Raw genomic sequence first — 52,613 nt, 5'->3', positions numbered from 1 at the left:
GCATTTCAAAATAATGACCTATTATCTCTACATGTGGACTTCTTAGTTCAAAATAATGACTTAATTTCTCTAAATACACATACATACATATAGATACGTACATATACAGTACTGCGCGAAAGTACAGGCATCCAGGACGTTTTCAAAATCTATTTATTTGTGCAGTTTGTGTTTATTTGCTTAGAAAAGTGTTAATATTTGAATAAACAAAATGTACTGAATATATATATATATATATATATATATATATATATATGACCAAAAGTTTTGAGAATGGCACAAATTTTGTTTTCACAAAGTTTGCTGCCTCAGATTTTTTGTCAGATGTTTGTGATATAATGAAGTACAATTATAAGCATTCCATATGTGTGTTAATTATTTATTGACGATTATATCCAGTTTAAGCAAAGTCTTAATATTTAAAGCGCTGACCCTTCTTCTTCAAGACTTCTGCAATTCGCCTCGGCATGCTGGATATCAGCTTCTGGGCAAAATCTTGAATGATTACTTCTCTCCAGGAAAAACATCAAGGACAGACTGACATTCTGCAGGAAGTATAGGGATTGGACTGCGGAGGACTGGGGTAAAGTTATTTTCTCTGATAAAGCCCCCATCAGACTGTTTGGGACATCTGGGAAAATCATTGTCCGGAGAAGAAAAGGTGAGTGCTACCATGAGTCCTATGTCATGCCAACTGTGAAGCATCCTGAGACCTGTGGGGTTGGTTCTCATCCAGAGAAGTGGGTTCGCTGAAAATTTTGCCTAAGAACACTTCCATGAATAAGGAATGTTATCAAAACATCTCCCAATAGCAGCTTCTCCCAATGTCCCAGGAGCGATTTGGAGATAAACAATGCTTTTTCCAGCATGATCGAGCACCACGTCACAAGGCAAAAGTGACAACCAAGTGGCTTGGTGAACAAAACATTGAAATTTTGGGTCCATGGCCAGGAGACTCCCCAGATCTCAATCCCATTGAGAACCTGTGGTCAAATCTCAAAAAGAGGGTGGACAAACAAAAACCCAGAAACTGTGATCAACTCCAAGAGATAGATAGATAGATAGATAGATAGATAGATAGATAGATAGATAGATAGATAGATAGATAGATAGATAGATAGATAGATAGATAGATAGATAGATAGATAGATAGATAGATAGATTTCTGTAAATTTTCCAAGGTGCTCTCTTTTGTACAGTACTATGTTTTCTATTACTTGTAGAATGACTCTCATAGACATATACTGACGGTAATAGGAGGCTGACGCTGGCTTTAATTCATATGGATACTAAAATGAATACTTGTTTCATAAGTGCAAGATAAGGTTTATGAACAAACATAACTTCTTAGGCTGATAAAATGCTGCTCTGTCTGCACATAAATGCAAATGTATGAATTCTCTTTAACCTTGGGCAATATGCCATTTATGGTGGAACAGGGGTCCGCTTATTGAGCGGTAGCGGTGGCTTCCAATCAGGATCCATTTAGAGATAATTTGTCGGCTGTGATAGCATAATGAGATGTACTGCAGACTCCGTAGGCTTAATCAACTTAAGTACACAAGCCAAGCCAATTTTCCAATGCAAAGTAAAATCTTATTAAAATTTGAAGGAAAAAAGCTGTCATGCCATATGTTAAATTCCCCACTACATCTGTACAGTGAATATGAATATGGGCTACTCCACACTTTTCATATTACAGCTCAGTTTTGAAAGTAATATTCCAGCATTTTTTAATCTAATATTTAGTGAATCTGCAGTTTACAGTCAAGACCTGGAATATAAGCATTGAGAATACTTATTCATATGAATAAACACCAAAATGAATTATATGCTTTGTTACCTATTAGAATGCATTTACCTTTTAGGTTTTTAGAAGAAGACTTTTAGAATACTTAACTTTAACTTCTTAACTTAAAAGAAAACTCCTTTAAAACTCCTTCCTCCTTTTTGTTCTAATTTTTATTCTAATTTTTTATCTCCTTCTTTTAAATTTGATTAACTTCTTTTAAATCTATTGTTTTAATTATGTTTTTTTTTTTTAATTTACATAAATTTTATTTTATTTACATGAATTACATTTTTCTGTATTTTTTCATTTGTAAAGCACTTTGAATGACCGTTGTGTATGAAAGGTGCTATATAAATAAACTTGCCTTGCCTTGCCTTTACGACCACTGAAGTTCTGGCTAAAGCCTGAGTAGACTGATAAACCAATGTGATGAGCATAACTACAGTTACTATGAGCTGACCAGTCTCATCAGTAGTGGACATTTTCACAAGAGATGAGCTTAGTGTCCCAACACAGTCACTAAAGTAGCCTTTTATCATTTGGGAAATTTCGCTAAAGCTTGGCCTTTTCTCTCTCAGAGCGACACAGAGAAACTTGTTCATGCCTTTGTTACTTGACTATTGTAATGATCTTTCTACTGGACTTCCTAAGAAAATGATACACCCTGCAACTCATACAAAATGCAGCAACGCACATCCTAACTAAAACAAAAACGAGAGATCACATCACTCCCGTTTTGAAAGAACTGCACTGGCTGCCTGTATGATTCAGGATAGATTTCAAGGCTCTGCTTTTAGTCTTTAAAGCTCAAAACGACCTTAAAGCACCACTTCCATCACAGAGCGTCTGTCTGGTTATGTTCCCGGCACGTAATCTGAGTTCTGCAGATAGTGGCCTTCTACAGATCCCCTCTGTAAAATACAGAAAACATGGAGAGACTTTATTATTATGCTTCTAAACTGGGGAACTCAATATCACCTTTTATCAGACAGTCAAGCTCAGTGCTCACTTTTAAGCAGCAGCTAAAATCATCTCTAACTTTAAAGCACTTAATTAAAACTCTACGTCTTGTGGTGTTTATCTTCTAATTTAATCTTTTTCATTTTCTTCTGATTCTAATTAATTACTACTGATTTCCTGCATAACTGTGTTTTATCACCTGTCTATAAAGCACATTGAGCTGCAACTGGCATGAAAAGTGCCATATAAATAAAATTTGTCATTATTATTATTATTATTATTGATATTATTATTGATATTATTGACTGGGTAATCCAGACAGCTTATCAGGGCAGAAATTGTGTGTGTGTTGAGTGAACACATGGTTTATAGTGATGCAGTTGCAGTATTTGTTGTATTTATGTGAATCTACCTTTTTTATTGACAGTGTTTTGTTTCAAGGTGGAAGAGCTGGAAAAGGTAGGGTGATGACTGCATGGCTGTGTGAAATATGAAAACAATATAAGACAAAATCAGACAAATGAAATGTTGAGTAAAACAACACAGCACACTTAAACCCCCAAATCTGATCATCACAAGCTAAAGCATACTGCCACAGTGGGCATGAAAAATGTTCATTGACCATTTATATCTTGCTTTTGATGATTCAATGCATTGGAGTAGGTGTGACACAGTGTATTTCAGGTTGGATAGTAAAAGAACACTGTAACTACTACATTTGCAGATCACTGTTGAAGTTTTTAAATATGTTTTTGACTTTGGCTGGTTAGAAAAAGACATACAAGGTTGGGATTTCACTTTCAAAGGTCCTCCAAGTGCAACTTTTTACCATAATTGGACCATAAAATTAAACACTGGTGTGCCGAAAAAGAACACTAAGTTTGAAGCAATGGAGAATAGCAACTACTGCGAGACATTCTGGCCTTTCCAATGATGGATCATTTGTTGGGGTGTGTTATTCACAACAGGACTTCTGCCTTTTCAAAATCTGCCATCTCAGCAACCACATTTTGAGTGCCGGAGAAGTAAATAGTTGAAAAATAGGCTGATAAAGCACAACATGATGACCACCTCCTTGTTTCTGCGCTCATTGTCCATCTTATCAGCTCCACTTACTGTATAGCTGCACTCTGTAGTTCTACAGTTACAGACTGTAGTCCATCTGCTTCTCTGATACTCTGTTAGCCCCATTTAAGTCATGTGACTCTGGTCTGAAGTCATGTGAGAATCTGTAGCATTATGGGAAATGGAGTCCTGTTCAGCTTGGGAGCTGGAGGGAAGTGTGACAGTACCCCCCGAAGAAGCACCTCCTCCAGTGGGTCAGGAACGACAGGAACGACAGGAATGTGGATATTCTCCCAAACAGCAGTAGCCCAGTCTAACGGCTTGCCAGTACGACAGGAGATGACAAATGCCATCTTGGCTTGGTCTGTGTTTGGCAGGGAGTTGCTAAAAAACACAGAGCACTGTAACAAAAAGCCACTAAACTTTTCCAGATTACCATCAAAACATTCCGGTATACAGACTGGTAATGACGATCTGGGATTTACACTAGCCAAAGCAGTAGTCGGTGTATCAGTGGGGCTACTGGTTTGTAGATGGGAGGACAGATCTTTGATGCTCGCCAGTATCTGAGATAGTTGCTGTTGGAGGCTCTGCTGTTGAGCAAGCTCACCAACTGATTGGGTCATGCTGGACAAGAGCTGCTGGTGCTGACCAAGCAGCTGGCCCTGAGCAGAATGTTTTAACAGTCTCTAAATCTGCTGTCTGCATGGTGGCCAAGTTTTCTGTCAGGACCAGACCGAAATCAGACACTCGCAGATTAAGATGACAGGCTTTAATAAAGGGCTTAGATACAGCGGGGTAGTCAAAAACAGTCCGAGTCAGCAGGAGCAAACGATAGAAATAGTTAGGGGGCGTATCAAAGGATGAAGTAGAAAAACAGGCCAGGATCCAAACCAGGTAAGCAGAGCCCAACAGGAGAGGCAAAACACGGAGTCATAAAGAGAAGCAAAGGTCATACACAAGAAAATAATACGGACAAGGAATGCTGAGTGATGCCAGTGGGCTAGTCAAAATTTGGCAGGGAACTAAACATCAGGGTGAGAATATATAGGCAGAGGCACAGGTGAAAACATTCAATAATCCAGAGATTGAAAGGAGGGTAAGTCATGTGACTCTGGTTCCCATAGCATTATGGGAAATGGAGACCTGTTCGGCTTGGGAGCCGAAGGGAAGCCTGACATTCTTGCTGAATAAGCATATGCAGGCATTTAAGATCAGGATCTGAGCTTTAATTAATTCCCTAATTTATTAGAAAATCTCCTTTTTCATTATTGTACATTTCTCTGCTGTTGGAGCAAACAAACCTCATATCTCCAAAATGGTAAAATTACAGGAGATGGAAAAAAATTACTTTTAATGTAAGTCAATGGAACCGGAATTTTTGCTAAGTAATTTTGGGCCATTTCTTTTAGTCCATTCATCATGAAATTTGCACACAATGGAAAGAGCAACAGGCTTTTTCAAATGACATCAAAAACTGGAAAATGACACAAGGTTTTGTTCTGACAGCAGCAATTTAAAAATGTAAACATTACAAATAAACTAATTCTCTTCCCTCTCCATATATATCTATGATTCTTCTCTACCATGGAACAGTTTGCTGCTAAATAATACCCAAAGCTGGACTGCCTGTGTGCCCTGGAATCACTTTAAGCAGTACATTGGTAAAGGACTTTGAAGACTGATGGCAAGGGGTTTTTGAAGCATTTGCTGATGTTGCGGCAGGATTTTGGTCTGATGCAGTATAGGGAACAAAAAAACTGACACCAGCGTAATTACTATCCAACGCCCTGTTGTGCACTATAAAGGACATAACATAAAAAATAAATAAAACACGTTTTTGAAAAAAATATATTTTCAGCCAGTAGACTCGTTTTATCCTAAAATTACTGAAATTCTCAGTCTTTAATTTTTCAAAGTCACAGCATCTACTCGTCGGCTTCTATTACAGAAATCAATGGCTTTTTAATGTTTTCTTAAGTACAGTAAAAAAACTGAAGCTATTAAATCTGATAATTCATTGTATAATAAAGGTTTGGTCGATAGAGCCTCCTTTAAGCATGAAAACCACAAAACACTTCAATGTTCAGGAAAGAATACTGTGGCTCTGCTGTATTACTGTTAACAAGCACAAAACCACTATCCAGCATGATAATTGGAATTTGCAGTCACGTCTCCAGTGAACTTAAAATGGAATTAATTCGGGAAACACTTTGCTGTCACCGGAACGCCCGTTTTCAAAGCCTGTTGTAAATTGTAATTTAGTGTTTGTACCTGTCATGAATACTAACTCATCATCATCGGTTTAGCCTCTTTGCTGCGGGGCTCAGAGCGGATTACTGCAGCACTGATGTTTGTAAATGAAACGGATTAATGCTGCTTACTGGCACCCAGCTGAAATATTATGATCAATTCTCACTGTTTTCAAATATAAATGCTGCTTGGTTAGACAGCAGTAGATGTTTGTCTGAAATACGCAGGTTTTAAGCAGCTTCTGTGGGACTTAATAGGTGTAATTAGTCTAATTGGGCCTTGTATTAAAGCTTGAATGGGTCTAAATGACTCCAGCATGTGTTGAAACATCTTCATTGGCCATGTTTTAGAATCATCAAAATGTTCCTGTTCAAAAGAACAGAAGCTCTACACATTTAGAAATAAACGTTCCTTATTGCTTCATGTCTTGGACATAAGGTTCTAGGAAAATCTCTTATAGGGGTCGGCAACATGTGGCTCTGCTGTGGCTCCACAGCTGACTTTTAGATAAAAATAAAATAATCCTCCCTTGCAGTTAAATAAAGCTGTGCCTATCGTTTTAACACAGTTTTATCAGTAAATGGCCTTAAATGCTGGAATTAACTGCTAATTCATCAACCTTTATCTCTGACTTCTGGTCACCATAGCAACACAGATAAAAATCTCCCCCGGCTTGTAGCTAATGAAAAGGCAAAGAGAGAGATTTAAGATGAATATCAAGAATTTGAAGATGAATGGACTCATTTGCATTTATTATCACTCCAGCTGGTTTCCTGATACGTTTAATCTGCGATGACAAACTAAAGCACTAAAAAGTCTGAAGTCAGGCTGAAGTCAGCTTCTTGTTTGCCAACTCTTGTTCGAATTCTCCCATTCCACCTTAAATGGTGTAGCAGTTCCATTCCGGCACCTCAGGCACCCTTTAAGGTGGAACAGGGAAATTTGAACAAGAAGCTGGTGAATAAGAAGCAACGTCAACAAGAAACAGTTCAACGTTTGCCGAAATGTTTCGTGACGGAGATGCGAGAAAAGCAGGTACAGCTGATCTAAAGCTTAAAGCAACACAAAGAAAGTCTGGGTTTTCATTTCTAGCATGTTTTTAGTCTATACTAGCACATTAGCACATACTGAGACATATTTACAGCCAAGATATTAAAATGGACATTAAATGCTGTGCCTCCCAAAGTGGGTCTGGTTTTTGTAGAAAGGACAACATCTCATTTACAAAAATGCTTGTCCAACGACTGAACCATCCAAATGGCATCACACACTCAAAACTGAGTATTTATTAGGTACATATGAGTATGTACCTAATAAAGTGGCCAGTGAGTGTGTGTGTGTGCGTATATGAATCCCATAGGAAAACTAGTAGACATGAGTATCACAGAGGTGTCCTCTAGATCCTCTAGTAGATGCTGTGGATGAGGGCTGTGGGAACTGTATTTAACTGCAACTAATAAAAATAATTCATAAAAAAGATCTGATCTTTAAAATATTTATTAATAATAGTAAAAGCCAGGATGTGCTTGTTTTAGAGCGGAGTTTGGATTTTTCTACATTATTCATACATTTTCAAACATGCAGCAGCCACATATCGTTCAAGTTAATGGTGTATTTTTAATACAGCGAGCCAAACCACTTCCCTCAACAAGTACCGCTTTGTTAACATACAAGCAGGCTGACGCGCAAAGAGGGAAATTGTAAACAGAATTGCTGACAAGTTGAAGACACTGCCTGAAATACAGCTGCAGTAGAAACTACAGTGAAGAGGCAAGAAGAGAGAACAGAAATCAGTTTGTCCTGCTAAACACAAATCTCACTGGACTTTATTAGTGTGGAAATGCTGCACAAAATCCAATCCAAGACTGCCGTGGAATACATGCTCGTAAATTGGGTACATCTTGAGAGTCACGACAGGACAGAGCCATTTAACTGACATGCAACACATCCAATCTTAGTGCAATAAGTGCAACAACTTGCACTGCTCTGCAAAGGCACAAGCATCTCATTTACTACATAAGAGTCAGAACAGAATTCATAACAATGGGACATTTTTAATGTTTTCCAGCTCAGAAAGGCCTTTTTATAAGTAGAGATGCAAATGCTTTCTACTGGCATTTATCTTGGTATAAAATATAAGTTCCCATCAGACATTGCACAGACCAGAGGCAGTTTAAATTCTCTCTGAGAGGTGAGATTCTGAGATGTGTGGTGATTTTAGGCTGCAGTTTACATCAGACTCCAGTGCCTGGATCTCAGACTTACTGAAGCTTACAAGAAAAACTCTTCTGCAATACACATCTCACCTCAAACCATAGCAACTGACACTAAAAGCAGCCCCTGTTACCAAATTACTAATAAAATATTTGGTAACCCTTTAATGAATGTCACATTTGTAAGCATCTATAAACACATTTATAACATGTTATAATACATTCATAAGGCATTATAAACATGGTTATAGATGTTTATAAAAATGAATTACACGGAATTACACTTTATAGCCATGTTTATTATATGTTATGAATTGTTAATATAATGTGTTATAAGTAGTGTTAATAACATGCTGTACTGTCAGAGCCAAAGAAGTCTGTGCCAGCTTGGAGAGCGTAAACTAAAGACAAATACAAAGTTTATTTACTCCCTGGGATTTCCAGCATTATATTTCTCACTGCTGTTAGTGCTGCATCTTCAGGGCTTCAGTCCTGAATATTCAGATGCTCCAAACAGGCTGTCCAGCCTAGAATCACTGCTACAGTGAACTCGTCTTACCCAGCACTCTCACTTTAAAAGTTACATCACATCACAGCAAACCAAGCGCCCATCAGCCCCTCCCCTAAACCCACTAAAGTGAACCCACAGTGAAGTCACTGCGGAGTGAAGGCCTGGAGAGGGAAAGGTGAGATAGTCGAGTGCTGTCGTTGTAATTTGTTGCCTCACTGGTTCAAACATCAAGCACTAGAACCCTTCACTCTGTAACACTACAGTACAGTAATGCTAAGTTCTGATAGCGTTCTATTGGATATGCAGTGTTAAGTCAGTGCCAGGCTAACGGTGGTGCACATTAACAGTGGTGTACATTGACTTTCCCTCATTGGGTGAAACTCTGACGGCAGCTCTAGTTTAAACTCTGTCATTTGAAGCCTGTAATGAGCTTTACTGTGGATGTTTTAGTGTTTCAGTAAATCCTTCAGATTGAAGCCTCACTCTTAACACTGGAGGAGGCTTTAGTGCAGTACACTCACTTTACTTAGAGCGGACAAATACGACTTATGAGCTCTTATCATTTGTTATGAACAACACGTATAATGCAATACGTTAACAATTCATAATGAATAATAAGCATGGCTAGAACGTGTAATGCATTTTTATAAATATTTGTAGCCATGTTTATGATGCCTTATGAATGCATTATAACATGTTATGAATGTGTTTATAGATGCTTACAAATTTGACATTCATAGACGAAATCTTTTACCAAGTCTTTTTCACAGAAATCTGCAGCACTCACATTTTTATTTAAATACAGTTACAACAACTAATCGACTGTTTTTTGAATGCCCATTCGACAAGTAAAAATTAAGTCATACAACCTCTACTAAATAATTTTTAAAAAAATATGTCTGGTTCCTATACCCACCAGAATGTGCTAGGTTTCTCTAGAATGACACATTTCCCATCAAACCACTCTGACTGACTTCATTCACATCGCAACTGTTGAAGAGAGAGAGAGAACATTAGTTGGTGAGTTTGCATATAAGCCTCTCTTTCTCTCATACGGACAAGTTCACATGTCATATTTTCTTCATTAGACTGGGGCAGGATTTGTCATTGTAAGCAAAATAGACCTTCTTTCAAGTAACTCTTCAGAAATGAGCTGAGTGCAATATCATCCTCAGGGCAACACAAACACTGACTTCTCTAATTAAATTTGGGTTTTGAATTAGAATGAATGTCTGCCTTTAAGTAAAACATGAATGAGTATAATACTAATATTTTGCTATGAGTCAGGAATTCACAGCCATATTCAGAAGTCTGTCTTTCTTACTGAGCAGATCACAACATGCAACCAAATTGAAGAGATTTCATATAGACAAATCTTCAGTTCTCACAGCCAAATAACAACAATTATATTCAATTACTATAGTTTACTACATTATATTTATTTATATAGATATAACTGTATATCACAATGAAAGGTGCTCTGGCTTATAGCCTGGTCAAACTCCATTATCATGGTAAAAGGCATCCCTGCTTTGGCCTAGTCAAACTCTGCTATCATAGTGAAAGACATCCCTACTCATGGCCTAGTCAAACTCCATTATCATGGTAAAAGGCATCCCTGCTTTGGCCTAGTCAAACTCTGCTATCATAGTGAAAGACATCCCTACTCATGGCCTAGTCAAACTCCATTATCATGGTAAAAAGGCATCCCTGCTTTGGCCTAGTCAAACTCTGCTATCATAGTGAAAGACATCCCTACTCATGGCCTAGTCAAACTCCATTATCATGGTAAAAAGGCATCCCTGCTTTGGCCTAGTCAAACTCTGCTATCATAGTGAAAGACATCCCTACTCATGGCCTAGTCAAACTCCATTATCATGGTAAAAAGGCATCCCTGCTTTGGCCTAGTCAAACTCTGCTATCATAGTGAAAGACATCCCTACTTATGGCCTAGTCAAAATCCATGATCATGGTAAAAAGGCATCCCTGCTTTGGCCTAGTCAAACTCTGCTATCATAGTGAAAGACATCCCTACTTATGGCCTAGTCAAACTCCATTATCATGGTAAAAAGGCATCCCTGCTTTGGCCTAGTCAAACTCTGCTATCATAGTGAAAGACATCCCTACTCATGGCCTAGTCAAACTCCATTATCATGGTAAAAAGGCATCCCTGCTTTGGCCTAGTCAAACTCTGCTATCATAGTGAAAGACATCCCTACTTATGGCCTAGTCAAAATCCATGATCATGGTAAAAAGGCATCCCTGCTTTGGCCTAGTCAAACTCTGCTATCATAGTGAAAGCCTCATAGCCTAGTCAAACTCGGATATCATTGTAAAAGGTGTCCATGCTTGCGTTCTAGTCAAATATGGTTATTATTTTGAAAGACATCCTGGCTCATGGCCTAGTCAAACTCCATTATCATGGTAAAAGGCATCCCTGCTTTGGCCTAGTCAAACTCTGCTATCATAGTGAAAGACATCCCTACTTATGGCCTAGTCAAAATCCATGATCATGGTAAAAGGCATCCCTGCTTTGGCCTAGTCAAACTCTGCTATCATAGTGAAAGCCTCATAGCCTAGTCAAACTCCACTTTCATTGTAAAAGGTGTCCATGCTTGCGTTCTAGTCAAATATGGTTATCATTTTGAAAGACATCCTGGTACATGGCCTAGTCAAACATGAAAAAATGTGTCCATGTTTTCGGTCTAGTCAAATACCATTATCATTGAAAAAGACATCCTGGCTCACTGCCTAGTCAAACTCTGCTTTCACGGTGAAAGACATCCTGGCTCATGGCCTAGTCAAAATCCACTTTCATTGTAAAAGGTGTCCATGCTTGCGTTCTAGTCAAATATGGTTATCATTTTGAAAGACTTCCTGGTACATGGCCTAGTCAAACATGGTAAAAGGTGTCTATGCTTGCAGCCTAGTCAAATACCATTATCATTGTAAAACACATCTTGGCTCATGGCCTAGTCAATCTCTGCTTTCATGGTAAAAGGTATCCCTGGTTGCAGCCTAGTGAACCTCTGCTGCTACTGTGGCCTAATCAAACCACCATGAAGGGTTTATTATTATGTTATTCTTCTTCCGGTTTGATAATTATTTTAATTCTAATTTTTCCATTGAGCTGACTAATAAGAAGGAGGGTCATTCTAGGCCCCCAGAAAGAGTGAGGAGATACATTCTCTCCATCTCTCAGCTATGGATGGCTGTGGCATCAAAAACAATTGAACTGGGCTCACGATTGGCGCAACCATCTAAGCGATGTGCCTATCACCATGAGATCGAGAGTTTGATCCCTGGTGATGTTACAACCATCCGTGGCCGGGAGTCCAAGACAGCACAATTGGCCTCAATCTCTCTGGGTGTATAGGATGGCCCCCCTTCTCCCCCCATCACTCAATGTGATGCTAGTCAGCGCAGACATCAGTTAGTTGACATAACAGAATTGGCGGTTGTCGCTTTCCTCCGAGTGCGTTCAATTGTCCAATGACATTGCGTTAGCATTCGAAAAGGTGCGGTGGTACTTCACAGGTCTTGGAGGAAGCCTGTGCTAGTCTTCACCTTCCTAGCACTGATAGTATCGTGAGACTGGGGGAGTCCTAATTAGCGAGTGGAATTGGAGACGACTAAATTAGGGAGAAAATAAAACAAAAACATCGAACTCCTGATTTCCTAATGATAGGGCCAAGACAGTTGCACCAATTGGAAGTCCTGTAGCACACATACAAGCAAAATCATCATGAAAGGATAAAATCTCTTCATTCAAAAGACCTCATCTCTAAATATGCTATTAAATCAGTACTTCATCTCTCCTAACAGCTGATAAACTTGCCGTTCATTAAGGCTTCATTGGGCCTGTATCTGAAGTTCATCACAGACAGTTAAGTTTGTGAGGTGTGTAAGGGAGAATTCCATGAAAGCATGAAAGTAGGGGTGAGGAACTTCAGTTCAAAGACAGGTTCCACTTTTCTCTCAGGACAGCATGACAAAGCTACACTCTGCTACTGCATTTGTTTGTGTTCAATTCTCCCAGCAGGTAAAGACCTTGTAATGGGTTATCTGTCCCAGTTTCCACACTCATAACAGTATTCATCACTGGCGAAGAGGGGCAGAACTTCTCTATTTGTGGCTGCAGTGTGTTTTGACAGTGGGGTTTCTAATGCTCAGGTCATATTTGTTGTTTTCCTCTACTTCAGTGAACCTATGCATGTGGATAAGTACATATTTATTTATTCACATGTGAAGTTTCCTCATTGTCTTCTCATGAAACAAAATAGTTCACAAGCAAACAAAGTATGAGTTGCATATATGGTTTTGAAATTGGTATTTCTATATAAATTTCAGATTGGACCAAAAGAAGCGACCCAAAATTATTTGCAAAAAATTACATTACTTACATCAAAAGTAAAGTAGTTTTTTTCCTTCTTGTGTAAAGTTACCAATTTGGAAATCAAGGTTTTCTTCTGACAACAGCAATATGTTTTGTACTAAAAGAGCTTAAAAATATAGCCATCAAAGGAAAATAAGAATTTTGGTTGACAAGGGGGGAAAGCTTGAGAAGATCTGATTTTAAGTATTACAGTATGTGTATATATATATATATATATATATATATATATATATATATATATATATATACACACACACTATATTGCCAAAGGTATTCTCTCATCTGGCTTCTCACGCATATAAACTTGAGTGACAGTCTCCGCTCTAATTCATCCCAGAGGTGTTCTGCTGGGTTGAGTTCAGGACTCTGTGTAGGCCAGTCAAGTTCTTCCACACCAAACTCACTCATCCATGTCTTTATACACCTGCTTTGTGCACTGGTGTGCAGTCTTGTTGGAACAGGAAGGGGCCGTCCCCAAACTGTTCCCACAAAGTTGGGAGCATGAAATTGTCCAAAATCTCTTGGAGCTGAAGCTTTAAGAGTTCCTTTCACTGGAACTAAGGGGCCGAGCCCAACTCCTGAAAAACAACCCCACACCATAATCCCCCCTCCACCAAACTTTACACTTGGCACAATACAGTCAGACAAGTACCATCTCCTGGCAACCGCCAAACCCAGACTCGTCCATCAGATTGCCAGACGGAGAAGCGTGATTCGTCACTCCAGAGAACACGTCTTTACTGCTCTAGAGCCCAGTGGAGGCGCTTTACACCACTGCATTCAACGCTTTGCATTACGCTTGGTGTTGTGAGGTTTGGATGCAGCTGTTCAGCCATGGAAACCTGTTCCATGAAGCTCTCTATGCTGTTCCTGAGCTGATCTGAAGGCCACATGAAGTTTGGAGGTCTGTAGCAATTGACTCTGCAGAAAGTTGCCGACCTCTGCGCACTATGTGCCTCAGCACTTGGACTTGTTGCACAGGTGGCGTCCGATCACGGTACCACGCTGGAATTCACTGAGCTCCTGAGAGCGACCCATTCTTTCACTAATGTCTATAGAAGCCGTCTGCATGCCTAGGGGCTCGGCTTTATACACCTGTGGCCATGGAAATGATTGGAACACCTGAATTCAATGATTTGGAAGTGTGAGTGAATACTTTTGGAAATATAGTGTGTGTGTGTGTGTGTGTGTGTGTGTGTGTGTGTGTGTGTGTGTGTGTGTATATACAACAAAAGTAGTACAGAGAAAATAAACAGATTTAAACGAAGGAAATCTTTGGTGCAGAAAACTTAGGTTGTGACAAATAAAGCAATATGGAATATTGCCAATGATAATTTATACCATCAGGAAGAAAAACAAACAAGAAATATGAAAGCGACAGTAGGCCAGTAGGCTGTATCAACGTGACCGATGAAGTGTAAAATGTATATCAAGGCCACAGGCTTAGAAATGCATGCAGCAAAATTAGATTAATGCACAAACCAATTTTTCTGTGGTCCCTTGACATTAAAATGCATTGATTGAAAGCCGATGCTAATGCAGCAGCTTACAATCGCATTCATAAGTTTACATACACTTAGGTTGAAGTCATTAAAACTCATATTTACAAAAACAGAAATTCTAATATGAAGCATTGTTTTGCTTCGAGGTCTGTCACAGACTGAGGCAGCAGTGATGGAGTGCAGAGTGAGGGAACCTCTCAGCATGTATGTGCTCTTAATGAGGACAGGCTCTTCCAGTCTTACTGTCACTACATATGTGACAAGAGAAACATCAGAGGGGAACAGATTCCCTTTGAGGCTGTTTTTGTATAACTCACATTTGTGCTGTCGAGGGTTTATTGATGTCTTTACTGTGATTTTCTCACAAACCCATTAAGGCCCCAGGCTGAAGTGTATTCTTAGTCTTAATCTGAGGCCCAATCCCATTTCTTATTTTTACCCCTACCCCGTTTTTGAGTGTCACGTTGCCACTTGAAACTGAGTTACAAAGGTAGTCCCCTCAAATAAACAAGAACGTTACTTCATTAATAGGGTCCTAGCAGATAAACGTTCTCCAGGGTCACAAATCCCATTTTCAGACATGATTCTGTATTATCACAGCTAATTACTCAGTGTTATTATTATTATTATTATTATTAGTGTTATTCTTTGCACACAAATCATTAAAATACATATGGCTCATTCTACAGAATTTGTTGGTTGTTGTCAGAGTTGAAAACACACTGACTTGAACTTTAGACTAAAATCCTTTCACTTTGAGTGATGTTGTAGTAGTGACTGAAAAACACTAGCCAGTACCTGAGTAGCAAACACAGCTTTGAACAGCAATACACACATAAAATCACCACATTTTTCAATTAAACATGAAAAAGTTTATGTAATTGCTTTGGGTAGTGGTGACTCAGAATCTCACAAACCTGATTTTCTGACTTTGAGACACATTTTCCTCAAAACAGCAAGTCTAACTGCTCACCATGGGGCCATGAGGGACAGGGATGCAGTCCCCTGCATGCGCTAAAACACAGGAGTGTAAATAAAATAAGGCTCCACCTACAGAATGAACTGCTTAGTGCCTCGGTAGTGACATAAAAACATGGGACAGCATTTTCTTTTTTTTATTATTAAACTCATGATAAACCAAAAAATGTAATAAATATTTAAAAAAAGATATTTTTCACAAATGGACATTTAGGTGTTTGGGTTTGGGACAGACACCCCCCAGTGGAAAGTACCCCGTAAATGATCATAATTTTATATATATTTAACATATTACTATTCAGTCAATGGTAGAAGTAGAATGATATATAGGGTGTCTGTATACCCTGTATATATATTTATATATAGGGTGTGAAAAATGGTTAAAAATGATATCTAAAGCCATCTATCTGTTCATCCACACAGTGACCATTTATTTGAGTAAAAAACCCACTACCCCACTATTTACATAAACAAATAAACAGTGTGACTTTATATTTGTGTCTTAACACCCATCTCTGTCTTAACACCCAACTCCAGTTGCTTCACAAATCTTATCCATGCACCCATCATATCCCACTGCAATCTGTAATCACAGAATCACAGCTTACGGTAAACTGAAGACAGATGTACCAGCAACGGGCAGAATTTGAACTATGACGCTGACTCAGCTGCTGATCTCTATCACGTCCTGCCCAGGACTGGAGTTTCAGACCCTGCTGGACGTAATCTGGCTCCGTTTGAATGCTATGCCCTGCCATAAAAGTGCTTCGGTGTCATAAAGCTGTTTTTTTCCTGAAAAAAGGCCATCATCTCTTTCCTCCCTCTCGCTGATAGAGTGTCATAATTTTGTCATCATGGAGTTTCTTCCACAGTTTTATCTCCAGGTTGTAGTCGTGGTTGATGAAGAAAATAACTCGAGTCTTTTGCTTCTCAAAGTAGTAATTGGAGTAATTCTTATGGGTCTCGGTGATAAAGCCATACGCATCAACCTGCAATGAGAAAAGAAATATGTAAAGAACTAGAGTTTCAGTTCTTACTGTTGAAAACGCCACTTTATTAGACACACCTACCTTATGCCTCTACTTACTGGCCACTTTATTAGAAACACCTACCTCATGCCTCTACTTACTGGCCACTTTATTAGAAACACCTACCTCATGCCTCTACTTACTGGCCACTTTATTAGAAACACCTACCTCATGCCTCTACTTACTGGCCACTTTATTAGAAACACCTACCTCATGCCTCTACTTACTGGCCACTTTATTAGAAACACCTACCTCATGCCTCTACTTACTGGCCACTTTATTAGAAACACCTACCTCATGCCTCTACTTACTGGCCACTTTATTAGAAACACCTACCTCATGCTTCCACTCACTGGCCACTTTATTAGAAACACCTACCTTATGCTTCCACTCACTGGCCACTTTATTAGAAACACCTACCTCATGCTTCCACTCACTGGCCACTTTATTAGAAACACCTACCTTATGCTTCCACTCACTGGCCACTTTATTAGAAACACCTACCTCATGCTTCCACTCACTGGCCACTTTATCAGAAACACCTACCTCATGCTTCCACTCACTGGCCACTTTATTAGAAACAGCTGCCTTATGTTTCCACTCCCTGTCCACTTTATTAGAAACACCTACCTCATGCTTCCACTCACTGGCCACTTTATTAGAAACACCTACCTCATGCTTCCACTCACTGGCCACTTTATTAGAAACACCTACGTTATGCTTCCACTCACTGGCCACTTTATTAGAAACACCTACCTTATGCTTCCACTCACTGGCCACTTTATTAGAAACACCTACATTATGCTTCCACTCACTGGCCACTTTATTAGAAACACCTACGTTATGCTTCATCTCACTGGCCACTTTATTAGAAACACCTACCTTATGCTTCCACTCACTGGCCACTTTATTAGAAACACCTACATTATGCTTCCACTCACTGGCCACTTTATTAGAAACACCTACGTTATGCTTCATCTCACTGGCCACTTTATTAGAAACACCTACATTATGCTTCCACTCACTGGCCACTTTATTAGAAACACCTACCTTATGCTTCCACTCACTGGCCACTTTATTAGAAACACCTACGTTACGCTTCCACTCACTGGCCACTTTATTAGAAACACCTACGTTATGCTTCCACTCACTGGCCACTTTATTAGAAACACCTACCTCATGCTTCCACTCACTGGCCACTTTATTAGAAACACCTACATTATGCTTCCACTCACTGGCCACTTTATTAGAAACACCTACATTATGCTTCCACTCACTGGCCACTTTATTAGAAACACCTACATTATGCTTCCCCAGAGAGCAAGTGTTATTTGGGTGGATCATTATCAGCACTGCAGTAACACTGACATGGTGGTGTTGTATTAGTGTGCGTTGTGCTGGTCTGAGTGCATCAGACGCAGTGGTGTCTGACAAAGTATGTAGAGAAACAGATGGACTACAGTCTGTAAGTGTAGAACTACAGCGTGCACCTATACAGTAAGTGGAGCTGATAAAACAATATAAATCCTTAAGAGCAGTATATACTGAATATATGAATGCAGTGTACAGTTTGTGTGATATTCTGTCATGACCAGCAGACGAATCATCTAAAATATCATTCAGATGTATCAGACTTTATTCTCACTAAAAGCACATCGATGCTTTGGTCCCACGGCAGCTTTGATGAGGAATATAAATGAGTCAAAGAGCTGAAGCGAAGAGTGGGTGTTGTGTCAAAGGTGTTTTCTGTGAATGTATAAAATAACGAATAAACTTTTTCATGGATATCTTGCTTCTCTTAGAATATAAAGTCATCGCAGAACTTTAATTATACTTACAGTATCACAGACATGAAGGGCCAGGAAAAGGGTGAAGGCTCCATTAGTGGGTCTATATAAAGCCCAGTGAGTTCCATTCTGTTGTTTAGAGGGCATGAATCTGTGTGAAGTTATTAGAGTGTTTGATGTTGCAGCACGTTAAAACACATCAACCAGAAAAATAATCTGTACATTAAACAGAAAAAAAATCTCAAAGTTAGGTGTAAGTTTACAGCTTGCAAAGTTTTCAGCTCCAAATTTATTTTCTATTATAATAAAAGGAAATTGGCTGTTATAATACACTTGTTATACCCTTATCAAGCTTTAATAAAAACTAGAGAGCACTTTTTTAATGAATGCCATTTGTTTATATAATATTTGCATGATATTTTGAATATTTGTGATTATGCCCTTTTTTAAGCCATAATAAGCCTTAGGATAATAGTTAACTGAGTTTTTTTGACTTTATTAATAAATTAGTAATTAATAATAATAAGTATTGCTAATTAACTTACTTTATTAAGGAATAAGTAGAAAGAATTAAGCTTTTACAGGGGCACTGTTTTTTATAATTCCATTTTCTATTTATTTCTATATTTTTTGTTATTGAGGGGTTTATTATTATGCACTTATTAAGCTTTAATAAGGCACTAGCTAGTAATTAACTACTTATTACTACTTTATTAAGCAGTAAGTAGTGTGAATTAAGGATTTTTGATAAACATCTAAAATATTGGACAAAATAATTGTATACACAAATAAAAAATGTGCATAATATTTTAATGTTTACAGTGCTATTGAGCATAAATAAGACAGTAGTCGATAATTAACTACTTATTACTACTTCATTAAGCATTAGCTAGGATGAAGGCCACCCAGGCCTGTGGGTGGATGGTGCATGAGCTCCACCTCCTTTGGTTGTGGTTTTAGTTGTGTTTTATGTGGAAACATTATAATAATAAGCCTTATCAAGCCAATATACACACTGGCCACTTTATTAGGTACACGTTGGACCCCCTTTTGCCTTCAGAACTGCTTTAATTCTTCATAACACACTTTCAACAAGGTGTTGGAAACGTTCCTCAGAGATTCTGGTTGGTTATTTGAGTTTCTGTTGTCTTTCTATCATCTGGAACCAGTCTGCCCATTCTCCTCTGACCTCTCACATCAACAAGGCATTTTCGTCCACACAACTGACCGCTCACTGGATATTTCCTCTTTTTCGGACCGTTCTCTGTGAACCCTAGAGATGGTTGTGTGTGAAAATCCCAGTAGATCAGCAGTTTCTGAAATACTCAGATCAGCCCGTCTGGCACCAACAACCACGCCACGTTCAAAGCCCCTTAAATCCCCTTTCTCCACCGTTCTGGTGCTCAGTCTGCACTTCAGCAGGTTGTCTTGACCACCTCTACATGCCTAAATGCAGTGAGTTGCAGCCGTGTGATTGGCTGATTAGGTATTTGTGTTAACAAGCGATTGAACAGGTGTACCCAATAAAGTGGCCAGTGAGTGCAATTTTAAAACCTAAACATTTTAGAGCACTTTTACAGATGCAATGTAGATAACTCGTTCATTTGTTGATTTGAAGACATCTAACCACTGTTTTGCTTTGAAAGTGTAATGAAATTACATGTTATTATGATAATAAATGTAAACCCTGTTAACAAGCAGTTTATATTGGTCCCATGTTCAAATGATGCTTGTACACCAGACGTTAGTGCACGTTAAAGGTCTTCACGTTAGAGTAGAGGGTCAGTTTGTCTTTGTTCTGAGTTAATTAGTGATTTAACATTTATATATTGATGGAAAACAAACAAAATAAATAAACACATTATAAATCCAGTACTTAGGTAAGATTATTATATATAAGATTCAAATAAAAGATGGAAAATACTTAATTCCTTGTAATTACAACTTAATAAATTAGTAATAAACAGGTAGCCAAACAGTTTTTGGCTTGAAGCTGTGATTCCAAAGAAATTGCTCATACATTTACACACACATGGCTATAAAAAATAAATGGACTGTTCTCGTGTGTGTTCTAATTGAAATGCAAAAGACCACGGTTTGCATCTTTTCTCCCCTCGGGCGATGCAGAGGAGCAGCGAGTGGGCTGTGGTTCACGAACAAAGCACGCCTGCTGGTACTACATGTTCTTTAGAAGTGGCCTGTGTGTCTCCACAGCGGATTTGAGTTTCACGTTACCTGTTGCGAACGTATCTGAGGAAATCTGGATGAAGGACATAAAACCTGCTCTCATCGAAATCTTTGGGATAGAACGTCCGTGGCCTAAAGGAGAGATAATCAGACTCACGACACTTTCAAACCATTTTTACAACCATGGTCTTTCCAAGAACTTGGAAGTTCCAGTAAACATGAGCTCGGTCTATTCATCCATAAAGCTTCCGTTTACAAATTCAGGTCCAATGGAATGAAAGTAGTAACAACAAACACTTTCAGGGTTTAGCTTGTAGACAATCGTGTAAAACATTCCTGTGGCTGAATCAAAATGTGTTTGACTTAGAAAGGAGGCCACAGTGAAGTGTTAGTTTGTGGCACGGCTAAACTGCTTTAGGCTGAATAGGTGGATATATGTAAATATTTCGTTGATCTTTGCCTCTTTTCCTCGAGGCATGAGGAAATATAACGAGGATAAACAAAAGAAAGACGTGCGCTCTTGGCCTTACATTCTGCTCCGGAATTCGCCCTTTGGCACTTTCCCTTTGCTCAGAAGGCCTTGCAGCCAGTGAAAATCCCTCAGGCCTTCTGGGATCATCACGTATTTAATGCCCTGCAGACAAATCAGGTAAAACAGGCAAATCTCCTCAATTAACTGAAGCATTTTGGTTAAAACGCTACCAATAAATAAACAGGTGCAGTTAGTGTCAGCCTACTCCTACTGACGTTTAGTTATTACCAGCAGTGTTAGCAAATAGTGTGTAACATGAATCTGTCTACAGGCTGAAATCCTACACGTCAGGCTTTCAACTGAAATAAACTTTAAATAAACAGAAATGTTTTGCTTTGAGTGACTCTCAACCTTAATTATGCTTATTTTATTCAAACTAAACTGTTTATCAAATCGGTCATAAAGCTACCAAAACTTGACCAAGTGACTGCGTCAGTGGTGACAATTTTAGCTACTTTTGAGCAGGAAAATTACTACATTATTAATAAGAATTACTCTGGACTAAACCATCTTTGAGCACTTCTACAGATGCATTGTGCACGACCCTTTCATTTATTGATTTGAAGACATTTAACCACTGTTTTGCTGTGAAAGTGTAATGAAATGTAATCTGAAAGGGTAGATATTAAATGTAAACTCTGTTAATAAGCCGTTTACATTAGCCACGTGTTCCAATGACGCTTGCACTCTCTTCTCTCACTCCTGAGGATTTTGCCACCTTCTTCGAGAAGAAGGTTGATAGAATCTGCCAGTCTTTCCCCTCTGTCCCCACTCCTTCCATTAGACCCCCTCCTCTCTGTTTTTCTTCTCTTTCCACAGATGTCGTCCTTCAACTGATCAAATCCAGTAACCCAACTACCTGCCCACTGGATCCCATCCCACCCGCATTGCTCCAGTCAATCTCCAAGGGCCTACTGCCCTTCATCACTTTGCTCATTAACAAGTCCTTGTCATCAGGTGAAGTTCCATCAACTTCAAGACTGCAAGTATACTTCCATCCTAAAGAAGCCCATGCTTGACAGCTCAACAACTGTCAACAACTACAGACCGGTATCATTCCTTTCTTTCCTTTCAAAAATTCTTGAACGTGCAGTCTGTAATCAACTGTCTCTCTTTCTCACACAGAACCAGCTCCAGGACCCCAACCAGTCTGGCTTCAAACCAGCACACTCAACAGAAACTGCTCTAATAGCAGTGACGAAGAAGCTCCAGGCAACAAGATCAACCAAACTGTCATCTGTCCTGATTCTTCTTGACCTCTCCACAGTTTTTGATGTGGTCAACCATACAATCCTTCTGGAAGTCCTTACCAACCGTGGAATCGCTGGTTATGCATGGAAGTGGTTCAATTCCTATCTGGAGGATCGCTCTTATTACATTATTGAAATGTAGTGTATTGTGTTGTATTTGTATTGGAGTTCTGTGTTCAACCCTGTTCCTTTTCTCTGGGTATCTACAGTGGCTTCTTGTTTCTAGCAGTATCTGAGCTCAGGACAGGTCTTTCTCTCTAACCTATTGGTAACTAGCAAAGATACTCTCTCTAGACAGACAAAGCACTTCTTGTAAGTCACTTTGGATAAGAGCGTCTGCTAAATGCTGTAAATGAACAATGTAAATAACATCATCATATTATCATTTGAACACAAAATAAGTGACTGTAGAAACTGTATAACTGTAGAATCTTTCCGTAGGGAGAATTCATAATGTTCCCCACTTATTTTCAGACTTTGGGACACATTTACTTCAAATCAATGGGATTGAACTGCTCACCAGTTGAGGGACAGGGGTGCAACCTCATTTCCTGCTCTAAAATGTAGGGGTGTGGCTAAAATAAGGCTCCACCTACAGACTGAAACTCAGTGTTTTAGTAGTGACATGGAAACATGGGACAGTGTTTTTTAATAAAGCATTTTTTTATTTAAGAACTAAACTCATGGTGAAGTTTAAAGTTTGACGTTAAGTATTAAAAAGTAAATATTGAAATAAAAATATTTTCACCAGTGTACACTCATGGCTTAACACCTCCCAAGAACAATAATCTTATAATTAAAGACTGTTTCATTCTATTCAGCTTATTACTATCCCACCACACGCGTTTCGTCTAGATCATAACTTAATTAAAGAATTTTTAAAAACTATATTTAGTATTTTTGGATTCTTTAAATGTGGGGTTGCAGTTTGAACCAAATCAGCAGAATGATCTAACTATAGTTTTAATCTGTAATCTTTGAATTCTCAGTACACTCCCATTCAAAAGACTTGTGTTATCAGTCGGCTCTGATAATGCAGGATTTTATAATTAATTAGCCTTTAATGTAATTCACATAAAACTGACTATATGATGATTCAAATCCAGAACTGCAAGTTTCACCAAACAAGTTATAAACTATTTTCTGTATGTTGCATGCAGTTGCACATTTAGACCAGAGGGGTCACCAAATCCCCAAAACTTACATAGTCCAGCTTTGAGGTCAACAATATTATAGTAAAGCAACTTAATTTGGGGCTTTGTTGTGCTCCTTGAGCAAACAATAAGACAGTGTATTCACATGATTCTGACTGTACTTATATTTCTGTTAATATATAAAGAGAATGAGTAATACCTTGTCACTGGGGATCTTCTTAAAGCCATACTTCCTAAATACAGCAAGGGAGGCGACCAGCGAGTAGGCTGTATGAACATAGACTGAAGTTTTGTTTCCCACATCTTCTTCATGGCCTCCAGTAACAGCACCATTCATCCTGCAGTACAGATAGAATAAAAACGAATCACATAAAACATGGAAAACTAATTTACAATAACTAAGAAGACTCCAAGCAGTGCTGGGATGCTCCACCTCCATCTCTACAATATTAGTACCAAGAACCAACCACTTTCCCAACATGCTTTTGGAGCTGACTGCTGTAAAATCCCACATTTCTTTAACTTCTTTGACAAAATGTTGGACCTGTTTCTCCCAGAATGCACCATCCTTTGCATGAGTTAGCTGTACTTAAAGAATGCAGTGTTTCTTCTGTAAATGTACATCGATTTTGTAGAAACGGTTACATCGTAATCAGAGTCATCAAAGCATTTGGGTCTCTGTTATGACCCATGTCCTAGTGACTCTTCTGTGTGTTTGTGGCTGTTTTCTGTGCTTTCCTATTTGTGTGTTCCTTGCATGTTTGTGATTGGCCACATGGGGGCGCCATCCTGTATAAGAGTTCACCAAACTACCATCTCAAACGACGTTCAGGGCTCTCTCCCCTCAGACATGACCTGAAAGGACGTCAATTATCTGGTTCCTCATGTTTTGTCTAGGTGTGTTTTTGTTTTGTCTCTTCTCAGATTAGTTCGTTTGTCATCTTTAGTTGTGTTTGTTTGTTATTTTAGGCATATTCTAATCCCTGACCTCATTCCTCATTCATCGTAGCGTCTTGTTACAAAAATAAACAAGATATTTTTTAGTTAAATAGTGTTAACGGTGTTTGGTCTGGCGACAGGTCTGGATCTCTCCCCAGACCTACAATAAGACAGACTGTAGCTTGGTGACCTTTTATATAGGATGGATCTGAATATGTACTTCACTTTTTAAGAGGGAAAGTATGCAAAATGGCCACAGGCAGACACACAGAGAACTTACTATGACCTGATTTACATTTATGGCATTTGGCTGACGCTCTTATCCAGAGCGACCTACAATTTGCAAATTTTTACATAGGTAGGCCAAGGTGGTGTTACGAGTCTTGCCCAAGGACTCTTATTGGTATAGTGCAGGGTGTTTGCCCTGGTCGGGGATTGAACCCCAGTCTACAGTGTAGAAGGCAGAGGTGTTACTCACTACACTATCCAACCTCTGTCTGTCTGTCTGTCTGTCTGTCTGTCTGTGATGAGGCATTTTTACTCACCGAAACACATATTGATGGGAATCTATCTCCTTGCCCATCTTGGACCCATGCAGGATCCCACCATTAGCCACCACAGCACACCGGATACAGGAGTCATTCCCAACACGGGGCAAGAGTTGAGTGACGTTAGGTTTGGGAATCAAATCCACTGCACTCTTTATTTCTTTAAACAAAGAACAAATCAGTGTTAAACGTGAAAATAAAAGAAGAATGAATCCCTTTAAGCCCAAAGCATATTACATCGTAATTCAGTGTTATGCAGTATTATTATTTGGTAATTGCATGGACTCCGGAGGTGTAGTGTAGATGTAAACATAAACATAACTAAATTTTTTAGTTTGAAAAAAACATTTGACTTTTTTCAAATCATCAAGAATATTCATCATATTTAAAGTTGTATTTGATTAACTGTTTTTGTAACAGTATTGTGACTGGTTTGGATTAAATCTGTTGATTGAGAATCTGATTTTTTCAGATTGGCTTAACTGAGTATTAGTTGTTTGTTGATGTTCATTGGTCCCAAAGTTCAAACATCTACTGAGAGCAGATCGTAATGTGTGGATGTAGTTACAACGCAAAGTTTAATGAAGGCTAAAACAATAATAATCTTAATCTGGTCTCGGTCTCGTCTCAGTCTTACCCACTCCTGGTCTTGACTTGGACTCGACTACTAAAAGTCTTGATCTTCACTTGGGCTTAATGGGTCCAAGTCTCTGTGTTGACTCGGACTTGGCTCTAGCAGTCTTGACTATAATACTAGTTATAACCTAAATGAAAATCTGAGCATATTTTAGGTGAAATCTTAATCTTTGCTAATAAGTAAGTACAAATAAAATCAAAAGATTTTTGAAAGACAGAATGAATGAGTAGATAGATAATAACATACAGCAACACGTTACTTGAACACTAAGTATTTGTGGACAACTCGTGCCTGTAATCACAAGATGACATTGGATGTTTCATTAAGTAAATGAAATTTTATTGACATAAAGAACCTAAAATAAATAGTGGAGCTACAAAACAATGACTACCATTTGTTCCACGTATAACACTGTTAGAAATAAAGGTTGTGTGGGGGTAAATTTTCATTCATCAAGACAGAAACAATGTAAATGTTCCCTCAAAGGTACAACAGTGGTTTTAAGGTCTGATTGAGGACCTCAAATATGTTTTTTTCCAGGTGAAAAGTAGGTATTTCTACCTTTGTGTGGAGTGTGTGGAGTCAACACAACATAGAAAATATAACTTCAATGGATTATTATGCATTTAACCCTGACATGTACCCCTGAGGGTTCCACCCCAGTGACAAGAGCTCGAATTCAGAACCATCAGCCAACTGTGTTTTGCACACTGTGGGAATTAGACCGCTGCATTTAACCCATCTGTGCAGTGAAACACCCACACACATGCACACTAGTGAACACACACACTAGGGAACAGTGAGCACACTTGCCCAGAGTGATGGGCAGCCCTATCCACAGCACCCAGGGAGAAGTTGGTGGTTAGGTACTTCAGTCATGGACTGTCAGCTAAAGGGGATCGAACCAGCAACCTTCCGATCACAGGGCTGGTTCCCTAAAGTCCAGCCCATGACTGCCCCAGTGACAGTTCACTACCTTTATTTCTGAGAGTGTATAACATTGTTATGAAGCATCATTCACAACTATTGTAGCTTATAACGCCGAGGTCTAGTTAAATGCACCACACATCACTTTGATGTATTTCTACTTAATAATAACAGCAAATGTAACAATTCACAGTATTTTTACTGTTCCTTTATATAGAATATACAAACAGAAATATTTCATCAAGATTATTTCTACTTTGAAATTTTTTTAACAGAAATATGTATATTAATACATATGAGAAAACAACTGGGGAAATGATCACATATATTTGAGGGTATCAGAATCTTCCACAGAACTTCTATATGGGGCTCTTAGCAAGGCTATTACTTGGGAGCAATGCTTCAAAACAGTGTAATAAATGGAACAATACAACGCCATCTACTTTTCAGTATCTTTTACTTTATTAAACTCAATACATAACTGTTCACACACTCTTAAGAATTGCTTTATAAAAATATTACTTTATACTAAGCATGTTATTGCATGCTTATACATTGTTATAAACTCCTTATTTATGCAGTCTTCAACTAGCATATCTAAATAGGCACTACTGTACTATAAAATAGAAACTTTAGCTTGACAAAAGTGTACGTACAGTGCTGTGCAAAAATCTGAGACCAACCTTCATTTATTTTACTTCCAGTCTAAATAGCCATCAAGAATAAGTTATTCATTTTCAGGAAATATGAAGAGATTAAATGTAAAATAATCTGCATGTGCAAAGAAGTAGGAAAGTCAGAGAAAAACAAGTGAAAAAACAAGAGTCTCTAAAACTAGAGTTAAAAGTAGAGTAAAAAGTAGGACTCCTAACAACCACCTGCAAGACTTGGTAAACCACCAAAGCTGTCCCTATCAGATAAATAGCACTTATGACTGACCACCCCAGCACCCAGGCCTCAGCAGTATTGGCTTTGTTTGGGATTATTTGGATGAAGCAGAAAATGCACCCAACTTCTAAGACGTTGAAGGTGTGGAAAAAATAACAATGAAGACATCTATGAAAAAACTGATATCTGATGCATGTTCTCTGAAAAAGATCTGTGTATTTAACAAGTGTTTTTGGCGGAAATTAAATAAATAAATACCCCCCCCCCCCCCTCCCCCTTATCAAACTTTCAATCATGAATTTGCCAGTTACACTAGTTTGAGTAAAAGATGACTTTCTGTGTGGCACCTACCGCTGTAGTTGTACTCCATGAAGCCAAAAGGGTTGTTAAAGTGAGCCAAGCGGTTCCATTCACTTAGGTTAAGAAGATTCTGGTACAGATACATCTGAACGTTTGGAAGGTACGCCTTCTGAAAGTCTGGATCTTTTGTTTTATGCAATGACTCTGCACAAGCCTACAGAACACAAACATAACCGCTTACTGCAATGATTTATTGCCAGTTTACTAGAAACACCTATCTTGTAGCTACAACTGTTGGCCATTTTATTAGAAATACGTACCATGTATGGTCTCCTACAAAAGTATCTAAGCTGCAAGGCCAGTTCTATGACCAATACGCTAAAGACATTTGGAGTTTGATCAAAAGATGAATATAAAACAACACATTCAATTTCAGCTTTTATTTTCTGATATTTACATCTAAATGACACCTTTTGTTTAAACCCAACCAATATGCAAATGAGCAAAAATATTGGAACATGTCAGGTGTTCCTTGTTCCCCAGGTGTTCCCTGCTACAGTGATGGTTTAAAAAATTCATAGCTCTTACTGCCTGTGCTTAGTCTGATAAAAATGATAAACCAATATAAAGACCCTGAGAGAAAGTCATTTGGAAGCTGAGAAAAGGGGGAAAATCAGAGCCATTGCACAAGTATTGGGCAAAGCTGATAAAACAACTTGGAATGTCCTAAAAAATCAAAAACCCCGGTGTATTAACACCCAGACACTGAATAGGTCAGCCAAGGAAAACATCAGCAGTTGATGTCAGAAACAATGTGCGACCTGTGAGGAACAACCCCAAAACAACAGTCAGGTCCATCACCGACAAGCTCTACAGGGCAGGGGTGAAGTTATCACAATCCACCATTTAAACAGACATTTAAACAGACATTGAGACATTGAGAGCCAAAATATACAGTCTACACCACAGGATGCAAACCACTCATTAGCAGTAAAGAATTGGAAGGCCAGTTTGAAATCTGCATAGTAATACAGAGATGAGCCACAAAACTTCTGGAACAAAGGTTTATGGACTGATGGGACCAAGAGTAACCCCTACCACAGAAATGGAAAGGTCAAAATGTGGAGAAAGAATCTACTTATGATCCAAAGCATGAGCTAATCAGTAAAGCATGGTGGAGGTAGTGTCACATCATGGGCTTGCATGGCGGCTTCTGGAATGGACTCACTAATCTTTGTTGATGATGCAACTGATGATGCTAGCAGCAGAATGAATTCAGAAGCCTACAGGAACAGTATAGTCATTATCTGCTGTTACCGGCACCTCATTGTACAGTCACTATTGTCCTGCCTTATTATCTCAGGTTAGAGATCTTATTGCATGTCTAGTACATTCAGGAGGAATTTTGTAAGGTTTTTTTTATTTTATTGTTCTGTTCTGAATTATTAGGCTATGAAAATGTAAACATATGTACATTATTTAATACTTAGGTTCTTTGTACTTATTTAATGTACACAGTTGGCCATAGTGTGTCTGCTGCTCTTAGGAGTGCATCAGTCAATAGTGTAGGAAGAATTTTAAAACACTGTGTACTTCCACTGGCCATTTTATCAGAAACCCATGTTTTAGTGCTCCATTTAGCTGGTGTAATTTTAGAGACTGTAGTCCAAGGTTGCCAAAATTTGTCTTAGTTAACAGTTATTGTACCTGCTAAAGTGTTAAACTATCCTACAGAATTCATTAGTAATAACAGGAACAATGTGTTATTACTAATACTTTATTATTAGTTAACAGTATTTATGCCCTCTTTAGTAAAGCGACAAATATATTGTATAACTCATATAAAACTTGACCCAGGACCAAGTAAATGACAACTGTTTAAACAATGATGCACAATACAAACACTGTATCACTGCTTCACATCTGTCTGACACTGTGAACCATAAAACAGGTTTAAGCTCACCTACCATGGCAGGTTGTTTATGATAAAAAGCGCAGATAGCCCTTAAAGCAGGATCTCTAACAGAAATGCTGGTAATAGGTGTAGGACAAATGGCTGTATTTTGTAGACATGGGCATATAGGAGGACTATGGTAAAAGCTTTTCGCTGGAAAGACAAGCCTAGATAAGCTTGAGCATAAGGATTTTAACGTTTTTCAGCTCGGTTGTGCTCTCAGCTCCCCATGCATATAACTTGATGTTAGTTTTTTTTAATATTATTATTAGTTATCATGTCAGTTAACCTTGTAATGTTACTTTATTAGCTCAAATGAATGTATCTCTAACTTTGAGTGTCAAGTTTCATTAGCTCTGGTATTGATCTTGTTTTGTGTGATGTGATCTGTGTGTCAGGGTCATGAATTTAAATGAATCTTCATCGTTTTTTCTTTTAATGTGAAGTTTTTATCAGCAAGACTTTTATATCGCTGCTGCTGGGAGAAAACCTCATATCTCTATTTTTGATGTTTTTCAGTTTTTGACATATTTGAAAAAATCTGTTACCCTGTACATTGTGCGTAAATTTCATTATGAATGGACTAAAAGAAACAACCCAAAATGACTTGGAAAAATATCTGGTTCCATTGACTTACATTAAAAGTAAAGAAGGTTTTTTTTCCTTCTCCTGTAAAGTTACAAATTTGGAGATATGAGATTTTTTTCCAAAAACAGCAACATTATTATTATTATTATTATTATTATTATTAGTAGTAGTAGTAGTAGTAGTAGTAGTAGTAGTAGTAGTAATAGTAGTCCTAGTAGTATATCAGTTAAGCTTATAGTTGCTGTATTAACTACAACCTTAGTTACTATATTAGCTCAAACTAAAATGTATCTATATATCTAATATATAGTTTAAAATAAAGTTTAGTCAAAATTCTACATCTCTGTAATTTCTTCTATTAATGCTTTTATCAGTGAAAATGTTAGTCATAGTTTTGTTCTATATTATTATTATTATTATTATTATTATATCAGTTAACCTTATAGTTACTATATAGTTAATCTTAGTAAATCTGTCAGTTCATTCTGTAAATGTACATTTTTGCAATGTTAGCTGTTGCAGGAATAACCAGTTCAGTCTCATATTCTTTAATAATGAAGTATAACTAATTATTCATTACAGATTTTTACAATATTCATTCATGATCTGCTCCTGCATAGTTACTAAATTACTAAGGAACTGTATTGTAAAGTTTTACTCAATAACTTTTTAAAAGTAAGCAAATTTTCTTATTCATTCATCATATAAGTCGCTTATCCTCCGGGTGTTGGAGCCCAGCAATCATTGAGTGGAAGGCAGGAAACACTCCGGAGAGGTCGCCAGTCCATCACCGGGCAGACACACAGACATGCAATCCCACCCATTCACAACTAGGAAAAAACCTACACAGACATGGGGAGAACATACAAACTCCACGCAGACAGGACCCTGGTTGCCCGGCTGGGGAATCGAACCCAGGCCCTTCTTGCTGTGAGGTGACAGCACTATCCACTGCATCACCATGCTGCCCAAATCTTGTTATGTTTTACTATGTTTACGATTGTTTATATTTATTCTAATGTGATATACTGACAAACAGTAACAACAGGAACGATAAACAGTTTTAAACAGTTTGCATTTGCACTGCACTCTCTGAATCAGACTGTGATTAAATCTCATACTTACCGTCTGAACCGACTCATCACTTCTCAAATACACATCATTTGTTTCCCAGAATGGCATCCTCTTAAAATTTTTCTTGAACATGACTGGTATAGGTGTCAATTCGCTGTAAACCCCTGGCCTTGACTTCATCGATTGTGAGACGTTTTGACCTTGATGTCCTAAGTTGGACTGCAGAGTGTTTGTGCTGTTTTCTTTAGTTTTCATGGGCTTCAGTTCAACTGAGGGCTGGGAGACTTTTGGTGGGTCCTCCACGTTTTTAATGAGTTTCAACCGTGAAGGAATCAAACTACCTGCTGTTTTCTTCTTAGTGTTTTTGTTATCTCTTTCTGGACTAGCTTGAATTCCAGCTCTGGGGTCTCTCTGATCAGTATTAGATAAATTATGTTGAACTTTTGCCGCAGAACCATCCATAACAAGCATTTTCAGTGCTTTAGAATTTTCCTTGGCTTTCTCCATATCCGTAGTTAGTCTCCACGTCATGTTGCGCATCTCCTGAGGAGTGTTTGAGTTGTTGTCCATTATCTCAGTCCAATGCCAGTTATTCCGGAACAGCAAACCAGGATAGAACTGTTTCCTTGACAGGGAGGGAAAGAAACAAAGACACACACAAATTATATGGGTTTAGCGAGGGTGAGGCTTCACTCATGGGTTAATATCCCAGGCTTATCATTTCTCAGTGTTTATAGATGAGTTCAATGTGCGTTTCAAACCAATAAAGGCTTGTACTTTATACTCTCACTCTGTAAATTCTTGGAGTGCAGAAGAGTGCTTGGTGAATTGGGTTGATATACAGGCCAACAATTTGGTGAAACGGTGTTTCAAGACTATTAAATGCAACAAGTTTGCCTTCTGTATAGTATTTATATTCCATTACATATCTGGGCTCAAACTGTGGCAAAGATGTTCTGGCAAAAGATGACATCTCTTGGTGAAGAGTCTATCTAAGAGGTGACAGACGTCAACAGTTCTCAAACTGGGAGACGCACAGCCCAGTGTTAAAGTTTTTTCCTTCTCCTGTGAAAACATTTTAGAGTTATGAGGTTCTGTCACAACAGCAATTACAAACTAACATGTTGGCACATTGTCTGCACAGTAGAAAAGACCTCTTGTAGAAGACAACAGCTGTCAGCATCTAGTGTTAGTGTCAGCTCTTCAGCTCATCTGAAGGGGCAGCCTCTCTAAAATGAAAACCTACAGATATTCCTCGACTGTTCTTGAGTGACCCATTACTTGCTGTCAAAACTCTGTATGTTTGAATTATGAGCATTTCTAACACTAGGCTTATCAGGTTTTCTTGCTTTTTTTTTTCGAAGCATCATTGAGAAAACCACGTTGCCATCCTGGTAGGTGAGCTGTAGGTGAGCTACAGCCCTGCAGGTGGATAAAAACCAAGAATTATACACAAGAATTACCACAAAATAAAAGAAAAGATATGTGCATGTCTTAGATATGTCTCCAGACAATGATACAAGGGGAGGATTAGCTAGATTGGTGTACCGGATACATAGAACCTGCACATCTCCGGAGTTCAGAACATTCCAATGTGTTATATTTTATTAAAACTAATAAAAACTAAAAAAAAAAGATCACAAATGCATATAAATTATAAACTCATACATATATATCAAGCTCAAGTCAGTTTCTCTTTTGTCAGCTTCTCCTTTGAATTTTCCACTCCACCTTAAAAGCCAACACCGGCATACTCCAATACATTCATTTGTTTACCTCAAGATTAAAAGATTTAATCAAGAAATACCTTGGAGAAATACCTTTCATTTGGAGATGTTTAATGAGCAGCTAATTTGCAGCACAGAGAAGCTATAATAAGCCACTGGAGCTGTTAAACGCGTCTCACTGGCTGATCTAACGCCTCGTCCCAAATCACATACTTTTGTACTTTACTACTACACTAATACATGCACTTCTATTCTTCTATTCTCGCATCCTTTTAGGGTGGTAAAATGCAGTTTGAGATACAAAAATGATAACGCAGCAGGAATCTCAGCAGTTGCTATTTTAGCCTTTACTTATTATCCCTACAGCAGCAAATCAAATAAAATCAAGTCAATACACTCAGCACACCTACACCACAGCACTGCTGAAGAAACTTTGAAAGTTGCCTACCAAAATGATGGCAGTGCAGTTGTGATGTCATTAGAATACTATTGATGGGGTTTTATATAAATATGAATATTAACACGTACACATGTATACACACACACACACACACACACACACACATACATACATAAAAATTGTCAGGGAACAGATTTAGGATGCCCACCCTATACTCTTTTTAAATATGATCCTTCACAAACCAAATAGCATTTGGCTAATTTCACAAAGTAGTTGGAGTTGCATTGTGGAGCTTTGAAGGATCAGAATGTCCAAGAAGTGCTGTAGCCACATATATTAGGCTGATGGTAATGCTTCAGAACTGTTTTCATAGAAGCTGCCAGACCCTACATGAGAATCTTTCTGTTTAGAAGATAATAACATAACAGAGGAGCTGGACACACTGGTAACCTTATATCTAATGATTTAGAAATAAATTGAATTAATAATTCCAAAACCATGTGTGCCATGCACCCGTACCCTGGGCCCAGATAACAGCCGTGAAAGCTGGCAGGAAGGCGGGCCTGAATCTCCAACACCAGCAAGTGATTTGAGTGATGGCAGGAGAAAGTCAGATGCCAGAGAGGGGGGGAAAGATGGCAACAGCCACGAGAGATTCAAAGGCCGGTCAAAAGCCCAGCAGCAAGGCCACTAGATTATGCCTTATGTTAGATTCTGGTGGCCAAGGTGTGGAGCAGGGGCGGTGATGGGGAGGCAGAGCAATGAGCTCTGAGTCAGAATAGTCAGAATAGACTAGAAAAGGCCTGAAAAGTCTAGTGTAGGAGCCACAGAGAGGTGACCAGTTTTGTTTGTGGTTTTGTGTTTGTTTGGAGTGAAAACAAAGAATATTTCTCCTGCCACCAGTGTCCTTCCTGTGACCAGGGTCCTGTGACCATCGCGTGCTACACCTTGCTACTACTGGCCAAAAAAAAAGAGAAGAGCAATGCCCACTAATACAAAATGGCATCTGTTTTTTTATCAGTACCTCATCTGGAAGAGATGTAGAGAATATTGTATACAATACTGAATTAAAGTTTTTTGAGGGTGTGATTATATTATTCCAGACTTCCACTGATCCCTAAATGAGGAAACTCTCTTTACCTACAGTAAAGAGCTCAACCAGAGGTTGGGTCTTTAATGAACTATCTCAGGGAACCTCATAAGGCTGTGGAGCACACATTTTAAGATCTCTCATTCAAGTTCTAAACAGAATGAATGTCATCTTCATCAAAAATATCACCAATAGCGTCGATATTCTTATTGGTCCATGGTCAGAATGTGAAGGGTAGGTCTAAATATCTGTGCACTTGTGTCCATTTATTCAGTGAGTCATTTATTATGAGTCCTAAATTAAGCCGAATCTTTGCTCAAGGGCTGAAAAAGGCATATCCTGAATTGTATACAATGTGATATGCCTCCTCGAAAGCTTACCAGGGGATTAAAGCAGAGAGTTTAGCCTCTATGTCCTCAAAAATCTCAACTGAAATGACCAGAAATATATCTTAAATACCTATAGCTCGGGCTTCTCTTCATTCATAACCGGAAGGTTGCCGGTTCAAACCCCAGTGCCGACGGTCCGTGACTGAGGTGTCCTTGAGCAAGACACCTAACCCCCAGTTGATCCCCGGGCAAGTGTGCTCACTGCCCCTAGTGTGTGTGTGCTCACTAGTGTGCATGTGGTGTTTCACTTCATGGATGGGTTAAATGCAGAGGTGGAATTTCCCCGTTTGTGGGATTAAAAAAGTAACTTAAAGTCTGGAAAGTTGAGACCCTCTGAGGATTTAGGACATTGCAAGGTGGTAGTTGTTCTTGCTTTTTGCTTCATGTGGTTAACTGAACATCTGTTAATTAGCTCCGACATTCACAAAAAATAGGTATGAAACTGTTACTGGGGCAGGACCCCCTCTTGTCACTGCGGTGGTACCCTCAAGGGTACATTTCAGTACCTTTAATCAGGGAACGTAAATGTACCATAATCCAATCCAATTGTATTGTGCTTTGTTAAAACATTAGGCTATGAAAAGGTACAAATACGTACTTTTCACCTGGAAAAAACTTTTTTTAAAGTTCACAACTGGATCTTAAAACCGCTGTTGAACCTTTGAGATACATTTACATTGTTTGTACCTGGACAAACGAGGAATGTACCTGCATAGAACCTTCATTTCTAACAGTGTACAGACGCTTGAATATCAAAATGAAACCTGCTACCTGTAAAGTGACATTTTTGAGACGTGGCACTGTTTTAGCTTATATTGTTTCAGATATATGTATATCCTTGATATGTATATCCTTTCAGCAGGTGTATTCGAAGACCAAATAGGTTTATTCATAGGTAAATATTAATAAACGTAAATATTAGAGGAGGCATTAACTCTTTATTGCACGGTGTTGCCAACAATTGCTTTATCTCAGTTTTACTAAAAAGCAGTAATATGAAATCTGCATTTTCCTATTTAATTGTGGGAAAAGGGTCTTTTACTTTGATAGGACAAATACTTTATGACATCACATGACCAGGAATTCTTATTATGATGTTGTTATTACTACACATTCCAAATACCAATTGAAATGTATTTACAGTATTTGTAAGTGTTGTTTAGTACATTTCACTAAGTATAAGTTGGATTGGTTTGGTCTAATTTTTTTAATAGCAGGAGGTTTAAAGAGAAAACTGACATTTTATGGGGCTTTTTTTTTTGTTTTTATGGTGCTATGGTATGATTGTGCATTGTTGCTATATATATAACAATTTACCAAATACCCCACTTAATTTTTCTTTTCAAATATTTCCATTATGTAAGCAAATTTAAATAAAATAAATAACAAAAATACACTAAAACATTTTTTTATTATGTGCAAGTAATAATTCATGCTATAGAGGGTTAATGTCAGTGCTGGCTTGAGAAAGAAGCCATGGTGTTATCGTCTTGTAGGGAAGTGTCAGGTGATCTTTGGGCTGAAATAGTTTCACTGTGTGTTTTTAATGATAGTTTGGAAAGCAAAAGTGTTAAATCATCAATTTGGCAAAACCTGCTCTCCATATCAAGGAAGAAACACTGAGGAAGGTAAAGATAAATACATAAAGGACTAACAAACTTGTTTTTGTGCTTACAAAACTTATGGGAAGAATGGAAGTTAAGGAAATGAACTTTCCAAAAATAGGGCAAGGTGTCCAAACTTTAAGTGCATTGTGCTGTTGAATGAATCTACAACGGGACTAAACGTGGTTTAGTATTTAATGTTGTTCTAGCAAACATTTGTGAAGCCAATACTGTTTGTGCTTATTTGCCGAATGCATACTCACTCTTCAGCTTATGAATCTGGCAAATCAATCGGTAGACCCTGTCCTTCTGCATTTCACTGACCATTGACCTGGTCACTGTAAATCTTCGCTTTAGTTCCTTATTAAACTTAGTCAGTTTGGCTTTCCTTTCTGTAATTAATGTACTTTAACATACCTGAATCTGGTGGATCCTGTATACAGCACGTATATCCATGCAGTAAATACAATGTAAATTACAGCAACCACAGCCATAAACGTCGTAACTGGAGAATGTCTTGCCATCGTATCCGTAACTCCTTGTTTCCTATCTGCACACAGGGAGTTTCTGTGTGTCTGTTAGCGTTATCAGAGTCCGTTTAGAGACAGTATCTTGATAGGGGTGTGACAAAATCAACAGAGCACTGAGGAAACAAGGGTCAGGTTCAGAGGACAGTTCACTGTCATCAGGTTAGAATAGACACTGTGACTGCGTTCAGGTCAGGCTTCTCTCAGAATCATGCGGCACAGTTAGTGCCCACTTAGAAAGTCGTTATCAATAAAGTTTATAAAATTGATATGAATTCATATTTAATCAGTAATCTGAGTCTTTTGGAACTTCTAAAGCAATGTTTATTATCATTATTATCATTATTATGCATTAAAAATGCTTTTAAAACAAGTTTCTTCTATAATTACAAACTTCACATCCTAACTATAGCAGAACCCTTTTTGTTGACATATAGAACCATCTACAGCACATTCTCCATCAATCTGAAGAACTACTTCACCATGCAAAGAACCACTTAAGCATAACATGGTTCTATATCGATCTCATTGTCCTAATTAGAACCATTGCTTTTACCAAAGAATCCTTGAAGAACCACCTTTTTTAACAATGTAAAATCATTTTCAAAACAATTCTGTATCGAATCATATACAACACGTTCTCCATCAATCTGAAGAACCATGCATTTCACCATGTTCTATATATATCTAATGGTCCTAAAGGCCCATTACCTTTACGATAGAACCCTTGAAGAACCATATTTTTTAATCTGTTAACCTTATGACACAGTGAGAGAACACTCGCTCAATCACATTAACATTTGATTGAATTAAGCATTTTGCTCAGAAAGCGGCGCAGAACCTGAAAGCCTGTGCCGCTCTCTTAGAACATCATCAGCCTTAAAAGGCTGCGCAGAGAGGCTTCTGTTAGGAGTCAGAGCCGGTCAGAACCAGAACCAGGAGCTTGCTCTCTTCTGCTTGACAAATGTAATCCATTCCTCGCACCTCCCCCAGCACGACTGCTGAAGCGCTTAATGAACCCGCGCTCTCCTCATTTTGAATGGGTGAGGGCACTCGGCTCTCGGCCCACGGCGCTCTCTTCACAGCCTTATCAAAAAGGTGCTCTCTGCAAATATGAAAAAGATCAATACTTAACTTCAGGGCTATAATTCAAACCCCCCTTTTCTTTGATGTTGGAGTGCTGGGAAAGTTTGCAACAAAAGATTTGCTGACCCAAAAAGAGGCTGCTTCATGTGAGACAGTAATTTATGCAAATATGCAGCACATTTAGCAGTAAAATTCTTATATAATGTTATAAACATTAAACTGAACGGTTTTATAAAAGCAAACAAATAACATTATAATGTCTTTAGTTTGTTTGGGTCAATAATAAAAACAATTGTTTTTTTTTGTTTTTTTTCCAATCAATCAATCAATCAACCTTTATTTTGACTCGGAAGTACATTGAGGCCAACCCTCATTTTCAATGTAGCCGAGCATTTACAAAAACAGGGATTGACATGACAAAGAAAATAATAACTACATTTAATCATTTTAAAGGAAAAGAAAATTTAAAATAACAGTGAATAAAAGATAAAAGTAGATAAAAATAGAACTTGAGATTTAAATGGTAAGAGATTAAGATCAAAAATAGATAAGAAATTAGTAAGGTAATAGTACAATATCACAAATTTAAAAAAGTAATGATAAAAATAAACTTAAAAATAAAATGAGAGGAAATAAATACATAAATAAAAAGAGATAAAGAACTAAGGAGAACTAACACAAAAATAAAAGTTACGAATAAATATGATTAAGTAAAACAGGTGCAGGCTGTCTGTAGGTGGTTTGATATTAAAAGTTTAAAATGACTGAGTGACACCAGTGAGCCGAGTTTTAGTGTTTCCTGTAGTGAATTCCAGCTGGTGCTGTGACTAAAAGCAGATTTTCCCAGTTCAGTAAAACTCTTGGTACCTGGCAGCTGATCCAATTTTTGACCCCACAATTTTTAAAATGTCTACCAAACGGTCGAGGTGGCACTTTGTGGCATATATAGTGATTCAAAGGGTCAGGCCACCATTCGTCTACACGGTCAGTGACATTACCAGAAGGCCTACAGTGACTTTTATTCTTACAGAATTAGTTCCATCCATTGAGTTCCATCCGTTGTAAATCAAAACATTACTGCTTGAGTCCACCTTCAGTTCCTCATTACACTGTAAAATGCCAAAAAAATGTCCTAACCAACGAGGGCGCTCACTTGACTGTATCTACCTACATACCACAGATACCAGAAAAACATGGTAACACTTTAGGGACAGTTTCTAAGGCTACGTGACAGTTGTATATGCCTTTCATGACAGCTGATATAAACCTACATTAACATTACCAAAGGTGTGTTGCAATAAGCAGCAGTTGTCCTATAGGCTGCCATTATCTATGTCAATGTCAAGTTGATATAAGACTTCTGCGAAGTGACAAGTTCTTGGCTAGTTCTCCAATGAGAACTGAGATAATGTAATTATCTCAGTATTAAATATTAATATTATTTAATATATCTTGTTAGGACCATTTTCTTTCATACATGATCATGGAGGGATTATTGGATTGTGGTAAGTTGTATAACTCCTACATCAGGGGTCGGCAAATCAAATGTTAGGAAGAGACAGTTTGTCCTTTCACGAAAAATCAAACCACCTTGGAAGGCACAACATTTTACTACTGTGGCTGTAAACCTGTCTCAGTAGTACTGTTACAGGCTAAAAAATATAATATCAACGAAGAATGCAGGCGTAATTTGTTCTGCTTGATCTTTCGCTCAGCTATAGCCACTTTTCTCGCATCTCCTGCAGGAAACCTTCCCACAAAATGTAAGATTGTAAAATTTTTATGAGGCTGAAGTCAATTCTCATTCTACAGCTTCTTTTTTTAATTGTCCCGTTCCACCTTAAATAGTGCCTGAGGCACCAGACTGTAACTGCTGCAGGATTTAAGGTGGAATGGAAGAATTCGAATAAGAAGCTGGTAAACGAGAAGCGACTTCAGCTTCACAACATCTTAGTCTTTGACAGGTTTTCGTTGCAGATGAAATGTATCAGGAAACCAGCTGGTGAAAATAAATGCATGTAAGTCCATTCGTCTCCAAATGACCAATGTTCACCTCTTTGCCATTTTCTTGGCTACTAGCTAGGCGGGATTACTATCTGTGTCAAGGTCAATGTCAAATTTATTTATAAAGCACATTTAAAAACAACATCAGTTGGCCAAAGTGCTGTACAAAGTGCGATGATAATAATATGGAATAATATAAATAAAATCTAAACAATAAAATCACACAATGAATACAAACTAATGTAAAAAAAAGAGTCATTCAAAACAACTCTATAAAAAATAGATATTACACATAGAATAAACGAAGAAATGGAGAATTAATTTGAAATGCCAAAGAAAATGAGTTTTTAGACCAGCTTTAAACTGTGTGCCAACCTTCAGGGTTAAAGGGTGAACTACACACTTCTACAGTCTAAGAATAGCTCAGCCAGTTTGCATTGAAGTCCTTGTAATTGCTGAATAAAAAGCCTTAGTATGTAAGGAGCCTTGGATTTTAAGAGGTTTTAAGAGGCCTCTGACTAACAGGGGCTTCAGGGGGCCCAATAAGGCTCAAGGTGGCTCCAATTCATTGAACCATCACTACAGATGTAAACATTAGATCAATGAATAATCATAGTACCCTGAAGAACTGAAGCTAACTGAAGAAATTTGACAGGCCCCTCAAGTTTTATATCATTATCGACTCATGAGATTTTGTTGCTGCCATTCAAATGGAATCTTTTAGACTGAATAACTGAATAATTTGCTAAATTATGGAAAGAAGAAGAAGAAGAAGAAATTATGACTCAAACCTGCCAGAAAAATACAAATTGTTATAAGATATTGCACATTAAAAATCTAAGTACATAAATACATAAACATTAAATATTAACCTCAGTTTAAGTTTCACCTCACATTTCAGTGATGACTCTTGTGTCCAGGGGCCTCGCAAAAAGGTGACTGCCCCAGGGCGTCTGGATACTTTTGGACATACAAAAGCTTACTGTATCCAAAAGCTTAAACAGTCTTGAAAAAGAGTTAACACATTCTGTACAAAGAACACACTTAAATATGCCATTTCTTTTGCAAATTATAGTGCACAAATCTATTTAAAATATTACACATGGAATAACTTTTATGATTTAATTCCCCAGTATGTTCAGCAAATAAACAGAAATTGTATGTGTGCCTGGGTTTGGTATAGTGTAGTGGGCAACACCTTTCCCTTCTATGCTATAGGCTGAGGTTCAATCCCTGCTTGGTTAACCATCCTACACTATACCAATAAGAGTCCTTGGGCAAGACTCCTAACACTGCCATCGCCTACCTGTGTAAAAAACGATCAAATTTTAAGTCGCTCTGGATAAAAGTGTCTGCCAAATGGCGTAAATGTGAACATAAATGCATGTGTTCACTTATTCTCATTCAAATAGTAAGCACAAACATGTCATTTGACCTGGGGTGCCCAAACATTTGCACACGAGTGTATAGTGCGAGTGCCTGAGCTGCTTACTGCTCACAGATTAACACACAGGTTAGATAATGTTAACACAGGTGTTAATACAGGGGCTAAAAGGGCGAAGATTTTGGAACGAAATGAATGAAGATCATGGAACGTATGCAAATCAGCTATTATGATGTCATAATCAAGAAAGAGATGTCAGAAAACACTGCAAACATTCTACACATGCACAAGCGTCACTCAGCACAAGGTGGATTATCCACAGCCAGCTGTTCTCACCAGCTGGGTTTCACAGGTTTAAGGTACTAAAAGAACATTTGTGGGCTTTTGTTTTGAAGCTGTGTCATATTTAATCGATCGTTTAGTCTTTTATTGAAAAGGTCTTTTGAAACTTGAACTGTAACTGATGACGTTATGCAAATGTGTCTGAGGAATAAAGACAGTAGGACTGTGACGCTCATGCAAATAGAACAAGAGAGGGAGCGTGTTATCGCAAAATAACATCACGGCTGTGATTTGGTCGCCGTAGATCATTACTGGATATAACACACTGTTGCTTTTATACAACAGTTAAATAAAGTAAGAAATTAATAAACCGGGCCGTGAACGCGGTGTTTAATATGTTTTAATGTTCAGTTCCTTTCTCAAAATTATAGCTCCTTAACAAGCAGCTCATTGCTATGTAACGAGCTCCGCCCACTCGCTGCACAGCTGGCAGTTCGTTCTCCAGCTCCTTACACTAAATTCAGAAACTGTCATCAACACTGATCAGCTTTTTTTTTTTATTGGGTCAGTTTTTTGGCTCAGTCCAATTTTCAGAGTGTGATCAAATTGGCTGTCAATCTTAAAACTATCAATTTTCTGTTTGTGGCAAAGTAAGAAGTAAAAACGTTCAAATGGTGTTGCTTAGCAACAGCATCTCAGCAGAGTGATGCCGCGTTTGTGAGAGTTTGGGGACGGCCCCTTACTGTTCCAACATGACTGCACACCGGTGCACAAAGCAGGTCCATAAAGACATGGATGAGCGAGTTTGGTGTGGAAGAACTTGACTGGCCTACACAGAGTCCTGACCTCAACCCGACAGAACACCTTTGGGATGAATTAGAGTGGAGACTGTGAGCCAGACCTTCTCGTCCAACATCAGTGTCTGACCTCACAAATGCGCTTCTGGAAGAACGGTCAAAAATTCCCATAAACACACTCCTAACCCTTGTGGAAAGCCTTCCCAGAAGAATTGAAGCTGTTACAGCTGCAAAGGGTGGGCCGACATCATATTAAACCCTATGGATTAAGATTGGGATTTCACTAAAGTTCATATGTGTGTGAAGACAGACGAGCGAATACTTTTGGAAATACAGTGTACACACACACACACACACACATACATATATATATATATATATATATATCCTTACCAGATGCCCGAACCACCTCAACTGGCTTCTCTCAACATGGAGGAGCAGCAGCTCTACTCTGAGCCTCTCCCGAATCGCCAAGCTTCTCACCCCATCTCCAAGGGAGAGGCCGGCGACCCTGCGGAGAAAGCTCATTTCGGCTGCTTGTATCCACGATCTCGTTCTTTCGGTCACTACCCAAAGCTCGTGACCATAGGTGAGAGTCAGAATGTAGATTGACCAGTAAATTGATAGCTTCGCCTTCTGGCTCAGCTCTCTCTTCACCATGACGGACTGGTATAAGGTCCGCATTACTGCAGATGCCACACCAATCCACCTGTCAGCCTCTCACTCCATCCTTCCTTCACTCATGAACAAAATCCCGAGATATTTAAATTCCTCCACTTGGGAAAGGAACTCACTCCCGACCTGGACAGAGCATTCCACCCTTTTCCAACTGAGGACCATTGGTCTCAGATTTAGAGGTGCTGATTTTCATCCCAGCCGCTTCACACTCAGCTGCAAACTGGTCCAGAGAGAGCTGGCGGTCCCGGCCTGATGACGCCAACAGGACCACATCATCAGACGTGAAACACTCTCCGCCACTTGGCTGTTCCGAGAAATTCTGTCTATAAAAGTTATGAACCGAATCGGTGACAACGGACAGCCCTGGCGGAGGCCAACCCTAACTGGAAACCAATCTGACTTACTGCCAGCTATACGAACCAAGCTCCTGCTTCGTTTGTACAGGGACTGAATGGCCCATAACAACGAGCCCCTCACCCTGTATTCCCGGAGCACTCCCCACAGGATCCCCTGAGGGACGCAGTTGAATGCCGTCTCCAAATCCACAAAACACGTGTGGATTGGTTGGGCAAACTCCCACGCACCCTCCAGGACCCTGGTGAGGATAAAAAGCTGGTCCAGTGTTCCACGACCTGGGCGAAACCTGCATTGTTCCTCTTGTAGCTGAGGTTCAACTATCGGTCGGACTCTCTACTCCAGTAGCCCTACATAGACCTTACCGGGTAGGCTGAGAAGTGTGATCCCCCGATAGTTGGAACACACCCTCCGGTCCCCTTTCTTAAAGCAAAATAAATCATTAGGCCTTTTCTGGAGGCCTTGAAGGCACTGAGGGTTCCCCTTTGATTAAAAAGGGACATCACATAGCTAAAGAGTGGTAGCCGTCAGTTTGAAGTTTGGATTCTGTCTGTGCTTTTGTCCATTTAGTAATCATAGTTCTAAAGGGAATGCAAACATATAGCAAAAGCCAAAACCATACACATCATTTGTAATAGCACATTAATAGAATTTTACTGAAATGTACTGCAGGTCTAACTGCCTCCAACACATTTTGAATATCCCTAGCTATCAGACTGGCAAATGGTTTCAAAGTTATTATGAGGCTGAAATCTCATCCCTCATCATCATCTCATCTCTGACGTTTGATTCCAGCTGATTTGCATTTCCTCTGAATTCATCCACTAAATAGAATATTTGATACTGTCTTTGTACCACATTATCTGTCTGCTCAGCAGGTGGTGGTGGTCTCAGTGGTTTAATATGAAAGAGCTGAAAGGACTTTGCTCAATTAATCAGGCCTCCTGTGTCTCCCCCCACCCCCCCCCCCAGCAGAAGCCAGAGCAGAGAGAATACATGGGAAACTGCTGCTACTCAGTGGCCACGGAGTCCTGTGCAGTGACTCAGACCTCAAACACTGACACAGAGGAGGACTATATCTGCCCCATCTGCCAGGACATTTACAGACTGCCCGTCCGCATCACGAGGTGCAGACATGTGTAAGTCAATGGGACAGATTGGTGGATCGGCTTAGATGGAAGAACAAAAATTTTCAGTATCAGTATCAGTGATCAGTGATCACTTCCATGGTACTGACCAAATTGCTTAAATATTATAGAGTATTGACAAATTCCATGTCATATATTATCAGATTTCAATACTTAAGTTGTCAGAATCATCAGTGTCTTAATGTTATATGCATGTCATTAGCCTGGAACTAATAACTGTTAAACCACAGCCACTTTCATTTTTTTTAAAAGAAGGTATCAACGTATAATCGTGGAATCAGTATTAAAGTAAAAGTTTAGATATTGAAACTATATTGAAAGACCTAGAAGACCTTCCTAATTTTAACATCTATATTTAATTGTACCATCTGTTTTCTTCCTTCTAAATATTCCTTTTATATCTCTAATAGTTTTTGAATGACAGTTAATAATGTTATAGTTGTTACCTGTACATTAATAAATTATACCATTTATTCATACCAAATTATCCACTTACATTAGTAACATACAAGTACTTTTCATAAGTTTGTCAAAGTGAGGTTTAATAAGTAACAAGATATGTGCTAATAAAAGTCATAACTAAATACAGTCTACAACACTACAACAATTAATGATTATTAACATTAAAAAAGAATATATTGATATTTAATAATGATAATTTAAACCAGGGGTCAACAACATGCTGCTCCGGAGCCACATGCGGCTCTTTTACTGCACTGTTGTGTCTCCACAGCAGAATTACATTTGTAGGTAAATATAAAATAATCCTCCTTTGCAGTAAAATAAAACTGATTTGTTGATTGTTCTAAAACAGTTTTAACAATAAATGATCTTAAATGCTGGAGTTAATGTAGCCCACTAATGCTAATTCACTGACCTGTATAACCCTAAACATTGGCTCGCAGACTGCTGGTCACCATAGCAACTCAGACAAGAATCTCGCCTAGCTAGTGGCTTATAAAAATACAAAGAGAGAGATTTAAGTTGAACACTGATCATTTGGAGACGAATGGACTTGCGTTTATAATCCCTCTAGCTGGTTTTGTGATACATTTGATCTGCAACAAGAAACGGTCAAAGACTAAGAAGTCACAAAGCTGAAGTCGCTTCTCATTCAAAATTTCCCATTCCACCTTAAATGGTGCAGCAAATGAATTCCGGTGCCATTTAGGTGGAACAAGAAAAGCTGAAAAAGAAGCTGGTGAGCAAGAAGCGACTTCAGCCTTGTTAAACATCAAACATTGAGAGGCATTTTACAAGAAACTTCTACCTTTGTGGAAAAGTTTCCTGCTGGAGATGCGAGAAAAGCAGCTATAGCTGAGCTAAAGCTTAAAGCAGAGCAAAGAGAGTCTGTGTTTTGGTTTATATTATATATTTTTATTTATACTAGTACATTAGCACATGCTGAGACATATTTACAGCCAAGATGCTAAAACATTACTTCCATAAAGTGGACAGAAAAATATTGTGGCTGCCAAAGTGTTTTGATTTTTATTGAAAGTGCAAAATGGCTCTTCTTTATGTTTGGGTTGCCAATCCCTGATCTAAGCATTCAAAAGCAAAATGGTCAAACTATGTTTTTAAATGGACCCTCACAGAGCAGGTACTATTTGGGTGGTGGATCATTCTCAGCACTGCAGTAACACTATTGTGGTGGTGGTGTGTTGTGCTGGTCTGAGTGGATCAGACACAGCAGTGCTGCTGGAGTTTTTAAACATCTGTGTGTCACCGCTGGACTGAGAATAGTCCACCAACCCAAAAATATCCAGACAACAGCATCCTGTCACCACTGATGAAGGACAAGAGGATGACCAACACAAACTGTGCAGCAACAGATGAGCTGTTGTCTCTAACTTTACATCTACAAGGTGGACTGACAAGTAGGAGTGTCTAATGGAGTGGACAGTGAGTGGACACAGTGTTTAAAAACTCCAGCAGCACTGCTGTGTCTGATCCACTCTTACCAGCACAACACACACCACCACCATGTCAGTGTTACTGCAGTGCTGAGAATGATCCTGCTCTGTGGTGGTCCTGTGGGTGTCCTGTCTATTGAAGAGCAGGGTAAAAGGGGGCTAATGAAGTATACAGGACCGACTACTTACAGTTGTGTTGTAATTTGACTCAAACGTTTGCATACAACTGTACATAAATGACTCCCACCTTGTAATACATGTAAAAAGGGGTAATTCACAAAAATAATCTCTGAAAATTATATTCATTAACACATAGGTCATCTCATAGTCAGACCCCCCCATCTCCAAGACCTTTGCCACAATTAAATACACCCTGCTTGTAACTCCAGTGCAAGACTTGAGTCACTGAACATGTCTCGACTGACTGACTGTGAAATTCTGTTGATGTGATTTTTAGCTTAACTATCGCTTTAAGCTGCACCTCAGGTATGGCATTGTTTTTCATCCAGGTTCTGCAAAACATGCTTAGAGACTGCAGTGCAAAGTCTGGGGCCTTGTTGCCCCATGTGCCGGACCTTTGTGTCCAAGAGACCTGAGAGGGCCATCGACGTCCAGGAGAGGATGAGAGAGAAGAAAGGCAAATGCAGAGCCTGTGGGAAAGAAGTGGGTACCTCAGCCTCAGAGAGCATTGAGAGATGTTTCATTCCCAAGGGAAGAGAATGAAGGACTTACCTGATTAAATAATAATTCGATTATTCAACTCTAGGCCAAAGGACTTGCTTGAAGATTGAAAGGTTGACTCGTTAGACCACAGTTCACATTTCCACAGTTCATCTGGCCATTTCGGATAATCGGCTCCTTTGGCCCTGTCAGTCATCTTGAGCTTCTATCTCTTCCTCTCTTCCTGTGTTTAGGAATACATTGTTTTACTAAATTCAGTTTTACAAGACTGGTAAAAATCTGATCTGACTGGCCTTTGACGGAACTGCTGCCTCAATAACATACTAAACTTTTAATGCAAGACAATGGAACCAGAGTTTCTTCCAACTCACTATCAGTCGTTTCTTTTAGGCCATTCAGAATCTTCTCTTTGTAAAAGTTCATGAAAACTGTAAATATGAAGAGCAATTACAGTCATGATCAGGCTCTATGTTAAGATCTTACAACTTCCTACTTTGTTAGAAATAAAGGTTCTATGCAGGTATATTTTTTAGTTCATCAAGGTACAAACCATGAAAAAGTTCCCTCAAAGGAACAACAATGGTTTTAAGGTCTGATCATGTATCTTAAATAAATAAGCCTGGAAGCGAGACCAGGTGTGGAGTCAGTACAACTTAAAGAGTATAATTTCAGTGGATTATGGTACAGTTATGGTCCCTGAATAAAGCTACTGAGATGTATCCTTGAAAATTTGAATTCTTTCACCATCTACGTTTCCATAGACACTTCTTGGCAAGATAAGGCTCCATTATGAAAGCTGCAAGAAATACAAAAAGGAATATGGACTTATCATTGACCCTGCACCTCCAACCCCTGACCAAACCCAAGACAACACTGGATTTATGCCCAATGTCCAAAGTCCCACATCCAGGATCAGGTACGTTAATGGTGTCATCCTTATAGATGTGGTTCAGTTGATGAGTTCTGGTGAAATTCTCACAGAGCTATGATGAAATCCATTGTTTGCTGTAGGTTTATTACCTACTATTACCTATTAACATTACATATACATGTAAAAAAAATGGTTCTTCCAAGGTTCTTTAGTAAAACGTTTAGTAAAGTGGTTCTACATAGAACCACTTGCATGCTTAAAGGGTTCTTTGAATGCTGAAATGGTTTGTCAGATTGATGGAGAATGTGTTGCATATGAATTTGTACAGATCCTTTTTTTTGATTGATTCTACATTCTTAAAAAAGATGGTTCTTCAAGGGTTCTTTAGTAAATACATTGGTTCTATTTCCAACCATGAGATCTATGTAGAACCATGCTTAAGTGGCTCTTTGCTTGGTGAAATTGTTCTTCAGATCGATGGAGAATGTGTTGTATATGGTTCCATACAGAACCTTTTTGAAAATGATTCTGCTGTCTTAAATAAAGATTCTTTTTTTGTGAAAAATGGTTCTATATAGAACCATGAACACTTAGAGAACCCTTGCCATGATTAACAAGTTTTTTGCATCATGAAATGGCTCTTCAGATTAATGGAGAACGTGCTGTATGTTGTTCTACCTTTTTGAAGATTGCTCTACATAGCACCAAATAGGGGTTCTGCTATTCTTACAAGCTTGACATTGGAGCAATAGCAGAATCCTTTTTTGGTGCTATATTGAACCATCCATCCATCCATCCATCCATCCATCCATTTTCTAAGGCACTTCCTCAGGGTCATGGGGGGTGCTGGAGCCTATCCCAGTGGTCATCGGGCGGAAGGCAGGATACACCCTGGACAGGTCGCCAGTCCATCAGAGGGCAGACAGACAGACACAGACAGTCACTCACACACTCACACCCAGGGGCAATTTAGCATGTCCAATCGGCCTGACTGTACGTCTTTGGACTGTAGGAGGAAACCGGAGAACCTGGAGGAAACCCACACAGACATGGGGAGAACATGCAAACTCCACACAGAGAGGACCCCGGTCACCCGGCCGGGGAATCGAACCCAGGCCCAAATACAACAAATTCTACATCGATCTGAGAAACCGTTTCACCATGAAAAGAACCATTTAAGCATGAAATGGTTATACATAGAACCCTTGGTTCTAAAACAAAGCCTTTACTAAAGAATCCTTGAAGAACTGTCTTTTTAAGCAGGTATATTTGCTGGGATGGACCAATGTCAGCTTGGTCCACCATGTTTTGCATTGATTCTGCTGGTGATTCATCACATGTGGTAAAACTGTGTAATCCAGAACTGCTTCGAGGCTCTTTGGACAGCTGTTGGACAAACAACGTGAGTTTACGATGTCTTTGTTGTAAACTCAAAGTCCAAAGTCATCATGTAAAGGCAGGCTAATATCACTCCCTTCTGGCAAGCATGAGGCCTGAAACACAGATTCACAGTAAGCGATAATGCTACCATGCAGCAGCCAGTTTAAAAAGATAGAGTGTGACTTAACTTTGTCCCTGATAATCCAAATCTCTGCTGAGTTTAATTCCAGCCCAGAACATTTGACCCTATAAAACTTAATAGGTAGTAGTGTTAGATTAGCATAGGAACCACAGTGTGTAAGGTGGTAAATCTTGCCCTATGAAATCTTGCCCTAACCCTCAAATCAGAAAAATAAATAAATAAATAAATAAATGAACATCACTTCATTAGCAGCTACTAGCGCTGCTCTGTAGGCGACCCTGCCTGTCTGCAGTGACAGTGGCTTTAGTGACATTTTAGGGCATCATACGCCTTCAAAGAGGGATATTTATGTATTTACAATTATTTATTATTGCCCACCGTTAATTTATTGATGATACAAAGCTGAAGTCAAATATTCTGGTCTGAACATTCCCGTTCCACCTTAAATGGTGCAGCACCATTCTGGTGTTTCAGGCGTCAGAACTGCTGGACCATTTAAGGTGGAACGGGAAAATGAACTGGCTAACTACTGAGACATTAGCATAGTGTTAGTGATCTTTTGTGCTTGTTATGAAGAAAACGACCACAATATGTTCAAACAACATTAACTAAGAAACTACAATGATTATTGAGAAAATTCTCACGTTTGTGGGTTTCTTTGGCCGTCTTGCTGGCTGTTCTTTTTTTCTCATAACACCCCGTTTGGAGTCTCTGAAAAACCTCTGTTTGGAGGGTCATGTAGCCCCAACAGTTCACCCTACCCCTTTATCTCAGCAGAAATCAGAACACCCCACCCCTAGACATGAATGTGCAAAGCACAGGGCTAAGGGCTAAGTGGTAGGGGTGTGGGGTGAAATGGGACTGGGCCTAAATATTGCTGCATGGCCACTGCTGATGGGCTGAATGAATACTGCATTGGCAGCACTACATTGGTGTCTGACTCACAGTTCTCAAAAAGACGTGAAAATGTGATATTTATCCGTGTACCGTGTCTTCCTAGGGCACTGCTCGGAGCAGAGGTCCACCAGCCTCGTGCAGAGCTGCAAAGACAGAGGTAGACGTTATTTAAAGTTTACATAATTGGAAGGTAGTTATTGATTAAAAGCTACAGATATTGGTTAAAAGGTAGATATTTGTTCATTTGCGTGAACACATTCCTTGTTTTGTAATCTACTGAATATGTAGATTCACCTATAAAATCTCACCACAAGTTCCCTACTGAACTCCAGCACCTAGTGACCTTGCAGTGTACTTCACTACTTTCATTGTAGTATATTTACTTAGTTATAGTGTAGTTTACTTTCCATCTCATTTACAGTGACTGGACTCTCTCTGTCTCTCAGTTATGGTTTTTCTGTGAGAAAGTAAAAGCATTTTTTTTCTCTAGTTAGCACAGCAACAGCACAAATATTTCTAAAACTGAGGCGCCATGAATTATACATATTGCTGCATGGCTGCTGTTGAAATGCTGAATAAATACCTCATTGTCAGCACTGCACTGAGGCCTGATTCACATTGTTGAGAAAGACAAATGTGTAAATATGATATTTATTCATGTGCGGTGTTAATGATATTAGATAAAGGTAGATATCAGCTAATGATATTACTTAAAGATAGATATTAGTTATTGATATTAGTTAACAGTAGATATCAGCTAATGATATTACTTAAATATAGATATTAGTTAATGATATTAGTTAACAGTAGATATCAGCTAATGATAGTACTTAAATACAGATATTAGTTAATGATATTAGATAAAGGTAGATATCAGCTAATGATATAACTTAAAGATAGATATTAGTTAATGATATTAGATAAAGGTAGATATCAGCTAATGATATAACTTAAAGATAGATATTAGTTAATGATATTAGATAAAGGTAGATATCAGCTAATGATATTACTTAAATATAGATATTAGTTAATGATATTAGTTAACAGTAGATATCAGCTAATGATATTAGTTTACGGTAGATATCAGCTAATGATAGTACTTAAATATAGATATTAGTTAATGATATTAGATAAAGGTAGATATCAGCTAATGATATTACTTAAATATAGATATTAGTTAATGATATTAGTTAACAGTAGATATCAGCTAATGATATTAGTTTACGGTAGATATCAGCTAATGATAGTACTTAAATATAGATATTAGTTAATGATATTAGATAAAGGTAGATATCAGCTAATGATATTACTTAAATATAGATATTAGTTAATGATATTAGTTAACAGTAGATATCAGCTAATGATAGTACTTAAATACAGATATTAGTTATTGATATTAGATAAAGGTAGATATCAGCTAATGATATAACTTAAAGATAGATATTAGTTAACGATATTAGTTAAAGAGAGATATCAGCTAATAATATAACTTAAAGATAGATATTAGTTAATGATATTAGTTAAAGAGAGATATCAGCTAATGATATTACTTAAAGATAGATATTAGTTAATGATGTTAGTAAATGATATTAGTTAAGGATACATGTTAGTTAGTAATATATGTTTTAAAAATATTAGGGTATACTTTTAATTAATATCTAAATTTGAACTAATATCTGTGCTTTAACTAACATCTATTATGAATTAACATAATTAACTAATATCTATATATTACAGAACATCTACCTTTAGCTATATCTAACAATTAACTGATTTATTATTGATTGTATTAG

The 52,613-nt window shown here is 38.4% G+C and overlaps 2 protein-coding genes across 3 annotated transcripts in view; one reads left to right on the top strand and one right to left on the bottom strand.

Annotated features, from left to right (window-relative positions):
• Positions 1-16,076: 16,076 nt before the first annotated feature.
• Positions 16,077-37,241, bottom strand: LOC108439315 (alpha-N-acetylgalactosaminide alpha-2,6-sialyltransferase 1-like). Of its 2 annotated transcripts, XM_017717640.2 has the most exons (9): positions 37,091-37,241; positions 31,515-32,088; positions 27,899-28,061; positions 25,093-25,255; positions 23,808-23,946; positions 21,203-21,306; positions 20,721-20,804; positions 18,537-18,636; positions 16,077-16,659 (listed from the first exon to the last, which is right to left on the bottom strand). In XM_017717640.2, exons 1-9 carry the CDS (start codon positions 37,195-37,197, stop codon positions 16,477-16,479), a joined length of 1,617 nt encoding a protein of 538 aa, XP_017573129.1. In that variant the 5' UTR covers positions 37,198-37,241; the 3' UTR covers positions 16,077-16,476. The 2 variants fall into 2 exon arrangements, with proteins under 2 accessions (XP_017573129.1, XP_017573130.1); XM_017717641.2 differs by lacking the exon at positions 18,537-18,636.
• A 7,540-nt stretch (positions 37,242-44,781) lies between these two features.
• LOC119262296 (E3 ubiquitin-protein ligase RNF138-like) overlaps positions 44,782-52,613 on the top strand; it is an 8,359-nt gene continuing 527 nt past the window's right edge. The window contains exons 1-4 of the mRNA XM_037533760.1: positions 44,782-44,924; positions 47,359-47,512; positions 48,292-48,446; positions 50,924-50,977. Of these exons, the coding sequence (XP_037389657.1) occupies positions 44,782-44,924; positions 47,359-47,512; positions 48,292-48,446; positions 50,924-50,977 (506 nt within the window). The remainder of the gene's footprint in view (positions 44,925-47,358; positions 47,513-48,291; positions 48,447-50,923; positions 50,978-52,613) is intronic.

Source organism: Pygocentrus nattereri, chromosome 2, assembly GCF_015220715.1.
Source record: "Pygocentrus nattereri isolate fPygNat1 chromosome 2, fPygNat1.pri, whole genome shotgun sequence".
NCBI classification, from domain to species: Eukaryota; Metazoa; Chordata; class Actinopteri; order Characiformes; family Serrasalmidae; genus Pygocentrus; species Pygocentrus nattereri.
The sequence above is the reverse complement of the archived record's forward strand: the minus strand, read 5'-3'. Positions and strand labels throughout refer to the sequence as shown.

Bases quoted from the DNA above. Each gene is read 5' to 3' on its own strand.
- LOC108439315 (XM_017717640.2), bottom strand. From the start codon at position 37,197: ATGGCAAGACATTCTCCAGTTACGACGTTTATGGCTGTGGTTGCTGTA. The intron at 25,256-27,898 runs GTAGGTGCCACA...CTTTGTTTAAAG, and splicing joins CATGGAGTACAACTACAGCG to AAATAAAGAGTGCAGTGGAT. The intron at 21,307-23,807 runs GTATTACTCATT...ATTTGTCTGCAG, and splicing joins AGAAGATCCCCAGTGACAAG to GGCATTAAATACGTGATGAT.